This window comes from Ruditapes philippinarum, unplaced genomic scaffold (assembly GCF_026571515.1).
Source record: "Ruditapes philippinarum isolate M1 unplaced genomic scaffold, ASM2657151v2 ctg4154_1_1_1_1, whole genome shotgun sequence".
Classification (NCBI taxonomy): Eukaryota; Metazoa; Mollusca; class Bivalvia; order Venerida; family Veneridae; genus Ruditapes; species Ruditapes philippinarum.
The window spans coordinates 17941-90029 of record NW_026858854.1 but is presented as its reverse complement, the minus strand read 5'-3'; the positions used below and the strand labels follow the sequence as shown (position 1 = coordinate 90029).

General features: G+C 33.1%; 5 protein-coding genes across 5 annotated transcripts in view; all 5 read right to left on the bottom strand.

Moving 5' to 3' along the window:
• Positions 1-837: 837 nt before the first annotated feature.
• LOC132754495 (calcium-activated chloride channel regulator 1-like) lies at positions 838-7862 on the bottom strand. The gene is made up of 4 exons (XM_060745132.1): positions 7571-7862; positions 2884-3175; positions 1378-1492; positions 838-1162 (listed from the first exon to the last, which is right to left on the bottom strand). The coding sequence occupies exons 1-4, from the start codon at positions 7712-7714 to the stop codon at positions 868-870; spliced, it is 846 nt and encodes a 281-aa protein (XP_060601115.1). The 5' UTR covers positions 7715-7862; the 3' UTR covers positions 838-867.
• Positions 7863-15606: 7744 nt separating this feature from the next.
• Positions 15607-17727, bottom strand: LOC132754494 (complement C1q tumor necrosis factor-related protein 6-like). The gene is made up of 2 exons (XM_060745131.1): positions 17539-17727; positions 15607-16813 (listed from the first exon to the last, which is right to left on the bottom strand). The coding sequence occupies exons 1-2, from the start codon at positions 17606-17608 to the stop codon at positions 16335-16337; spliced, it is 549 nt and encodes a 182-aa protein (XP_060601114.1). The 5' UTR covers positions 17609-17727; the 3' UTR covers positions 15607-16334.
• A 1795-nt stretch (positions 17728-19522) lies between these two features.
• LOC132754491 (calcium-activated chloride channel regulator 4-like) lies at positions 19523-43431 on the bottom strand. The gene is made up of 11 exons (XM_060745127.1): positions 43206-43431; positions 38245-38536; positions 27936-28050; positions 27538-27706; positions 26984-27122; positions 24516-24679; positions 22640-22855; positions 22119-22389; positions 21165-21320; positions 20152-20376; positions 19523-19986 (listed from the first exon to the last, which is right to left on the bottom strand). Exons 1-11 carry the CDS (start codon positions 43362-43364, stop codon positions 19523-19525), a joined length of 2370 nt encoding a protein of 789 aa, XP_060601110.1. The 5' UTR covers positions 43365-43431.
• Positions 43432-67930: 24499 nt separating this feature from the next.
• On the bottom strand, positions 67931-70014 carry LOC132754493 (complement C1q tumor necrosis factor-related protein 6-like). The gene is made up of 2 exons (XM_060745129.1): positions 69900-70014; positions 67931-69093 (listed from the first exon to the last, which is right to left on the bottom strand). The coding sequence occupies exons 1-2, from the start codon at positions 69985-69987 to the stop codon at positions 68615-68617; spliced, it is 567 nt and encodes a 188-aa protein (XP_060601112.1). The 5' UTR covers positions 69988-70014; the 3' UTR covers positions 67931-68614.
• A 1727-nt stretch (positions 70015-71741) lies between these two features.
• Positions 71742-72089, bottom strand: part of LOC132754489 (calcium-activated chloride channel regulator 4A-like) — a 5197-nt gene continuing 4849 nt past the window's right edge. The window contains exons 4-5 of the mRNA XM_060745126.1: positions 72031-72089; positions 71742-71780 (exon numbers count right to left, since the gene is read on the bottom strand). The exon at positions 72031-72089 is cut by the window's right edge and continues 360 nt beyond it. Coding sequence (XP_060601109.1) covers positions 71742-71780; positions 72031-72089 — 98 coding nt within the window. The remainder of the gene's footprint in view (positions 71781-72030) is intronic.

Here is a 72089-nt window from a genome sequence, read left to right as displayed (position 1 = left end):
ATACAGCGCAAATGACGTGACGTCAAAGTGTTATTACACTATAAATGGCTTTATTACACTCCTGCGCTGCGGTTTATGTGATAGAAGTATTTTCTGATTTAATCAACATATTTTCTTTATACAGAAATCAGACCGGCATGCCATTTTGTGTTTATTATCTCAAAACTTTTATAACCAGTTAATCTGATAATTACATTTGTCAGTTTATTAAATAATTTATATCTATTATGATTTACTAAGCGGTCTATAAACGGTGTTGGTTATGGTACACAGTTTTACCGTATTAGTCAGACAACGCCAAAACACAGAAGGAAATGTCAAAGTTAATACACATGCTGTGCAGAAGCAATATTATCAGACGCATTAGATGCAAACCATTAAGAGCGGAAACACACTGAAAATTTAACTACAATAATCACATGAAGTGTAACATTTAAAAATATTGATAAAGTTAGATAAATAAGAGAGATAATCAAAGTAAATTTATAAAACGACTTTCAACGACAACAATGCTATTTTATGTGAAACTCATGAATAAAAGAATCAGTACATCAGAAAACCATTTAAAACACATAAAAGATAATGTTCATGTAGATAGTTAAAAAAAAAACGAAAAAAAAAACGAATCTCTAAAGAAAGCCCTAAAGGACGCACGCTCAGTTTTAATGAGTTTGTTACTGGATAGAATTTGTAATTTTAAGTTCTGTCCATGCCCCGTACCACTGCACTAAGCAGAAAAGTCGTGGCATGTTAAGGGAAACAAATCACAGTCGATTGCCTGATGAACCAAGTCATACAATTGAAGGTTTTCAAATTCCCAAGCGACTACAAAAAATGCGTTATGTCCTCACATAAGAAAAAATATATTTAAGAACGATAGCAAAATAACAAATAATTGTGTAAGTAGCATATAGTTATGTTAAGTGCAGTCTCACTCATAAAAAGCAATTTAAAACGAACATGTACCAGTTGGCACTGAAAGAAAAGTCTTACGGAATCTATCCATTGATAACTCATCAACGAAGCTTCTACATTTTGATTTTGTTTGGGACAAAAGTTGCAATTACCATCCAATATTTTCCCCGTATTTTTATAATCACATGCAGGACTTTCCGTACATTGATTGCCAATTCCAATTTTCCCTTCAATTTCTTCTGTACATCTAGATATAACAAAACATTTCATCAGGAAATTGAAGCAGCAAAACTCCATTTAGAAATCGTTGAAATCATAGATTTAAACGGTTAATATAATTAGATCTGATAACTTCATATACATGTATGTTGAGTAAAGTATATAATTAAACTAGACTGAGAATTGATAGTCAATATTTCTTTATAATTTTAAAGGTAACTTTTCATTCATGGACATACAAACCTTGTTGGTTTCCACTCCCCTTTGGACTGGTAAAATTGAGAACTACCACTGTGAATAGGATACTCATCGAATAAGCCATACCGTAGATGACCAAACTCGTGCACAATTACGTTATCTGTAATGTAACTTAATCAGACTTTTCAGAATACTCAAATTCTCAAGCTTTTACATATTCTTGTATAAAGATAACATGAATGGGAAAAAGACATGGGTACATTATCGCAACAACGTGCCGTTGTTGCAGTATGTTTAGCATGCGTAACTCAAATCGCAATGTATAGAATAGAAAACTGAAATGATGTTCCCAGTTGTTTACCCTTTACAACATACTATTATCTATCAACCGCACTAGCACGTAGAAAGTATAACATAAGGTTTCGTAATGCAATAAAAAAGATAACGAAATATGGAATAATCTAATTAGACATATACTTAAAACAGGAATCACACACCTTTATTGAAACCTGCAGAAGTACTTTGGGTTTGAACTTCAAATTTGTTCTCGTTCTTATGACAATGTTTATGCTTGGTATAAAGTGCTTTACCCCTTAATTCTTTCTTTACCATTTTATATTCAGAATAAATACTTCCCGATAATGTCCAAGTACATATGTCAAAAAACAATGTTTAGTTATGTATGCTTCTAGGGTTATAAGCAAAAGAAACGCTAACAGTATTACATCCGGAGCGTTGGACTATGAATCGGGCTGCCTGCATTTGATTTTGTTATTGTGACTTTCGTTGTCATTGCTCATGAAATCCTTTCCACGATAATTCTTTATTTGAAAAAACGAGATTTTGGTAAACCTATATTGTAATATGTTTTGTAGAAGATATACAATTAAATTTTCCTCATTGATTAAGCACCCAATTTATTCTAAACGGGGGATATTAAAGTTAAACGATTTAGCTGATTCGGATTAAGGTAAGAAAGACAGTTCAACGTAGAGGGAGACATTTATTAATAAGTTTAATGTAATGTTAAAGTGAAATATTTATCAATTGAATAAATATGCTGTTATGCGACAGTTTGAAATCAATACAGCTAGGTAACAGCTAGGTAAAGGAAGCCAAATTGAACATTGTGGCATATTATGTTTATTGTAGGATAGGTCCGAACAATCGTTTGTTAGCTAGTTCAAGATAAATATGAAAACAAATATGATAAACAGAGAAGGATAGCATTCGAAGATTCACTGAAACCATCCTCCAACAAAACCCAGCTAGACAGGGCCACCGACAAGGAGCCAAAAAAGGCAGCACGACAATCAAGGGAACCTTAATAGAAACCGTCACGACATCCTGATAATGGGCATGTATTAAAGCCTTGCCACCTTGACAACATATATGCATCAAAATAAATGACATCTTCCCAGATTTGTATGCAAATTAAATTTTCACCTCGTTTAATAACAGTGAGAATGTCTAAAAAGTCTTGTTTCTACTTTAATTGCGCTGTTTTCAATTATCGTAATAATTATCTAATAAAAGGTAAATGATGCATACCATGCAAACCCCAAGATGTTCGCCCGGTTTTCAGAATAAATGATTTTGAATTTAAGTACATATATAAACCTCCCTTGCCACATGCTGTTATCCCGATTACTCTTGGCGTATCAATGCCGTATTGTTCAACGTTGTCAATAATTATTTTCTGTTTGATGTATACGGGTATCATGGCCTTCTTGTACTTTTCCTTATACAGCCATGTTTTTGGTACAATAATTTTAATTTTTCCGAAGTATAGATGATTCTTGGTGGCGGTTAACAGTAGTTTAGACGCGTCTGTAAAGATTTTCTGAAAGTCATGAAAGATAATTGATAAGAAATTGTAAGATATATAAAAATATTGTGCCGAGCTCTCAAATTGCTAGATTCTTGTGTAAGGACCAATTCAAGCAAAAACTTTTTATTTCTCTAGATAGATATGAACAAGAGGCCATGATGGCCCTGAGTCGCTCACCAGAAACAACTGCTTTACAGTGATTGAATGTCAATATATTCTAATATTAAATTTGAGAATAGAATATGTTTAAAGAATAATTTGAAGAAATGCCATTCCCTGGGACATTTAAGCTTTAGCTTTAAACGAGGCAGGCTCATCAAATTATTATGAGCAAACTTGATAAAAGACAACCAAAGAATGCTACAAAGTTCCGTGATAATCTATGAATTATTTCAGTAGGAAATGATGTTCGAAGGTTTTTTCTATTTTTAGCTTTTGTGGCCCCTAAAAGGGGATAACCAAATTAATATAAGCAAACATGATAAAAGAGTACCCAAGAATGCTTCAGACAAAGTTTGGTTATCATCCATCCATTGATTTTGAAGTAGAAGATGTTTCTAGGTTTTTTCTATTTTTAGCTTTAGCGGCTCCTAAAAGGGGCCAATGAAAGTCATATGAGCAAACTTGATAAAAGATTACCCGAAAATGCTACAGACAGAGTTTGGTGATTATCCATTAATTAGCTCTGTAGGAGAAGATTTTTAAACGTATTTCTTATTTTAACTTTAGCGGCCCCTAAAAGGGGCTAATCAAATTAATGTGAGCAAACTTGATAAAAGACTACCCAATTATGCTACAGGCAAAGTTTGGTGATCATCCATCAATTGTTTCTGAAGTAGATGTTTTAAGGTTTTTCTATTTTAAGCTTTAGCGGCCCATTAAAGGGGCCAATCAAATTAATGTGAGCAAACTTGATTAATGATTACCAAACTATGCTACAGACAAAATTTGGTGATCATCCATAAATTAGTCTGTAGCAATAAACATTTTAATGTATATCTATTTTTAATTTTAGTGGTCCCTTAAAGGGGCAAATCAAAATAATATCAACACACTTGATAAACGACTGCCCAAGAATGCTACAGACAAAGTTTGGTGATCATCCATCCATTAGTTATGTAGAAATAGACACTTAAAGGTATTTCAATTTTTAGCTTAAGCGGCCCCTAAAAGGAGCTAATCAAATTCAAATGACCAAACTTGATATAAGAATACCCAAGAATGCTACAGACAAAGTTTGGTGAAAATCCATCAATTAGAACTGTAGAAGAAGATATCTAAAGATTTTTCTATTTTAAGCTATAGAGACCCCTAAAAGGGGCTTATCAAATTAATATGAGCAAACTTGATCAAAGACTACCCAAAAATGCTTCAGACATAATTTGGTGATCATCCATCAATTAGTTTTGTAGGAGATGTTTAAAGGTTTTTCTACTTTTAGCCGTAGAGACCCCTAAAAGGGGCTGATCAAAATAATATTAGCAAACTTAATAGAAGACTACTAGCAATAGACATTTAACGGTATTTCTATTTTTGGCTCTAGTGGCCGCTAAAAGGGGCCAGTCAAAGTGTTATGAGCAAACTTGATAAAACAATACCCGAGAATGCTTTCAACAAAGTTTGGTGATCATCCATCATTTAGTTCTGAAGGAGAAGACCAATCAAATTCATATGAGCAAACTTGTTAAAAGACTATCAAAGAATGCTAGAGATAAAGTTTGGTGATCATCCATCAATTAGTTCTGTAGAAGAAGATGTTAAAAGGTTTTTACTATTTTTAGCCCTAGAGACCCCTAAAATGGGCCACTCAAATTATTATGAGCAAACGTGATAGAAGACTACCCAATAATGCTACAGACAAAGTTTGATGATCATCCATCAATTAGTTCTATAGAAGAAGATGTTTAAAGGTTTTTCTATTTTTAGCTCTGCTGACCCCTAAAAGGGGCCAATTGGAATGACATGAGCAAATTCCAGTGTGACTGTCACAAGGATGCTACAGGCCAAATTTGAAGTAAATCTGCTTAGTAGTTTCAGGGAAGACGACGATTGTTGACGCATGACGACGAACGATGGACGCTGGAGCATCCCCCTTTGATACTGAAAGCTCACCCCGAGCCTTCGGCTCTGGTGAGCTAAAAAATGGGTCAAAGGCCGAGTTGAAATTGTATACCAAATTATCCAAATATCTTGAGGCTGTGATGTTACAATGTAATATATGATAAACAAGATCAACAAGGATAGGCGGCGTTCAATGAACTGTCTGCAATTCTATTGTAATTTTCTTTCTTATTATTAATGCTTCCGAGGGATTACTTTGTTTCCAGATTTTTACAAAAAAATGTTTACCAGTGACCATAAATATTGACAATTTTACTAATTCACAGGAAGTGGATTAGCAACAGACCTGAAATTATATCCCACGGTATGGGACCACTAGTTAATGATATATGCCAAATATCAAGAGACTGTGATCAGTAGTTGCTGAGAAAACTGTTACGAAAATTTCCTATCATTGATCATTAATGTCAAAAATTTAACTAAGTCGGCAAACAGGAAATGGATGAGTGTCAGACCTGAAATCAAATAATCCCACTTTATGGGACCACTAGTTACTGCTGTAATCCAAATATCACGAGGCTGAGATAAGTAGTTGATGAGAAAATTTCCTACCATTGACCATTTATGTCGAAAATTTAACTAAGTCGGTAAATAGGAAGTGGATGTTAAGTAGTTGCTGAGAAAACTGAAAATCTCCTACCATTCACTATTTAAATTAGTCGGTAAACAGAAAGAAGGTGAGCGACAGACCTGAAATCGAATCCCAAAGTATGGGACTATGTGTCAATGCCGTATGCTAAATATCAAGAGACTGTGATAAGTAGTTGCTGAGAAAAATTTTCTCCCGCCCGAACGCCCATCATTCACCATACTATAACCCGGGTTTGCACATGTGCAACCAGGACAAAAACCCAAAATAACCGTAAAATACTATGAAAAAAATTCAATATCATATAGCAAAAAAATACCTTCAAGGACTCGACCTAATAAGGAAAAAGAGAAATACAGAATCCCTAAAGATAGCCCAACACGACAAAATGGAAATGTTGCAGGCTCGATTTGATTGAGCCTGTTCATGGACGGGACTTTCAATTGCAAGTTACCGTCCACGCCCCCTAGGACCGGCTTAAGCAGAATTCAACATATAAACACGTTAATTGTTAAATTTTGAATTTAGAAACATCCGCAGATGTGTTCATACAGGGATTATCATGGAACCTTCAATGTGACACAATAGTGTCGTTCCATGAAAAGCGACGTAGGATCCCCGAATAAAAGAATGTGTGTTCCCTTAACAAGAAAACAATGGGCGGAACTAAATACAATGGAATTTTGAAAGGGGATCAGAGGTTATGAAGACTGCATATCGCAAAAATGACGAAAATAAGGACAATTCAGTCAAAATAATTTTTTAAAAACTGCACATCAAAGATTATCCACATTGCCCTAAATTGATATCAACTATCGGCCTTATTTTTCTGCTTTTCAATACCTGATGTCCTCTTTATTCACGAGTTTAGGAATTTCTTTTTTCTTTTTTCTTTAAAAATAAAATTATTTTCAGTTCTTGTGAAAATTTTGATCAGCAGACTGGAAAAATTTGGTAAATTCCCCACGACATTTGTGTATAGTTTCTTCAAAATCGACCAAATAGTTAGCGGAACAATATTTATAGAAACGATCAGTCTTATTTGGTTTGATAGTTTCAAAAAAAATTATCTAAATAGTTAAGAAGAAGGTGATCTTTAAAACTCTTTTAAAGCCCTGGTAGCCATTTTATTCATTGCATCGGTAAATATTTAACAACTGTAAAGAAATAATGTCAAATGATTATTTCTTTACAGTTTTATCAAAATCTATCAGGCGATCATCGTGTTTAACAGACCGGACCTTTTCGAGCAATTATTTTAATAAACCATCTAAGGATCATTCCTGTAGAGTAAGTCATAATTTCAAAAATATCATTTTTTTAATTATTATTATTATTGAACGCCCTTTTCTATTTTAGCAATGGCGGAAATCTTGTCCAACAGACATGAACCATAACAACATTTTTTATAAAGATCCATTTAAGAATCATTCCTAATCTACCAAACAGTAAAGGAGCGATGGCATTAAAAGGGTTTTTTCATCTATTTTTAGTTCTGACGGCCAACCAAGGTTTTTATATAGGAGTTTAGGAGCGGACATTGTTTAAGTTAAAATGTTAACAAAGGATGTCAGACGAAAGACGACGGACACATACATGTGTATCAAAATAGCTCACCCCGAACGCGTAATTAAGCTACGAAACGTCCATAGTTTAAGTTCATAGTTTAACCAAAAAATAGAATGGAAAGATTTTACCTGAATACGCTCTAGAAGAAATTCACTGTCCTCGTTGTTGTCTTTAATAACAATATACATATCTTCATAACCGCCATTATTTACACTGATTGGAGTAACGTATTCGAAGCACCAACAAATAATAAGAAATACCAAAATCTTCATTGTTTGCTTTCCATACTATCCTTATTATTAGTGATATGTTTAAAATGATTTCATAAATTGAAGCAATTCGAACACACTGTATAAACTACCAAAATGCCATTGTATGGGTTGCAATCGTTTTGTGCAATTTTGGCACTGACTTCGATAATTTTACATTGAACATGAAAGTTATATTTACGGTTGCACAAAGGTGACACGTGTATTTTTTTATTTATCTCATTAGCTGCTTGAACATGCGTACAAGTTTCTATGTCGGGAACAATATGTACTATGTCTGTGTCCTTGAACAGTGATCTAATGATATGAAAATTAATAAAGATTTTCTACTGGCCACCTTGTGACTAAGGACAACGTCCCTATCAAGTAACAAAGTAAGTGTTCCTTCTCAGGTTATGAAATGGACAAGGGTTTTCATCAATGACCTAATGACCTCAAAATCATTAGATGGCATCAATTGATTAACAGGTGCAATGTCTGTACAAGGTTATATAAAAAACATGGCTTATCCGTCTCAAGTTATTTATCCGACAAAAAATTTTACATTAACTGTCATTAGTCATGTCTCTACCAAATTAAATAAACCAGGGCTTATTCATTCTCAAGTTATCGTATGTTATCGTAAAGGTGCTGTGGAAAGAAACATTGTTTAAATTGTTATATTTTTGGAAAGGTTATACATATTTGTTTATTATTGCCGAAATTGTGACAATGTGGCGATCGGAATTAAAAGTTTCAAATAGAATAAACTTAACTGATATATAACAGTTGTGTTTTTTTTTAACCTGCTATAAATCAGAGGATGGGATGGGTCCCAGTAGCAAAACACATAGAATAATTGGATGATATCGGGTCATTTTTCTTGAAATTTGAAATAAAAGGTCAAGGGCACAAAAGAGGGAAAAGCATCTAACATAGTAATTTTTACCGATTTCTGTAACAATAAATATATAATTGCGATAAAACAGTTAAAATTTATTAAATTCGTTAGGTACGTTGGTAAAGCACTGGCTTGGCGACATCTCTAAATATTTCTGCCTAAAAATCGTCTCAGCCTATCGGCCTTCATATTTTTAAAGCTTAAACATAATCGATTTTGCGGCCGCCTAGACGATATTTTTGTAGAAGACGCCCACGCCAGTGTTATACTCTCGTAACAAACGCGGTATATGTACTTTAACTAATAAAAAGTCAAGATAAAAAATATGGTCATTGAAATCTAGATAAATACTAAATAAAATAACATGGACCGTTTTAAAATGTACCAATTTACGACCTACCGGTATGTAATCAAGTGGTATGTTTACAAAAATGAAAGCTACACCATGACTTTTCTTTTATTTGTTTTTCATTTACATTGTTTTTGACTTATTTCGATAATGTATGCCTTTGTTTCAAGCTGAATGGCAATCCCTCCTACTGTTCTTTTTAACAATCATTTAAAAGTGTCTTCTTACAATCTTACAAAGAAGACACATTTAAATAGTTGTTCTTAAGAACAGTAGGAAAGATTACCTTTTATCATGAAAAAATATTGAAAGTGCACTTGAACTGATATTGAAATTAAGAGTATTTTTTTTTCAATTTTCAAAAAGATGTAGCATATCCATGCAGTTTATACAAAAAAATGTTTCATATCTTTCTTTTCTCTTCTTCTCTTCTTCTACCTCTTCTTATTCTGCTTCTTCTCCTATTTTTTCTGCTTCTTTTTCTTCTTCTTCTTCTTTAATGTGTCTATTGAAAATGTTCTGTCATACGTTATTACTTTATCGAAAGTTAATATACTTAGTTTATATTTCGCATAATTGATAAATTTACAGAAGAGTTTTGACACTCCACAATATTGGTATTTGACATTTATGGAATTTATATAAATAAATCACATTTAATGCAGTCGTATGTAAACATGCATATAGGATGCAAGGACTTAAACTCATTGTAATAGAAAATAAATGTTTTGAAGAAAGTACAATATGTGCAGACTTAATATCTAAATTTAAATTTCATTGAATTTCCTTAGCATTTAATTTTGAAGACAGCATTGAATATGTAGCAAAGCGCAGATAATATTGATTTATAGGATTAATAACAGATTTAACAACTTATCGCACTGATATCTTATATGCTATACAATCATATATGTCTGTTTTCTTGTTAACTTGTTTTTGTCAACAATTATTTACATAATGAATTCCTTTTTGTAAACTTAAGCGCCACGTTAATTAACGATATATAAAAAGACAAAGAAATAAAAATAAAAACTATGAATTTTCTTTTAAATTTAATACGAAATTACACTCTTACTTGGTAGCATAATACATGTATAAATCATGAAATAAGCAATGTTTGCGATTTCACTCTTTCATAACATCTGGGACTTATAATGTCATATATAAGATATTAAAAGTCCCAGATAATATAAAAAGAGTTTTTTTTATGAAATGTGTACTCAATAGTCTTTGCCCGATATGATTAGCTATTATACAAAATTAACCGTTTTCTTTTATTATAAAATGTAGCGTCAAGGTTCACATGCAAATTGTTTATTTTCTATGTGAAATTTTGGAACACATGTTTTATTTTGCACTAAATGAAACTAATCAATATAAAGACATATCAAATTTCGGGTCGCAAAATATCATGACGAACACAAACTCTTGCAATCATTTGAATAGTTATTGTTGTTTCCCTTGTCGCACCAATATTATTTAGAAAAAAAGGACAAAATAAAAGGCGGCTTTTTCCACGTGACCGATATGCTTGTAGAAGATATCTAAACATCGATTAAAAGATGAACAGTATTTATAACCGGATGCAGATTGAACAGATACGTTGTAAAGGTAAAGACATTTTCACTCTTGAGTATCTGTATAGTATTATAAATTACCTCAAACATGATCATGTATATAAAATCCATAACATCAAGAAGCAATTACAAATAGAGCAAGTGCTACAGTTATCGACAGGTTAACCCAAAAAAAGCCATCGTACAATTATCGATTTGTTTATTTCCATTTGATTGAATTCTACTATGTAAAACAATCGTTGATTGGTTGTTTAGAAGGGTATTTCCCGGTTCCGATTATTTTTACACAGCGTGACACTCGGTAGTAACTACTAATTCTAAGGCTGTAGTTATCGACACATGGACGCAATTATCGACAGGTACTTTTTAATTGAGGACACTAATCCTTTTTAATGGACATATTGATAATAATTATGTTTTATAATATCATGACAATCATTATATTGCAAAAAGTATTTACTTAAATTAATAAATCGTGATTTTCATGTGTTTGCAGTTTATTTTTTTTTTAATTGAATTGAACTTTGAACCCAAGTTGCAGACCCCTAAATTTTAAGAAAAATGATAAGTCAATAACCAATTTCAATTTTTTATTCAGATATATTGATGTAAGCAGAGATAGTAAAGACTGTGATGTAAGTACATGTATAAGGTAACATACATTTGATGTAAGTATAAGATAACATACTGACATAGTTAATTCAACAAACAATTGCATAAGTTAAATCTGATGGAATTGAAATCTCAAGTTTGCAATGGATAAACAAATTATGTTTCTGCCAACCTTTACGTTCTGGGATATAATGATATTGAAACGTTGATAAATTTTTACCTTTGTAATTTCACAAAGCCCAATAACAAAATCAAATCAATACACACAATTATTGATCATTTTAATTCTTAATAGCCCTTTCTATCTGAAACGAACTGCGTAAACGAACTTCGTAATACGGAATAATTTTGGGGATTTACTCAAAACAAAAATGCGAGGAAAATCAAATAATCAGTACGTTAAAACTGCATTACAGCGGTTATTGTACATGTATTTCTATCAACGTATTAAAGAAGAAGAGAATATAACCATAATATTTATAAAGACAAAAAAACAAAAACAAAAAAAAAAACAAAAAAACAAAAAACAATACAAGTTTCCTAATTTATGTATGCTTTGTTGTAATGCTAATTATTTTTTTAACCAATGACCAACATGCCATTAAGTTTTGAGTGTAAGTGTTTGTGAAAGCAAGACTAAAGGTAAATGACATTACTGCCGTCCCTGCTGACGCCGGATTCACATAGTACTTTTGATTTTTTTTATTTTTATTTATTTTTTTTTTTTGGGGGGGGGGGGTCTCTAGTAGAGAGCCTGATTTTCTCTTATTTGATTTACAAGGAAGTGCATATTCCTCCTGCGATGAGCCGGTCGTTTACGTTGACCTGCTGCAACATTTAAAACACCCGGCATTCGTCATATATATATTTGTATAAATATCATTGTTACTAAGTATTTATTAAATGTAGTAACGCTTTAGTGTGAATTTACACGAAATTATCGAGCGTTAGATTTATACAATAATAGTACATATGTTATACCGACTAACATTTAACCCTAGGTACTCAAAAGTTGCCGATTTTCTGACAGTCATACCTTTGAGTGGGAAAACCTGACTATTACTATTATACGTGGGTCATCATTTTTTGGTTATGCTAAACAACAACTGTGTTACTTTTCGCTGCAACACTGCATTGTATTAAGATTTTTAGAATGAAAGCTGGTAGGCGAAGGCTAACTTTTGGCACTTCCTAATTTAGTTCAATCCCCGCCAGATGCTTCAGAATATATCAACCATACATGGTTATGTTTAGTTGCCGTAATTAATGATGCCACCTCTAGACTCTACACTATATATTCACAACCGTTTATTTTCAAATGATTCGAATAAATATTCCGTAGGAAACTTTTTCAAATTTCTCAGAAAATGTGGACAATTTCTATAAAATAACTGGTAAAACATCAAAAACATTAATATAAACATTACATTACTTAGAATTACAGTGGTCAGTAAATATAATTTTATCATTTGTGATATGGATACGATGTTACCCATCCCTAAATTGTAACACTTTCCACCATGTTCAATGTGTGCACCAGATATGTACATATTGAAATTCGCACAATTATACTACATTTTACGCAACATTTGCGAATTACATCACTTAAACAACCATAGATCAGTGTCTTAGTGAACGTGGCAACTGGGAAAAACTAATTTGTTTGTTTGTTTGTTTCATTTTACGCCTTTTTCCAACAGTATTTCAGTCATATAGGCGGGTAGTTTCCTAACCATCGTTCCTGGAGAGTTACACCAGTACTAGACTACCTTCCTCCGCGCTAAACTACCAAAGCATCTCCCGGGGATCGAGCCCACGCCAGAGAGGTAACTGGGTTAGAAGTCATCGACTGTAACCCATCGACCACGTAGGCTGTCTGGGAAAAACTGTATCCTGCAGTAGGTGCAATAGATGGAACATCACAAAAATTAGTGCGACCTATGGATTAGCCACAAGAACATGTATTGTCTCCATCTTTATTGTGTTGATGGTTTATAGAAATACAATAACTAGCATCTGCATGTAAGAAAACCCGCTATATTACAGTTTTAGCATAATATTTTTATCATTTATGTTTTGAGAAAATACCCAAATTTATTTCGTATTACGAAGTCCGTTTACGAAGTCCGTTTAAGATAGAAAGGTCTAATAACAGTACTTGTATATTCATACGTTCAGTGTCTTGATTGATATTTATGATAGTAACACAACTGTCAGTTTATTAATTACAAACTGTTATAACATAAAGATTGCCATTACATCTATTATAATTCAAATTAATACATTCTGAAATGATCTTCCCAATCTGAAACTACTTCACAGTTTACACGAACATCTGTCTTTAAATTTTACGTAAACACTGTTTTAAAGCAAATTTATTTCCTCTATTACTAATATTATTTGAACCTGCATTGACCTTTAATTGTGTTTGCATTGATATTCAAGACAACTGGACTTCAAGGTCTGCAACAATAACTGATATACAGATATATCAGCAAACCGTCATTGCAAAAGAAAAAGTAATATTGTTGGTAAAGCGTTATACATGTTATAGCATGACTATTGTAACTATTTTCATATAGAATACAGGGACGGTTTTCATATACAATATGGGAACGGTTTTAATTTTTAATATAAGGACGGTTTTAATGTTAAATAGTTGACGGTTTTCAAATACAGTACTGGAACGGTTCCAGTCTAGAATATAGGAACGGTTTCATGCAGAATATATATACGTGCAGTTTGCTGTTACGGTGATCTTTCAGAAAGAATAAAGGTCGGATGTGCATAGCCACTTAAAAAAGTCATACGATTATATTTATGGACTATGTGTGTGTATTGATGTGTTTCACATACACATATATACTAACAAAACAAGGCAAGAAAAATAAACAAACTTTAACAGAAAGAAAGAAAATTGAATTATTCCATCTTAGCATAGTATTAAAAACTATAAATAAATATAACAGCTAGCAAAAACTAACTATAATATATATTTTTGTATCATTTTAACTACTTAAGTTTGATCACATGTCATGAAGATAGAACATCATTACGCACTGTCAACGACCGATCTACGATGATATAATAGATAGCAATCTCAATTATATAGAGGTCATTTATGACTTTGACTGCCTGAAATTACACGAACATGGCCATTATTATTTTGTTAATTGGACACAAGCTTATCATAATCGCATTTTTTTCAAGTCATACGTTCTGATAACTCGTAAATTGATACATAAAAGGTCTTTTTCTGTGTTCAACATTTTGCTATCTTAATTAATCAGCGGTCAAATATGTCCAAAAACTCAAAGCTTTTTTGGGACATCTGTTGTTCTAATCAGACAAATAAGACACTGTTTTATCAAACAACCTAATTGAGACATTTGAGCTAACGTATGATAAAGATGTCAGTTTGACGTTCAGGATTTTGTTTTGTTTAAATTGTCAATTCACTTGTTGACAGATTGCCTCCACTTTTTGAAGCATTGTTTTGTTCTTGGCCATATCCATGACACATTAGATTGACTCTATTGTGCGGAAGACAGATTATTTCGTTATGGTAAATTGACATGATTTGCATAATGTTTATTAATGTTTACAACTGCCATTGTATGAAATCACTAACTTTACGGATATGATATTAAATCGAAACCCCCAATGTACACAGAATGCTTGAACTGTTGGACTCACTTCCGTCATTTTTCGGTTTGTAATTTGATTATTCAACTGACAGCTATTAAGGAATTCATTTCTGCAATCCCAACAAAAAGTGAATGAAATTAACATCCAAGGGAGGAAATCATGCACGCAAGAAATATAAACATATGGGTCACTTTCTAATTGCTATATCAGTTGTTTTCATTCCTGTAACAAAGAGAGCCTTGGAAAACATGCTTAATTTACTCAAAGTTACTTTTTGTTCAAACCATTGAATATTTATATTCGTTATTATTTTCATAGATTCTATTATGAAAACAATCGATGTAAAGTGATATAGAGTCTTATGTCATGGGTATGCACATATTGCAGAGAAAATAAAAGTACTTGAAACCAGGAAATACAAAAACAGTTGATATTTATAAGGTATGTTTCGAGTTTTAAATTTACTATACATAATATAATTTGTTAACAGAATAAAATCATATGCTAGTTATAACCATTTAGTGTTAAGACACCTGGAGTTTATTGTTTAATAAACAAAACAATCTGAGCACATAAACTTACGAAAACCGTTTCACTTAAAGGTAACTTCCTAAATGATATTGCTTTCTCCCATTTAAGATCTCTTCACAATATCAATAAAATAGTTAGTTGTCTTAAGAATTGAAATGTCATTCTATTCTACATAATTATAAATGTTTTATTTCACGTTATCTCATTAGAGGTCTGAAATTGATGCTGTTGTACACTCAATAGGAAGAAAAATGTGTAAAAAAAAAGAAAAAAGAAAAAAAAAAACAATAGCAAAGGGAGACAACTTTTATTTCTTGAAAATGAATACCCTGATAAATTCCATCCCCTTTCATTTATACTATGATTTTTCTCTATTCACCTATCTTTTTTCACTGAAGTATGATGGGAACTGTTAAATATTCATGTAGAAATAACTAAATTGATTGTTATTGGCAAACGCAAGTTTTCGGTCCTTTCTGTCAGTCATAGGACAAGGACCTCGGACACAATAGTAAATGCACATACAGTATGTCGGTTTAACCTACGCTAAGAAAGTCAACATGTATACAAAAAGTTCTTTTATGCTGAGAGTTTTTGACGATATTTATTCCAATAAATCTAGTTAATGTCCAACTAAAATTTATAGATGTAAAAACATAATTTATATATCTTTTTTATGGTGGTAGAAACCGAAAAAAAATTTAACATTAAATGGAGTTAAAAATCGTATTTTTGTGCTATTCTTAGCCCGATTTGAGTGAAACGCGAAGGAACTCTTTTCAATTTTGCGCCATTTTACACAATTTAACTAACTTAAAAAAAAGATAAAAATAAAACATTGTGAGCGAATGATCTGAATTTTTGCATACAGGTAATTGGTCCAGGCCTTCATCCATGGACCATAAATCTCGAAAATTATTTCTAGTTCCTTCATGCCAAAAACCTCAGTGGATTCCCCTTAAAACATTATCAACTTCGTGCATAACTGACAACATAAATCATTTACACAAAATCAACTGATGACAGTCAGTCTGAAGTAAGTTTGTCTACTAAACCACCCGAGAAAGATGTGTAGTAAGGTTCTTGCATTTGGCTGACATCTGACACTTTGGAAACATTTAGAACCCACACGTCGTCCTCTTTATCAAGTGTCAGCACCACAGCTATAGTTTTGTTGCTAAACCCCTCTATTAGTTGCTCCCTTTCCTTAACTCTCGATTGGTCCACAGGGTGGAACTTATGAATAAAACAAAGCGATGCTTTAAGTCTTTCGGTGGTAGTTATTGTGGCAAAGAAAACATACAATCCTTTTAGCGGTGCAGTAAATCGCCCTGTTGTGGCATTATAGCAATTATCATGATTCGTATCAACCGTGTCAAACCTTATCGCTCGATATGGTGTTACGTTTGACAGAGATACCGACAGGTGAACCGAAAAGTCCAGAGATAAAAATGTTGATGGACGCCAGTCTTTCGGCTTCGGCTTGGCATCTGCTTGTCCTTCTTCTGTCGTGAAAAAAGACTAAATGTATAAAAGCTAAATACAGAAACAATGCAGTTTGAAATATATAGAGAAAAATTAAATAAGAAATAAGAAATTCTACAAGTCTTAAATTGTTTACATCACATTTCAAACATTTATTGTTATCAAAAGATATTGGCATTGTACGACCGCGCATATATTTTGATGTGACGTCATTTGCGTTATATAAACGTACCGCGTAATGTAAATGTAAGCGTAACGCCTTAGGCGCGCCACTGACAAATTATTCTTTTTGAAAATTAAACACTATTTATTTAGGGTATGTGATAAAAAGAATATCATATTCGTGTATGTAGGTTCATTATTGAATTTATTGAAGTCGTTGAATAAATAATATTTTGCCAGAGGCAGTCAGTGTTGAACCTACACTCATTCAATATCCTTTTTTTATCACAACCCGAGAAACTTTTAGGACTCGGAATTGCACAACCGTGCATATAGAATGACGTGGCGTCATTTGCGTTAAGACGCGCTAAGTGTTGAGTTACAATATATACGCGTCAATGGAGAAGTGCCTTATTCTTTCCGTGAACGGTTCTTATTTTGGATATGTGATAAAAGAAAAATTATATTCGTGTAGCTTCATTACTATCTATATTGAACTCGTTCAATTAAATAACATTATGCTTGCCAGACGCTTGCAAATTAAACACTTAATCAATAACCTCTCTGTATATAGTAAGCTTACCTTCAGAATCGCTTATTGCCCCACTTTCTTCATCTGAAAAGTACTCTGTTAAATATTTTGAAAGTGACATATTTCCGTAATTAAATATGAACCATTATTGTTATCTCTTGTGTTAAACTCTACAATATAACATTTATAAAGTTCTTATCTAAACTTCTAATTACATCTAGACGGTAACTTTTACTTATCTTTGTTAAACAAGCAGAAGTGTTATACAATATAGTAAGTCCTACTTTACCATTCTAAATATTCGAAATAATTTTATGTCCCTTAAGTATGAACAATCTATCTTTTTGCGCAAATAACAAATTACCACGGAACCTATATCTTTGTTTTAAACAAGTATCCTGTACTTTTCAAAAAAGTATATTCTATTTTTACGCATGCTCTATTTGTCGCATTGTTGACACAAATAGGAACACGTTAAATTCTGCATGATACTTTGTGTGAAACATCAATTTAAATAGTATAGTGTCGGGAACTTTCCTTTTTCAATAATAGAGTTTAATTATTCATATCCTTACAATATCCTATCTTATAGGAGATACCTCACATGTAGCAGTTAAATGATATAAGCTTTAATCAGGTTGACTTTAAAGTTGAAAGCCCAACTTGAATATGAAATCTTTAAAAAAATATTTCAACAATTATATATCCATACATAGAAAATTGCATTCGAATACATATGTCAGCGTTATGTAATTTAAGGAATCATTCGACATTGCTTCCGACAAGTAAGCTTTAAAGTTAAAGATTTCAACTATATTTCGTTTGTTATGTTTGTTTTTACGGCGCACTAACATAATTTATGTCACATGGCGCCAAAACAGGAAAAATGATTTTGCCTTACCCTGAGAAAGAAACATAAAACGTAGGGTTAGAAACAACCTCACCTGCTGAAGCTTAGAGATGCATAGTCTTCAGTAATTCGAACATATTTATTCTCATTTTACGATCATGCAGAGATAAACGCTGGCTGCAATTCTGATGCTTCAACCTCTAAAGGGGCCTTCAGCTTTTATTCTCTTTTGGGAAAACAATTCTGTGTTGTTTCAAACTAGGTATTGCAGTAATTTTATCTTGGAAAAGAGCATTATTTCCCTGTTAAATCTTCTTTAAAAAGCGTCCTGAGAGCTATTTTTAATGCGTGTCTAAAGTTAGAAGATCGGGAAACGAAACGTCCGGTTTACTAATTAAAATATAGAGAGCGGACCGGTAGATTAGAGATATCGAGTAGTTTCCTTAAGGCTGATGTATTTTATCGTCCCGATATTATTTTCCTTTCTTAATTCTTTTGATTTGACAATAACATGAAACGATTTATCACAAAAATTAATATTATTTTATCGTTAGAAAACCTGGATATAAAAGGGGTATATGTTACGTATATGGACAGAAAATGGACTGTAGGATTACTAGGCGTAATTATGTCTGCAACAACATCAAAATGTGTACAATTTGATTATTCTTTGTAGCTTTATTTTGTGTGATTTGTCTTTGCTAACGAAACTAATTCAACGGGATCTGCTTTTATTTCTATTACTAGTGTCATATAATGTTTATTATTTATCTTTCATCACAATGAAATATAATACGTACAAATAGATAAACACAATGAATTTTTACAATCGAATTAATGTCACAACGAATTATAATTACTGATAAACATACAGGCACACAAACGCGAGCGTTCAAGTAGTACAGATGGTATTTGTACATAATTCTGTTTTCCTTCATCACGTATTTCGTAAACTTGCACCGCAAGTGGGAACATTTTGTTATTCTTTTGCCCTTCTGTAAAGATTTAATAACATGTGAAACGTAAACGAGCTTGATATTTCAATTCGTATACTCGACAAAAGAAATAATGTAAACACGACGCTTGCCATTCTTTATTTGGATTTAAGTGTTTTCACCTTTTAAATTTAAAAACCTGATATTTTTTGTCAACCCCAGAAATTACCATGTATTTTACCAAAAACTTTTAGTTTAAGTTTAAACTTATTATAAAGTAAATGACATAACCAGGGACTCTTCTGTTTCTACACCAAAAGGCCTGGTTACGACTGTAGTCAGAAAACACGATAACTCCTGCTGCAGATCCTAGAATAATATATATCATGACATTTTGTTCTTCTGCTGTTTTAACGTCAACATCCTCCGTCTCCAAACTGCCTGCTTCTCCATATGCACGATATCCTTTAGCGACAACTATTGACAAAATGTTTGACACTTTTCCTGTATTACCCACTTCATCAACTGCTTTTAAGGCGAAGAACACTGTGCTGGTATAAGATTTCTCTGCGTCAACAACAATTTTCAATGCTTCCTTTTCACCAGAATTTAGAGGCTTGAAACTCAAAGTTCCTATATCTAACAGCTCGGCATTATCAAAGTTGTCTTGGAGAGTTTCAAAATCATCGGCGATTCTGAATATGTACTCCGAAGCTAGATAAGATACAAAAATGACAGCTAATTAATGTTCATGAAAGAAAAGAAATAAACGATAAGATATAAATCTTTTTTTAATAGCATAATTCTTTCAATTACAGTTATCTTATCATTACATGTCTTAAAAATACTCCAGTCTGTAAACTAACATTTCACATTTACCTCGACCAATGCTTTTGTCATCACCAGGTGCAGTCCAAGATATTGTAAAATTTCTGCTTTCTCCTGACAATGTTGCTTTTGTGACAATATTATGGATATCAACATCGCTAACTCTTCCTGGTGGAACCGTATCATTTAGTCCAGGATCCTCATAGTTTTCAATGTAAAGGTCTTCCATCACTCTAACACGCTGAAAACGTTCGTTGTATTCCTTCAACTGTTCCTCTGCAAAAATACAATGCTGCGTAAATACATATTAAAAAAAGAAAACAAGATAGCCACGGTGGGCCTTGGCACTGGTTGCTATGGAATGTCAATAGTTGCTTTAAAAGCAACCGGTCGTTTAAGAAAGTCAACGGATGTAATGGAAGCCACCTGTCTACGGATAAGACAATGCATTGGTTGTTATTCAAATCACAGGTCGATATCGTCGTCACCGGGTACTACTGAAAGTCCATGGTTGCTATTGAATTCATTGGTTGCTTTAGAATGTCAATGTTTGCAATGGAATTAACTGGTTCCAAAGAAAATTCAACGGTTGCTATGGACGGCACTGGTTGTTTTGGAAAGTCAATGATCTTTGAAAACAAAGATATACAATTTCATTCCAAAGAAAGCGTCAACCAGTCATAAGCAGAATACTACCATATTTTTAAAAGAGAATTTGAAAGAGAATTTAATATGTTATACCATAAATCAATATTAAAAGACAAATATCTCAAACCAATTACTATCTTATTTACACGTTTCATTCCAACAGTTAAACATAGCGCATGGTGCGACTGTATGATTTTCAACAAAGAGGGTAACCGATATGGAACATACAAAATATGCTGAATCCTGTATGCGCGTGAAGGTCTTTTCGTTATGTCAGCTACCTTAAACGTGATGTTACCATATAATATTGCAGTTGTGACTCACTGAAGCCACACAAGGCTATAAAGTAATAAAATCAAGGTATAATAATTCAATATGTAATATTTGGTAAAAGTTAATATAATATTTGGACAAACCTTGATAAGGTGCTTGACCTCCAGCAGTAACGCTCTTAATGCGCACCTTTCCTCCCTGCCCTTTTGCAAAAATCTTCACATTTATGCGCCCAGCTCCAAGGCATTGTGGAAGTATATATGCTGAATAAATCCCGTCATCACGAATATCATCCGGATCTATTAAAGTATTAATTATCAAAGATCATTTATTATATAGATTTGTTTTTGTAAGAGCCAAATAATTACTGTTAGCTTATATAAATATTCTAACATAAATGTATATGATTTACGTCTTTTCTCTCACCTCAACATACATGCTTCGTTAATTGTTTGTACATGCCACCGTTGCCTTTTAAACCCCCGGTGAGATAAGTGGTATACGTTTACACAAACCATTGTACAAAGTCTCTGGCTATTTCTATTTTGACGAATCTTATCTTATGAGTAATGTTTAATTGGATAAAGGGGATCGTAGTCTCACAAAATGTATAATATTCGGTAGTAGAATTTGTAGATTCCACAACCATACCAACAGACACTCAACAAAAACAAAACTTATATCTGGATTAAACAATAAAAGGCTAAGCAATGTATTTAGTTGAGCTACAGATTACAGTCTGTTTTTTTACCTAATAATAAATAAACTTGTCAGTGTTTATAACTGCGAGTATTTCAATTTCAAATAACCTAGACAATTTTAAAAGTAAGTTAACAGAACAAAAACGATAGCGTTAGTAAAGCATTCTAAAAAAATACATGAGATTAGACAATAGGCGGAACTTCTAATGATAATCATTTCATTTCGTAATCTATTTGGGGCATAAAGCAAGGTAGGAATTGTGTTCACATGCAAAATGAATGTGAAAAATATGGAAAATGTATTCCAACGCCAATGTGTTCAAATGAAACATTCACTTGGGCAAGCATACAGAAAAGCATCGCAAAGGATATATCAAATCAGTAGGAAACGCTTACCTAATCCATTATCATACAAAGATTCGTCACAACCTTTGCCCCCGTCGTATGACTCTACACGAGCTGTGACGTTTGCATTTATTACTTGGGAGTATTCCTTAGTAACCTCTGTGTAGATAATAGGAAGCTCTCCTGTTTTAAAGTCGATCTTCGATGCTGACATATATGCCTCAACTCTTATTATGTCACTACTGACTGGTGTTGATTTTACTACATATTCAAGTGATATTCCACTCGTGTCCATTGTAACCGTTGCTTCATAATCACCAGGCTGTTGCAACATTAAATTGTATATGTTTTAAACACACAGAATCCTATATTTTAAGTTAAGCTAAACATAGCACAAACAACTGCATGTAGTATGTATCAACAGCGAAAAAGAACAATATTATAAATGTCGATTCCAATGTTGATGTATATATATTTTTTATTTTAAAAAATAATATAATGGTTAATCTGTTATTGTTAGGTTGTCCAACAGATAAAATGTCAAATAAAAAAACTATACAAGAATTGTTTACCTGAGCTATATCTGGAATCCGAACAGTCGCTGTCTTCTCTGCAGTAATAAGTGTTCTAGAGAAATCATTTGGGCCAGTTAGATTAATGTCCAATCGACCGCTGTAATCAGATTGTACAACAACGGCAACAAATGTATTTTCTCCTTGATTATTTTCTATAGGAAATGTCAGTTTGACTATGCTTGATGTAGTGCTGTGTATTCTCTCTGATGCTAGCTTGAATCATAAAATGCGTATTCAAATTACAACATCGATTTGTATTGAAATGCTTATGAAATACAATACTTGTATTTACTAACTTGACATTCAAGGTATCGTGGACAGATATATTACATGCATATGTATATTTATATGAAAATAGTATATATGATGTGTCAGCTATGACAAAGAAAATGCCCTAATTAAGTATTGTATTTTCATTGTGTATTTATAAAATACCGACGATCTACCATTAAACTAAAATCTAGATAAGAAACATCTATCATCGGCAAATTATTTTGTTGACAATTACAAAAATATCTTCTACATTCATAACTGAACACTACTTAAATGTTTACATGTTGAGTTCGTTTTTATGCTAGTGTAACACGGGCGTGAACGATAAATGGTATATGCCGCTGCCGCCTATGAACAAGCCTCAAAGATTCATATCGCTGCGACATTTAAGGCTCCATTTTTTATTTTGTTAATGCATGGTGCAAGCGATGCTGTCAGTCAAGTCTACGTAAGATTTAACGGATTCGTGAAAATAGTTGCAAATATCTACCACAACCGGTTTGTTTCGATAGGACTGTGATGACTGCTAAACTATTATTTCAATCAATAAAAGCACATAAAACTAGATGTTCCAGTTTCCAGGTATGTACAAATGATTTCACGCCGTTTCTGTTGGAAATATCAGCTAGAACAAGTATCGGTGCATCTTGAGTGACAGACGACAGTGTGCAATATGACCATTTTCATGTTAAATCTTTCCTCTTGATTCGTCACATGTTGCCTGCTTTATTCTTCCAATCAGAACGAGAATAAATTCTCCGTTAGTGGCCTCACCCTTGTTCCATTTTAAATAACTGAATAAAAAAGAGAATATTAGCACTTTAATAAGGACAGAAAATACATTGTATGTATACCTTTCATATTTACTACTTAACGTTACAAAGACACTGACTAAATGTAATGATAGTTGTAAATTATGATAATATTATGCACATACGCAATTCTGAATAACATAATAATGTATATTCAGACACGTTTATTTCTTAATTCGTCAATGTAACAACACATAAATTGATGTTTAGTATACTTTAAATTTTCCAAGCGTATCAAAAGTTTTTAGAACTTTGTTTAATATTACATCAGAGATTTTACTTCCAATTTTAGATAACTTTCATCTTTACATATTCCACAGGACATCACACTATTGTATTTCATGCCAAATGTTTGCAAACTTCAAATACTTAACAGAGTATAATTAACAATTCACTTTTATTCTAATAAATATAATGTTAAAGCCAATATTTTTTCAACTAATATAAGAAGGAAAGCTATTTTAAAACAGGAAAGCGTTGTCAACTTGTAATTTAAAAATGTCTGATTTCAAAATTATTATATTAGATAAAGTGACAAGCTTATTTGATATATAATAATTCAAAATTATATTGTTGCAAAACAGTAAAAGGAAAATCTTATTTAACAGTGACGAATGTGCAGTTCTAAAAATAATGTAGCTCCGTCAATTTGAAGATGTTTAATCTGAAATTGTTAGATAAATCTTCAAATAGACCTATTTGTGGCATATCTGTTTTCGTCAGTATTTATCATGTTTCTTATTATTTTCTTAAATTTATTAGCCAGCTTGAATTTTATGATTACCAACCTCAATGGCACGTTCAATGCCACAACCAATACATGTACCTCCATAAGCCACAGTAGGCAGACTATTAATCAGCTGATCTCGTACGGAATCGGATGTTACATTTGTCAGTTGTTGTACAACTGTGGCTGTGTTACTGAAAGCTATGATACCAAGAAGATAGCTGACTGACGGAATGACGATCTTTAATGACAAAGCGTGTTACTTGTTTGACAGGATTTCAAGGCCGTTTCCCCTGAAGCTATTTAATGACATTTAATTTGTTTAGCTTTGTATTAATATTCATGTTTTGCATGTAAGCAAGGAGAAGCAAACTTGTGAGTAAAAAGTGGAATTTAGGCAAATTCGGAAATAGTCCGCGTCGGCCAGTTTAATATACGCTTCGAAAAATTAAAGCTTATTATCATTACAGTAAAAAATTCCCTTTATCGAAAACTCTGTATTCCGAATCCTCTATAAACCGAAACGTTTTGGCGTCCCGACGGAAACACCAAATTCCAAAAACCGGAACGATTTTAGCAGAATATTTGTTCAATTTCAATGTAAATGATTCCAATGATGTCAATGTTTTCAGGTACATTTTCAATTCAATTCAAGGCATAAATTTTTGTTCTTGTCCGACGGTGACAAATTATAAATTTTATCTATCTTCACTCAAAGATTTGCTCAATTAAGACGACCAATAGAAAATGAAAATATTCAGATCAATGAAAAATAAGTAAAAACTGAAAGCATAAAATTAATAATAAAAAGGATAATTATGGGTTTTACTACAGGGGTCATGTTTTAAAATAATTCTTAAAAAAAAAAATTGTCTTTTCCCAAAAGAAAAAAACTGGGGCAATCCGGAACCCTTCCCCAAAAACTAAAATTAATGAGGGTTTTCCGAGAAATCTAATTGGGGGCATGCTTGTAAAATACCCATATAAGATCAAATTAAAAATTTACGAAATAAACCATAGTGCCAGAATTATCAGATGCAGGGGCATAAATTAAATTTGAATTATATTAAACTTAAATGGAGCGAAAAACTATTATAATATTAGAATTTTTTAATTTTAGATTAGAATTTCTATTTTCATTTTTTAAATGTATAAAGTTAATTAAAGTATGCTAATGAAAGTAAGATGTTTAAGACTGGTGAAACATATACATATTTACCTCATATGCCGGAAAACATTCCAGCACAAGAAACCGTATTGTTCAGTTTCTTGAAATGAATTCAAATGTGGGCTGGAGTGTTAGTAGAATCAGGTGCTTATGTGCATCTAGAAATCACAAAATTATTAGATTTATCGAACAACAACCAAATTTTATAAAATTACGGAGAATAAAAGGGGAAATCCCACAGAAACGCACAAAACGACAAAATTGAAAAATGTTGGGCAGGCTTCGGTTTTGTGATTTGCGCCTGTTTCCAATGGGAACGGAAAATGGTTTAAGTGCAGCGTTAGCGTTCATGCCCGTTAGCAAATTTGATAAAATTTAAAATTATAAAACATGCGCAGATGTGTTCATGGTTATCTTGAAACCTTTAATGTGACACTGTCATTCCGCGAACAGCGGCGTATGGTCCCCAAGTAAAAATATGAGTGTGCCCTAAACGAGAAAACAATGGGCGGAACAAAATAAGATGTAATTTTGAAAGGAACTCAGAGGTTAGGTAGCCTGCATATCACAGATAAGCTGTCAAAAGACAAATTTAAAAAGCAGCCAACATATACTATAAGTGATTAAACAATGTTCAAATTGGGAATACTGGAACCACCCAAATAGAAAACAGAAAGAATTAAAAGTACACAAGCACAACAATAATGTTGTGCTACACGATCTTTAATTATCGGAAATAAAACATCCCTGATTTAATGAACAGGGCGATTTTAGGCCTCAACACGGCACAAACAACGCTGATGTGGCAATAAAATATAGAGAAATTAAGAATCCCTGACGAACGCACGAAACGACAAAATTGAACATGTTGCAGGCTCGGATTAATTGAACATGTTCATTAGATCCCTAGCACGGGTTCAGCAGTATTTAACATGTACCATGAAATGGAAAAATTTGAATTATGAAACATCCGCAGCTGTGTTTATAAGGCGGTTATCATGGAACCTTCAATGTGACACGATAGGGCCATTGCACGAAGAGTGGCGTATGATCTCCGTGCCCCCATAAAAGGAAAACAATGGGTAGAACAAAATAAAATGGAATTTTAAATGGGGATCAGATGTTATGAAGCCTGCATATCACAGATAAACTGTCAAAAGACACATTTAATAGGCAGGCCACATATCAAGTTGGGAATACTGGAACCACCTAACTAGAAAGAAGCCTACTGGAAATAACTAAAACAACACAAGCAAAACGATAATGTCGTGTTGAACGATCTATAAGACTGATGTATGGCAATGAAATATATCAAAATTAAGAAGCATTATATTTCTTTAGAGTTGTAAAGTTAACATTACCTGAAAAGTCCCGATGATTGCTCATTATTTCCCAAGTACTCTCGGAACGACATAGTTTGTTGTGTTTACTTTTTCCAAAACGGTTGTGCCTCACATGCTTTAATGTTGTTGGATCACTCCTTTCGCAGAACTTGGATAACTATGATCAAACAACGTGTCACATGCGAGTATTTTCAGATTGAAATCAACATGAAGTTTGCATACAGAATTCAGACCGGCATCCAATATTGCGTATATTATCCTAAAACTTATAATGAAAGCCTCATTTTCAATTGAAAGACTACATTTGTCTTTAGAGGAAAACCCAGAAATACACAAATAAGTGCATCACAAATGAATTTATACACACATTCGAGTTCCTTAACGACTCCAAAAATGGCTTTTGTATAGTCTATCACGTGACTTATGAAAAGATGTATTTTTTAATAAGAACGATACCAAAATAATTAATGATTATATAAGGAAAATACACTTAATATATCAAAGTAGAGTACTCTCATTTATAAAACAATTTTATGAAAAACATATCTTAGGTAATTAAAGTAAAGTCTTACGGCATCTATCCATTGATAACCCATCAAAGAAGCCTCTAAATCTTGATTTTGGTGGGGACAAAAGTTGCAATTATTATTCAATTTCTTTCCAGTATTTTTATAATCACATGCAACACTTTTCGTGCAATCGCTGCCAATTCCAATTTCTCCCTGCATGTCCTCTGTGCATCTAAATTTCACAAAATATACATCAGGAAACTGGCAGCAAAGCGAAAAAAAGTCAAACATCTTTCATTATTCCTTGATTTTTTTAATAGTAACTGTTAATGTAGTACAATCTGGTGATTTAAAATAAAAAAGAAGTGAGGATAAAAAACTAGACTGAGAATTAATGATTTGAGCGCCGTATCTCTTTAATAAAGTTTCAAAAGTAACTTTTCATTCACAAGCATACAAACCTTGTTGGTTTCCACTCCCCTTCGTACTGGTAAAATTGGGAATTATCATGTGAAATTGGATACTCATCATATAAGCCATACCGTAGATGACCAAACTCGTGAACAATCACGTTATCTGTAATAAAATTTAATCATTTTTTTCACCATTCACAAACTTGCAAAGCTGTTGCATATTCTTGCATAGAATAACATTAATGGAGAAAAAAAAAGACATGCATTAATGGAGAGATTTACGTGACCAATATTGTTGCATTTTCCTCAAATATAATTGATGTAAAAATAGATTACTGCAATGATTGTCACGGTAGTCTCATAATTTAAACATAACATACTATTAACTGTCAAATGACACTGCACTAGCACATATAAAGTATGAACAGAGTGTTTAGTTATACAAAAATAGATAACGAAATGCGGAAAAACAAGAATAGCACTAATGCACCTTTTTGCATATCTAACTACTGCACAAACCCTTCAATGAGTCCTCGTGTTTCTGCAGATGTAAATGCATGGCAAAAATGGAATAACCCTTTATTCTAGCTCTAATATTCATGTGTTAGACTACGGTGTTCAGTTTTGTTTGCTTATAGGTTTACGAGGGGTGTTAAAATATGAATGCAACTAGGCCAATACCCCGCTTTTAACTATGTTTTGCACGAACTTTGTACATGTATCGCATAGACGTTTGTGTAATACAACACATGTGAAAATCAATTAAGTTTAAACATATTTTATTGCATTAAATACATGTTTACAAACATATTATACAAATAATGAGTATATATAAAAATGCAAATGGGTTGGGCAACAAGTTCTCACAACATTAGATTCAGCCCTTCCCAGAAATTAATATATCAGAAGAAAATACTATTAAGGTATGATCCACCAAATGCATTACCTCCACTTTGAAGAGTATTCAAATAGGCTAGAACTACTGTCAACTGCATTGTAACTGAGGGGCGCGGGTTCAAGCCCCAGAAGAGGCAACTTTTTTTCTTTCTTTTTTTTTCTTTGAACATTATTTGTGTCTCTCAGATCACTCTTGAGAAGAAAAAAGTGTTTCATTTTTAAATATGAAATTATTGGTATTTATTTGCTAAATTGTGCCAAGTGTATTATCAAATATGGTACCTGATATTTTCAAAGTCTAATAAAATAAAAACTAGACGGTAAAATTATTTTATATTTGACAAGCACAACCAATATACTAATAAGAAAATTTATGCAAACTTTGAAAACAGGTCCGAATTTGAGAAAATTTTAGGGATATTTTGAATAAGGCCCTCCAAGTAGAAAAATGATCAAACAACTACTTAAAATGGGTGGGGTAGGGTAACATTTATATACATATTTCAAACATTTTGAGTATAAACAATAATTTTGCTAGGTCATTTGTTAGCTAAACGCTATTATTTGTTTCTTAAAATATGTTCTATAGGAAAACATTTTTAATAATGATTATATAACAGAATATTAAGAGTTTCTCATTTTTGAAAAAGAGCCCTTCTAATAGCCAAGTTTTACTTATTAAAAATCTCCATAACTCGTAAACCATACGGTAAACTTTGTTTAAATTTTGCATTCTTGTGTCTTTTAAGGTATATAACTGACATATGTTGTCAATTTTATAGTTCTTTATAGTGCCCATTATGGGGCTCATACCTTAAGGCAACAATGATTACTTTTAATATGCATATAAACTTTAAAATATGTATTATTCCATGATTCTAACGAGGATGGTAAAAACGATGCATTATATAATTGAGTGCGTCTAGCTATAGTAACATAGTTGTTTTTATTTCACAAAGGATAAGAAGTAGTTACTGATACAGTAGGCGGAAACGAAGAAGATAAATAGCCCGGTAGTAAACCGTTTTTAGCTTTATAAACAATTACAAGTTTTTGAATTTTTTGCCTATCAGAGAGTGAGACCCGACCGACTTCTTTGACCAAGCAATCTATTGATACTGACCGAGTTGCACCAGAAATAAATCTAGCGGCTTCGTATTGTAATTGCTCAAGTGGTTGTTTTTCATATTCAGCACACCCATCCCAAACAATTGATGCCTTCTCAAGTATCGGACGCATATAAATTTGGTTTGAAGTAGATCTTTTGAGTTGGAATTTTTTAGCACGCATAGAGCCTAATACTTTTGATGCCGAAGCTGAAATATTATTAATATGTTCGTGCCATTTCAAGTCGCAAGAAAGAGTTAATCCTAAATGTTTGTGATTATCCACGAAATCTAGAGAGATATTATCAAAAAATAACGAAGGCTTGATTCCATGATTTTGAGGAGAAGAACATAACTTCTGTTTTATTTGGATTGAAATTAATCAACCATTGTTTAGACCATTTATCTATTTTTCAAGGTCGGAGTTAAGAGTACTTTCAATGTAATTTAGATCGTTAGAGGAAACGGATAAAGAGCTATCGTCAGCAAAACGTCCTGTTACGCTTAGATGATTTTGAGCAATATCGTTCTTAGGGAAAAAAATTTAGCAAGTTCGGAAATATTTCACTGATTTATTGAAACTATACCAATTTGACTTAAACCAAGTACATAATTGAATAATGCATTTAGTTTTCGATTAGTTTGTAACAATAAATTGTCAAAACCCTGTTGCCTTAGCTCACTGTACAGCCTGAAAGACGTTAGGGGTAAGGCGTTAAAATTCACAAGGAGTTCAGTATCTAGTGTGACCCCCGTTACAAGCTAATACTGCTAAACACCGACGTCTCATGCTACAAATCATGATTCTCTCTTACACGACGACCTAAATGGTCCCATAAGTGTTCAATCGGTGAGAGATCAGGCGATCTTGCAGGCCAGGGGAGAAGTTTGCCTCAGGCGGTTTCTAAGGCGACTAATTGTAGACTCATGGCGATTGAAATGCCGAGCGACAGCTCTTGCCGTCATACCAGCGTGGAGCATACCTACAGCTCTTTGACGTTCTTCTAACGTCATTCCTTGGCGACTCCCCATTGGAATTTCTTCGAGTTTTAAACTGGCTATTTTGTTTGTGGTAACAGCTCAAAACAATGACATTACATAACTCGACTCTACATGCTACCGAAATTGCCGTGCTTACGTTGCACGTGATTTTCGAGTTTCTTACGCTTCGCTGATAAAATACACAGTTTTCGAACAAACACAACAGATGTGTAAAGAGCATCGATAAGTACATCATTTACATATAAAAACGTCTTCATTCGAAAGCTCAACAAGAAAAAAATAATAGGTGTGAAAAACTTGCTAAACTTTTTTCTTTCAGTAGTATATACAAGAAATAAAAGGGGAGCAAGGCCCGAGCCCTGTAGTCACCCGCTAATATTTTTAGCACTTCAGAACATTCAGGACCAACAAAAACATATTGTTTACTATTAGATAGTTAATTTTCGATCCATGTAAGAAGTTCATTTTTTATACCATATTGTTTCGGTTTGAAAAGTAAACCCGAATGTCAAATCCTATCAAACGCTTTTGATATGTCACAAAATACAATGAAAGTAGATTGTTTTTTGTCAATTGATTCGCAAATTTGATGATACATGTCGATTAGTTGAAAAATTGTCGAATGGCCCGGAAGAAACCCTGATTGTAACGGATATATCAATTTATTACAATGCAAATGGTTATATATGTTTAAATACTATCTTGTCCATGACTTTCCCAATGCAGCTTATTAGTGATATAGGTCTATAATTGGAGGGGATGTGGGTGTCACCCTTTTTAAAAAGGGGCATTACTTTTGCAAGTTTCCAGGAACTGGGATATGATTCTTCATGGAGTGATCTATTAAAAAGTACACTAAGAGGATAACAAATACATTTTCGCGTTTCTTTCAAAATTTGATGGCTAATTTCGTCAGGCCTTGTTGCTTCATTTAAAATTAAATTTGCAAGAATACCTTTAGCCTCTTGTGATTGGATAGTGAAATTGGGTAATATTTGATAGGAAGATAATTTGCATGGTATACTTCCTTTTGATTGAGTTAGGGATCAGTGTGTCAAGGTCACTAGTGCTAAAATAGATTTGTACAATTTTGCCCATACAGCCTTTATTTATTGACAGATATATTTCATATTTGGTAGGAAGATAACTTGCATGTTATTCTTACTTTGGATGGAGTTATGGGTCAGTTAGGTCAAGGTCACAAGTGCTAAAAATAGATTTTTACACTTTTGCCAATACAGCCTTTATTTATTGACAGATTTATTTCATATTTGGTTGGAAGATAACTTGCACGGTATTCTTCCTTTGGATGGAGTTAGGGGTCAGTTTGATCAAGGTCATCAATGCTCAAAAAAGATTGTAACATTTTTGCCCATACAACCTTTATTTATTGACAGGTGTATTTCATATTTGGTAGGAAGATAACTTGCATGATATTCTTTAGGTGTCATTGGGTCAAGGTCAAGGGTGCCAATTATAGATTTCTAACATTTATATATATTTGATAAAGTTGAATATTTATCACTTCACAAGTCATAGCAATGACTTGGCAATTTATATATTTCACAATTACAAAATGCCATGACTCTGTCAAGCTATACAACTTGTGTTTAGAATTTTTTGGCAATGTTTTTTTCTATAACTGAGTGAATGGGTAAACATTTTTTGAAATATTGCTACTGACAAGAATCGGAGCCGGGGGCATTTGTGCATAACAAACACGTTCTTGTTTAGATTATTAACTTTTTTGCGTAAGTGTTTGAAATGGCTCCAGTCATTAACAGATTTAATTCTAATAGCGATTTTTTTCGTTCTATCTATTTTTCTTGAAAATCGCCGTATTTCCGAGTCGTACCAAGGTCGATCATATTGACGAATAGTTACATAATTTGTTGGTATGCATCATTTTGCTAATTCAGTAAGTACTGATGTAAAATTTTCGCAAGCATCATCTACAGAACATGACAAAAGAAAAGCCCAATCATAATTAAGAATTAGGTTATTAAGATTGACGAAATCCGCTCTTTTGTAATTCCAAACTCGGCGTTTGTATGATTTTAAAGTCTCTTTTTCGAATTTGATAAAAATGTAAGTCCCGTAGTGGTCACTTATGTTGTTTGGTGTAAATGAAATACCCGAATTATATATGCTAATAGAAGAGGAAACTATGATGTTGAAGAATTTACCGTAACACGAGTTGGTTCATTAATTACACTTTTCAGGTCATTAATTAGAAGAATATTACTAAATTTGTAATTATTTCTATTAAGCTGGTCCTCATTAATGTCACCTACAATAATAATTCTTTCACTGATTTCAAAAGCTTTTTCAACGCTATCACTTAGTTCTAACCAAAAAGAAGTAGAACCAGTCGGCTGCCTATACACAGTGCAAAGTAAGATGTTTTCATTCTTGTGTCTTGTGTTCGACGCAGAGACAAACATTTAGATAAAATTCAAGTTCATATTGATGCTTAGAAATTACCTCATCGGAGACATATATCCGAACCCCCCCCCCCAGAATGACACGAGGCATCTTTTCTATAAAAAAATATAGTTGTCTATTTTTAAACTATTATCGGAAACTGAACTATTTAGATGAGTTTCTGTGAAACAAAGTATGTCGAAGTCGAGCCAGTTGTCTTTAATGTATGAAATTTTGTTTCGCACGATTCTAATATTTTGGCTGTGTATTGATAAACAGTTAAGTTGCAATTCACTGTTAGGGCCGGGCGCTGATTATCAGTAATTGCAACATGATAGTGCCAATTATAAAACTTAGCCAGTTTAAGTCAAAATTAGAATCACAACATTGAAAGTTTCCAAAAATAAATGATTTTTCATCACATACTGATCTGTACAAACATGTTATATGTACAATCATAAAAAAGTATAATAAATCTATTTGCTTCAAGTTTGTGTAAACAAGAGCACCGCTAGGCGGAGCATAATATGCCCGAAAGTGTTGTTTGTTTTTGTAAGGATGAAACATTTGTAAAAAATTCTGGAAACAAAGTGATCCCTCGGAAGCATTAATCACAACAAAATAACATAAGAATTGCAGACTCGGTTTGATTGAGTCTGTACATAGACATGGGAATTAAATACAGTATTACCTCCTTCAAAAAGCAATCCTCCTTTATAGCTGAAGAACCTTCATATATATACAGTAGCTGTTTTCAAAGCATCAGCATCAAGTTGTAGTTGTGCTACAGAAACCACAACTTTCCGTGTAAAGATCATTGTGACCCTGACCTTTGATCTTATGACCATAAAATCAATAGGGGTCATGTATTGTACATGGCTGTTCATCCTATAAGATTTTACAGCTGTAGGTTGATTAATACTTAAGTTATTGAGCGGAAACTGTTTTCAGTTCTAAGTTTATAGTGACCTTGACCTTTGACCTTGTGACCCCAAAATCAATAGCGGTCTTCTATCCAACATTGACAGTCATCATATGAAGTTTGAATACTGTGGGCCAAATGGAACTTAAGTTATGCTCCGGAAACCGTTTTCAGTTTTCAGGTAATAGTGACCTTGACTTTTGACTTGTGACCCCAAAATCAATAGGGGTCTTCTACCCAATATGGACAATCATCTAATGAAGTTTGAATACTGTGGACCAAATAGAACTTAAACTATGCTCCGGAAATCATTTTCAGTGTTAGGGCAATAGTGACCTTGACCTTTGACCGTGTGACCCCAAAATCAATAGGGTTCTTCTACCCAATATGGACAATCATCCTATGAAGTTTTAATACTGTGGGCCAAATGGAACTTAAGTTATGCTCCGGAAACCATTTTCAGTTTTAAGGTAAAAGTGACCTTGACCTTTGACCTTGTGACCCCAAAATCAACAGGGGTCTTCTACCCAATATAGGCAATCATCCTATGAAGTTTGAAGACTGTGGGCCAAATGGAACTTAAGTTATGCTTAACTAAATTGCTAACGGACGGACGTACGGACGGATGAACGTTCCAACTTGTTGGGTTTAGGGGCTATTTTCTTTGTTATTCTCTTTGTTATCTTAAGGGCTAGCCCCTAAACCCTTTGATCACGGAATGAACCTATTGTTCTCTTTTGTTCTCTTTACTGTTATATAGCCCCTAAACCCAAAATGTTTGCTCGGACGGACGGACAGACGGACGCCAGGGAGTATAACATTATATGCCCGAAATTCTTTCGGGCATATAAAAAAGATTTCTTGGTAAATACATTTATAATTTACACACTTTCATACAGCCCTGCAAAGCGATGTAAAACAATCATATCGCCACCCGCCATTCATTTAAACTATTACCTATTTGGGAAACACATACATACAACAATAAATTTGACGAGTGGCGACAGAAATATTATGTAAACATTAACGACAGTTAACATACATGGATCGGAAAATATGGCAACCTGTAGAAAAATGAATCGCATTTAAAAAGTAACAAGTATAAAGTATGGTTATCATAACAAGCAATTATCATAGTATTGCAAGCAATCCATAAGTCCCCTACCGGTTAGAACCCCAGCAACATTCGGATGGGCCATTGGCCATTCAATTTTACCAGTGAATGAGTGACATGAATGAACTTAAATCTTTTGAGTTTGTCTACATCACAGTAATGTGTTAAGTTCCCTGCCTTGTAAGGAAACTATGTTTATACAACAGATAATCAATCAGGTGATGTATATTCTTTTCTGCGGGTGGGGTATGGGGAATGGAATGGTCACCTTGAGGTCCATCAGATGGACTAATTGTTTCAATAATATTACGTTTTTTGTTGAAATATGGAGTTCTAAATTCACTTTTTCTGGCAGCCATAACAACTAGCTACTTGATATACTTTATATGCCGTTGATTGGCAGCGGGTTATATTAGAATGTTTTTCACAAACAAAGAAAAATGGCGCCTTTCATCAACCAGATAAATATTTGAATATTACAGCTTTAATTCACAAGAAGTCCAAACCATATATTGCACATAAATTGCTTTGTTTTTATTATACCTGGTATTATTCAATAAAACAACATTGTTTCACATATATCGAACTTTATTTCGCTTTTTCCACCCGACACGCTAATATCAGCTTATCATTGACGCCATGTTGAATAACAAAACAACTTTGCCAAAACAAAAAATATTGAAAATATGAAAAAAGTCATGGATTTGATAGTTACTGATGCAAGATTTACAACAAGGTATATAGTTAAATGCGTTGGTATCTCTGTAGGAGCCGCTCATACAATGCTCAGACATGATTTAAAAATATGAGGGATAAGTGCCAGATGTATACCCGATTTCTTTACAAAAGAGCATAAACTTGCTCGGGTAAGAATCTCCAAACAATTGGTTTAAACATATTTATTTAAGCTCGATTGCGAAATAAGTTCTTGCAACTTATATTAATCACTTTCGAGTCCGCTTCCTGGAACCAACCAGTACTAGTGGCATATGTAGAAACATGGTCGTGACCCGAGTAGGGCTCGAACCCATGATCTCTGGGTTAAGAGGCAGACACCTTGACCACAAGGCCACCGCACCCGCTCCAAACAATTGTTGAAACACTTCCCTTTACAATCAATCTTTCGCAAATATCATCACTGGCGATGAGACATGGGTTCACTTTAATGATCCCAAGCCAAAGATACATAACAAAATATGGGCAACCAAAATAGGGTCAAAGTCCTTGCATATCAAATTCTGCAAACAAAAGTGATACCTCGGAAGCAATAATCACATCAAAAGTACATGTGAAAATTGCAGACTCGGTTTGATTGAGACTGCACATGAGGGAAAAGGTCACGCACCATGAGCGTCAAAAAGGTCAAGTATGTAATTGCCTTTACAAAGGCAAGTCCTTCATAAATTAAAGAAATATTTGAAAAGCTTGGTCTCCGTGGTGTCAGGTTGTTGCATGACAATACTTCGTCACACAAAACGGCCAATGTACGAGACTATCTTAAACAGGAAAAGTTTGTCGAGCTTCCTCACCCTCCTTATTCTCCAGATATTGCCCCTTATAGTTTATTCCTATTTCCGAGGCTAACATAAAACATTGCTGTAAGAAAATATCAAACGCGAAAAAAAGCTCGGGTCGGCTATTTTCCATTGCCTGAACAGTATACCTCCATTGCCTGAACAGTATACCTCAAAATGATTATGAAAGCGCATTTAAAAATTGAACTTAAAGACTAAAACTTTGAATATCACATAGTGGTGAGTATTTTGAAGGATTGAGATAATTATTTTGACACTGTTTGTTACGCACTTCTGAAAATCGACCCAGTTTGTTTGTTTCATTTTACGCCTTTCCCCAACAGTATTTCAGTCATATAGGCGGTAACATTCATATTTGAACAACCCTCGTTTAAGCAGAAGAAATGCTTTCTGTATGGTATTTATGTAGTTTATCATATTATCCTTTATTTTCCATCAACATATCCGCACTGGTATTCAGTAAATACATGTCGTATATTTATTTCTGTGATTTTTAGCCTGTGTATCAGACTATGAACGAATCGAAATAGTTAAGTAGTTAGCCTTATGGCATAGTACCTATCAATGTCCCGTTCTCACATTATTACGTCCGGAGCGTTGGGCTGTGAATAGGTTGACCGGGTTTGAAGTTGTTATTGTGACTTTCGTTGCCATTCATCATTAAAAAACCTTTCTATTGTTAAAAAACGAGATTTTGTTAAAATTATATATTTGGATTGTTTTGTAGTATATGTAGGTATAACATTTCAAACACCGCATTGATTCTAGAAGGGGGATAGTACAATTAAACGATTGAGCTGGATCAAGCTAGGGTAAGATAGAAAAGTTAGAAAAGAGAGAGAGAGACTTTAATTATTAAGTTTTTGATGGTTAAGAGTAATATTTATTAATTGTATATACATGTTGTTATGTAACAGTTTGAAATAAATACATCAAGGTTATAGGAATTGTGCGCATATCATGTTTATTGAAGGATAGGTCAAAACAATCGTTGTTAAAACTTAATATGAAAACAAATATGATCAACAAAGATTGGCAGCATTCACAGAACACATCCCCAACAAAATCAATCAAGGCAAGACCACCGGGCAACAGGACACAAAGACAAACAAGTGAAAGTAAAGGGCGAACCTTAATATACCTCGTCAGAACGTCCCGATATAAAAGGCGTGTCTTCAAGCCTTGCCACATTGGCAACAGCTGCGCATAAAAATAAATGAAATTTTGCAAGATGTGTCTGCAAACTAAATTTTCACCATGTTCAACAACAGTGAGAAAGTTTAAAGGTTAATTCATGTTTTAATTTGCTGTTTCCAATTGTTTTAGTAATTATCGAATAAAGGTAAATGATACATACCATGCAAACCCCAAGATGTTTGCCCTGTTTTCAAAATAAATTTTTCTGAATGAAGGTACATATATGAACCTCCAGTGCCACAAGATGTTATCCCATATACCCTTGGTGTGCCGTTTTCGTCTTGTTTAGCGTTGTCAATAATTATTTTCTGTTCAATGTGTGAAGGTATCAGAGCCTTTTTGTACTTTTCCTTATGCTGCCATGTCTTTGGTACAATAACTTTGATTTTTCCGAAATACAGATGACTTTTGGTGGCTGTAAACAGTAGTTTAGACGAGTCTGTAAAAATTTTCTGAAATTCATGAAAGATAATTTATGACAAATAATAGGACATATTAAAAAAACAAGAATAAATATCAACAAGGCAAAGGCAACGTTCACCGGACGCGGCCCCCGACACACTAAAAAAACCTAGAGCGGACACAACGGTGAAAGGAGTTGGACATGTAATGTGAAATAATATCAACTAAAACGGGACCATAAGGGTATTAAAGGGAAAAGGGCTGTATGGTTGAAAAGGTGGGGGGTAAAAATGGGTGAGGGGGGATTGAGAAAATACTTACTGTCAACGACAATCGAAAAAGACAGACATCACAAAACATGTAAACATCCAAAACAAGTAACAAAACAGACATGAAAAACACGTGAAGGAACACAGAGGGGAACCGCAATACCGAAATAAATAAAACACATACAAAATTATGTAAATATGTATAAAAAGGTACAGCCTAATGACCATTACCAAAGTACTCGATGCCTTAAAGGAAGGCAAAGCAACAAGAAAATCACCTACAAGGGCCCGACGAAGCAAGACAGAAGACGAACATTATGACAATTCAGTCCCAAAGGGCTTTAAGAACTGTCCATCATAGAGTCTCCCACTTAGTCCGTACGATGTAATTAAAAGTAAAAGGGTTAAACACCAAGCATGCGGTCTGCCTTAAAATAAAGGGCTTTACGAACTATCCATCATAGAGTCTCCCACTTGGTCCGTCAGATGCAATCAAAAGAGGAAAGCGTAGTGTCCAACTGTAAAAGGGCTGAACACTAAACATGCAGTATGTCTTAAAATAGTAGGGTCATAACCTCTTTTAATAAAACGTTTCATGATTTTAGTAAAAACAGCAGAAAAATTACCATGACCCAAAATCTTACGAAGTTTGTAAATCACATCGCCATAAAAACCAGGCTGGCTAATCCCTTGTCGCAGAAGAGTTTTTAAATCACTATTGAATATGAAAATTAAATCAAAGTTACGATTGTAAAATTTAGTAAAATATTTCCGTAATTTATCAAACCGAGCCTGCAACATTTTCAATTTTGCCGTGTTGGGCTTTCTTTAGGGATTCTGTATTTATCAATTTTATGATAGCGGTAGCCCTGTTTTAGAAGCTTGCTGGTAATAAAAATATTCCGCTCGTTGAAATCCTTTACGTTGCTACAAGCTCTAGCGAATCTAATTAACTGGGAAACATAAAATAGATAAATACAGAGTATTTATACAGAGTAAAAACATAAACCCCGTAAGATGTTGCATGGGGTACGTCTCCATCTAAATGTGGATAATTAACTATACAAAAGTCAAAGTCATCTCTTTTATCATAGATTTTCGTGTGAATAGAATTGTTGTTGAAAGTAATATGAAGATCCAAAAATGATGTACTTAAATTTGAAGAGTTCGTTTTATTAAGTTGTAGTTCATGCGGATAAATGTCAGACACCATTTGATCAAAATAAGGATTATCTAAATTAAAAATTTCATCAAGGTATCTGGAAGTATTATTAAATGCGACTATAACATCTTGTTGTTTATCTTCAGAGAGACTCAACATAAAGTCTCTTTCATAGCAGTACAAAAACAAATCGGCGACCAGGGGTGCACAATTAGTACCCATAGGAATTCCTATGATCTGTTTAAATAGGGTTTTACCAAAAAAATAGAGAAAAACAGAATCCCTAAAGAAGGTCCAACACAACACAATTGAAAATGTTGCAGGCTCGGTTTGATTGAGCCTGTTCATGGACGGTATTGGAAAGTGCAAGTTACCGTCCACGCCCCCTAGCACCTGCCACCAAACCTGACATAAAACTTTGTAAAATATTTACGCAATTTATGACAGCTTTTCTATCCGCCTAAGGTCATTTTGGAGGGTGACTGATTGGTTTGTAGGTGCCAGAGCAATGTATATTGCAGTGTCGTCTGCAAACAAGCGGACCTGGGAATGTATGTTTTGTGGGAAGTCAGTCATATAGGCGAGAAATAGGAGGGTTCCTTAAAGTGAGCCTTCGGGGACACCTGAGGATACTGGGATTGGGTTAGAGCAGCTGTCGTTTAGCACAACAGACTGCATAGAAAACTTTTGACCCATTTTAAAGTTTAACCCCTGATTCCATAGTCATGTATTTCCAGCAGTACTTTCTCGTGACTGACCTGTCGAAAGCCTTACTGAAATCTACAATAATCAGATATACTTGTTTATTCTCAAATACTGAGGTGACCATGTCATTTACCAAAATAAGTTGCGTGAAGTGTTAATCAATGGAAGAGGAAACTATGTGTTCCTTAACATTAGACAACACACATGTTAAGGAAATTGGCCTATAACTGGCAGGGGCTGACCTATCGCCTGTCTTGAAGATTTGGGCTGCATATGCATATGTATAATATGTTCATCAATCATGTTGGGGTGGTAAAGGATGTAATGGTTGGTGAAGTAACAATGGAAAGGGAAACTATGTGATCCATATCCTTACACAAAACATATGTTATAATTGGCAGGGGGGGGGGGGAGCATCGCCTATCTTTAGGATTGGGGCTACATATGCATATGTATAATAGTTCCATTAAAATCTGTCTGATAGTTGAGGACAAGATGTGGTTAAAAAGTGTTTGTTTTCCTATTTTTAGCTCTGTAAGTCCTTTTATTCAGCACATCGGCACAATTAAAGAAATTTAGGGAAATAACTGCCCAATGATCATTTCTATAAAGTTTTATCTAAATATCTCGTGCGGATAAGAAAAAAATTGTCATAATTTATATCACTTCTTTGTCTATTTTTAGCTCTGACAGCCATATTGTCCAGCAGACCAAAACCATTTGAGCAAATATTATAGACGACTATCCAAGGACCATTCCTATTTATATTTAATAAAAATTACCCAATAGTATAAGAGATGTCATTTTAAGGGTATTAATCTATATCTTATGCAACAGTCTTGTAACATTTATCAACAGTAAAAAAGAGAGAAATAAGAATCCCTAAAGAAAGCCCAACAATGCAAAATTGAAAATGTTGCAGGCTCGGTTTGATTGAGCCTGTTCATGGACGGTACTGTCAAGTGCAAACTACCGTCCAACCCCCTAGCACCGGCTTAAGCAGATTTCAACATTTGACATGGACTGGTAAAGTTTAGAATTTTGAAACATCCGCAGATGTGTTCATATGGCGGTGATCATGGAACCTTCAATGTGACACGTTAGTGCCATTCCATGAAAAGCGGCATATGGTCCCCAAGTAAAAAAACGCATGTGCTCTTAACGAGAAAACAATGGGCGGAACTAAATAAAAAGGAATTTTGATAGGGGATCTAAGGTTATGTATCCTGCATATTACAGATATGACGTCAAAAGACAAATTTAAAAAGCAGGCCACATATCCTAAGGGTGATTCAACACTATTCAAGTTAGGACTACTGGAACCACTCAACAAGAAAGATGCCGGATAGAAAGAACTAAAATTATATTGTTCCATTATGATATGGTTGATTTCCGAAAAATTCATTAACACACATGAATATTGTATTATTGTATGTAAACAATATAATGTTCCGGAACAAAATATTATTTGCTATTAAAAGTAGGGTTTTTGCAATTATTTTGTGCATGGCCATTCGCTTTTAAGGCAATTATCTACTATGTTTATTTCATGCAAGCATTTTGAAAGTATTCTTTCTTAAAACTCAAACATTTTATACGCCTAAAGGTTTTTTTATTTTAAGCTCTGGTGGCCATCTTGAGCAGCAGATCGGAATAATTTTAGTAAAGGAATGCCCAGTTATGACGTCTGTAGAGTTTTATCAAAATATATTGGGCGGTTGAAGACAAGTTGTCAATTTACACTTTTTTCTATAATAAGCCCTAGCATCAATCTTGTCCAACAGACGGAGCCATTTAAGCATTTTTATAAAGATCCAATTAAAGATTATTTCTGTATAGTTTAAAATCTACCAAACGATTAGGGAGGAAATGACTTTTAAATGGTTTTCTATATTTTGCTCTTGCGGCTATCTTTTTCTACAGACCGGATCCATTTGAGTGTATTTTGAAGGATATTACCGAAGGCTCATTCCTGTTTATTCCATTAGTATTCTTGTGAGGGTTTATGATGAGATATCGCTTTAGTAAAATGTTAACGGCGGACACATGTTTATATTGAGCACGTTGTGCTCAGTTGAGCTAAAATGAGCTCGGTTGGCACAAAAAAAGTAATCATATTGTAAGATCATGTACATTTTATTCAATTCTAGTATATTGTTTCAGTGTGCCTATTTGCCTTTTTGAAAAAAAACATTGGATTTAAAAAAAATTAATATTGACTTATTGATGTAGTTTTTCTCGCAGTTGATGTGTGTGTCGCATTTGCTTTTGTATTTTTTGTTGTTGTTTGTTTGTAAACTTTGTTCCCTTCTTTTCCGTGTGTTTGTGTTGGGGAGAGGAATGTAAGTGGCTAAAGATGTAGTTTTATTGTTGTTGTGGTTTGTGTAAATAATCAACATATACATATATCTAATTTTGCCTAATGCATCTTTTGCTATCAAAAAGTTATATTATACTGATATTCTTACGGATATATATTTAAGTTACGAAATGCATATCTTTTACCAGAAAGAAATATAAAAAATACATTTAATTATTTATATAACTTTATTATAGTAATATATTTAATATAATATTTTTTACCTGTATACGCTTTAGAAGAAATTCACTGTCCTCGTTGTTGTCTTGTATTACAATATACAGATCCTCATATCCGCCATTATATACACGGATTGTAGCGATGTATTTGAAGCACAAACACATTATCAGAAATACCAAAATCTTCATTATTTGCTTTCTCATTAAAGCAGAGCAATTCCTTATTACAAGTGATATATTTAAGATGATTTTATAAATTTCAACAATGCGTTTACATTTAACATGGTAGTTGTATTCGGATTGATGCTGCTTTTAGATAACGTACGTGGATCTTAAGGTATGACCATCCTTATGCATTATTTCCGTGTTGAAGAGTATTCTACGGTGGCAAACAAAGGTGACATGTGTGTGTTTTTTTTATCTCGTGCGCACGAGATACTATGTCGTGGCCACGAGTTACTAAGTCGCGGCCACGAGATAGCTTTTGTCGTGGCCACGAGATACTATGTACCACGAGTTACTTAGTCGTGGCCACGAGATAGCTGAGTCGTGGCTACGAGATACTTTGTTGTGGCCACGAGTTACTAAGTCGTGGCCACGAGATACTATGTCGTGGCCACGAGTTACCAAGTTCGTGGCCACGAATTACGATGTCGGGGCCACGAGATAGCAAGTCGTGGCCACGAGAAATACTATGTCGTGGCCACGAGTAACTAAGTCACGGCACACGAGATAAATAACCAATCAGATTACACCATTTATATGAATTTCCCTAATTAACAAGACATGTGCTATAGTTCAAGGATGCCCCCTACTTCACCAGCCTGTAAAAGTGCCATTTATACAACTTATTGAATAGGTCAATAATTTTACATTTAGCGTCACTTTGTCCCTGATTTTTGACCCAATGACCTCGAAATTATTAGATGTCATCTACTGTTCTGGTGCAATGATCTTTCTAGGTTATATAAACCATGGCTTATTCCTTCTAAAATTACTCAACAGACAAGGATTACTTCTTATAGGCTATATACTGGTCCATGGGCAATGTCCCTTTCAAATAAAATAAACCAGGACTTATTCCTTTCTTCATGGTTTATTGTATAAAACAAGGTTAATATGCCGTAGAACGTACAAACTGACCAATTATATCAACAAAATTGTCCAAACAAAGGGTATAGTCAAAATTAATGTCTGATTGATTTGGAAGGTGACTTTCTAATATGATACTAAACAAGTTTTCAAAGTGAATATCTTCAGTATTTTCAAAGATTAATGTTGAATGTAAAAGTAAGTTGTTAAGTTAAAAAAAAATCATAATATATATGGTGTATTCTGCTTGGTTTATTATCTCGTGAAACTCGTCTTAGATATCTCGCTCCCACGACTTAGTAACTCGTGGCCACACGATAGTATCTCGTGCCCACGACTTAATAATCTCGTGGCCACAAACTAAGTTACTCGTGGCTACGACATAGGATCTCGTGCCACGACTTAATTATCTCGTGGCCACAACTAAGTTACTCGTGGCCACGACTTAGCTATATCATGGCCAAAACTTAGTATCTCGAGGTCACGACTTAGCTATCTCGTGGCCGCAACTAAGTAACTCGTGACCACGACATAGTATCTCGTGGCCACGACTTAGCTATCTCGTGGCCACGACTTGGTAACTCGTGGGACATAGTATCTCGTGGCCACGACTTAGCTATCTCGTGGCCGCGACTTAGTAACGTGTGGCCACGACATCGTATATTGTGGCCACGACTTAGCTATCTCTTGGCCACGAATTAGTAACTCGTTGCCACGACATAGTATCTCGTGCGCACGAGATAAATAATAACACACATGTCACCTTTGTGCCGCCGTAGTATTCATATAGGCTAGTGCTACTGTTAAATAACTTAAATACATTGAAATTTAGGGCCATTAGTTCAAATCCCAGAACTTTTTTTTTACTTTTTTTTTTCTTTTATATTATTATATTATTTATGTATTTCTCATATCCTTTTTGGTAAAGAAAGTTTGATTTGTATCATTTAATTTATGTAGGTATTTTTTTTTGGCTAAATAATGCTAAATTTTATAACAAATATGGTACCTGGTATTTTCAAGTGCAATAAGATAAAAAACTAGACAGGAAAAGTATTTTACATTTTACAAGATCAACTTATATACATTTTAGAAAATTTAGATAACATACGTGGATCTTAAGGTATGACCATCCTTATGCATTATTTTCCGTGTTGAAAAGTATTCTACGGTGGGCACAAAGGTGACATGTGTGTGTGTTTTTTTTATCTCGTGCGCACGAGATACTATGTCGTGGCCAGAGTTACTAAGTCGCGGCCACGAGATAGCTTTGTCGTGGCCACGAGATACTATGTCCCCACGGGTTACTAAGTCGTGGCCACGAGATAGCTGAGTCGTGGCCACGAGATACTTTGTTGTGGCCATGAGTTACTAAGTCGGGGCCACGAGATAGCTAAGTCGTGGCCACGAGATACTATGTCGTGGCCACGAGTAACTAAGTCACGGCCACGAGATAAATAACCCCAATCAGATTACACCATTTATATGAATTTCCTCCTAATTAACAAGAACATGTGCATATAGTTCAAGGATGCCCCTAATTCACCAGCCTGTAAAAGTGCCATTTATACAACTTATTGACAGGTCAATAATTTTACATTTAGCGTCACTTTGGTCCCTGATTTTGACCCAATGACCTCGAAATTATTAGATGTCATCTACTGTTCTGGTGCAATGATCTTTCTGGGTTATATGAACCATGGCTTATTCCTTCTAAATTACTCAACAGACAAGGATTACTTTCTTATAGGCTATATACTGTCCATGGGTAATGTCCCTTTCAAATAAAATAAACCAGGACTTATTCCTTCTCATGTTATTGTATAAACAAGGTTTAATATGCCGTAGAACGTACAAACTGACCAATTATATCACAAAAATTGATTGTCCAAACAAAGGGTATAGTCAAAATTAATGTCTGATGGATCTTGGAAGGTGACTTTCTAATATGATACTAAACAAGTTCAAAGTGAATATCTTCAGTATTTTCAAAGATTAATGTTGTATGTAAAAGTAAGTTGTTTTTAAGTTAAAAAAAATCATAATATATATGTGTAATTCTGCTTGGTTTATTATCTCGTGAACTCGACTTTAGATATCTTGCTCCCACGACTTAGTAACTCGTGGCCACAATATAGTATCTTCGTGCCACGACTTAATTATCTCATGGCCACAACTAAGTTACTCGTGGCCACGACATAGGATCTCGTGCCCACGACTTAATTATCTCGTGGCCACAACTAAGTTACTCGTGGCTACGACTTAGCTATCTCATGGCCACGACTTAGTATCTCGAGGTCACGACTTTAGCTATCTCGTGGCCGCGACTAAGTAACTTGTGACCACGACATAGTATCTCGTGGCCACGACTTAGCTATCTCGTGGCCACGACTTGGTAACTCGTGGGACATAGTATCTCGTGGCCACGACTTAGCTATCTCGGGCCGCGACTTAGTAACGTGTGGCCACCGACATCGTATATTGTGGCCACGACATAGCTATCTCTTGGCCACGGAATTAGTAACTTGTTGCCACGACATAGTATCTCGTGGCGCACGAGAATAAATAATAACACACATGTCACCTTTGTGCGCCGTAGTATTCATATAGGCTAGTGCTACTGTTAAATACATTGAAATTTAGGGCCATTGGTTCAAATCCCAGAACTTTTTTTTTACTTTTTTTTCTTTTATATTTTTATATTATTTATGTATTTCTCATATCCTTTTTGGTAAAAAAATGTTTGATTTGTATCATTTAATTGATGTAGGTATTTTTTTTGGCTAAATAATGCTAAATTTTATAACAAATATGGTACCTGGTATTTTCAAGTGCAATAAAATAAAAAAAACTAGACAGGAAAAGTATTTTACATTTTACAAGATCAACTTATATACATTTTAGAAAATTTAGATAACGTACGTGGATCTTAAGGTATGACTGTCCTAATGCATTATTTCCGTGTTGAGAGTATTCAAATAGGCTAGTACTACTGTTAAATACATTGAAACTTTTGGTCGTGGGTTCAAATCCCAGAAGGTCAATTTTTTTTTACTCTTTTTTTCTTTTATATTATCTATGTATCACTCATATCCCTTTTGGGTTAAAAATATAATAATATTAATATATTAAAACTACTGATGTGAGTTTCTTATTTAAACCATATTACTTATTGAAATAAACCACGGAGAAACACTTTAATTCTAGTGAATATTAAAGTTTTACCAAAGTCAGACATTGCTCATGTAACTCGGATATTTCTTTCTCTTCCATTTTATAAAGATTTCAATTACTTAGATTGGGATAAAACCAAGGTACCAAGTAAGGGTTTTAAATCATTGAAATAGATGGATAGCTTTATGCAAAGTTTAATAGTATTACATGTTGTGTATTCCATTTCCTACTTTGGACTATAGTATCTTTATGGACACTGATATTCTTTTTCCTTTTTCAAATATATTTACATGTAAAATTACTTAGGAATATATTAATGATTGAATTAAAAATGCAATATCTGAATTAGCCTTAAACCATTTCAGATATGATTGGCATGACAGGAAGGTAGAAAATACAGATGTTCACAATAGACCATTTAATCAACTGTTTGCACTGCCTATGATCTTAAAAAGTAAATGCATGTAAAATAATTGATTTCTTTTTTTTTTACTTTTTTGGATAAACAATTATCAAAATATTTTTGATTATTTTTGAATTTCACTGCATGATTAATTTGATAAGTAAAATAAAACATGAAAAACTGTCATGTTTTCCATTGGAAGACTTAAAAAAACAAGTTGTTTTGGCCAGATGTTTTAAATATTTATGTGTTTGTTTATCTTTTATGTTTAACATTAAATAGGAAAAATTTTCTTTTCCTCATGACCAGCTAAAAACTCCTGTAAATATTCATTTCTAGGGGTTTTACTCCAGTGAAAATATACTAAGGTCACCTGGTCTTACATTTATTAAAAATATTTAATTTTTTAATATTTTTTCTATAATAAAAAAAAGGAAGTCAAGGTGAGAGAAAAATTTGGTCCGTGGAACTTTATTGCCCCAACTACCCATTCTTCCCAGTTCCCTTTAATTTGAGGGAATAATATTCAGAAAAACCGTAACAGTGTAACTTAGTTTGAATCAATCACTGTTGAATAATTGAAATGTAACTTTCCTGAAGTAAAGCCTGAAAGGCATACAGCAATATAATCTTAGAATTAATGTTGTAATGATTGAAACACTCAATTTCATTGTAGTTCATTGCAAATATTGAAACAAGAAAATCTATATATACCAAAGTAAAAAAACACCAGATATAAAGATTTTCATGGAATCACAGTGTAGTTATATGTCATTATGGACAAATGACTATTATCTCAAGATGAAAAAGAAAGAAAAAAAATTGCAAAAATATAACTATCTTCTTCTATTAAAACTTTTAGTGTAATCATAGATAAGCTTGAAAATTTGCATTAAAAGTTTTGATATAAAACTTTCCTTTTTCAATTATGATTGACACTCTATGAAAATTTGTTCATGTAAATTTTAAAATTTGTAAAAGGAAAAAATCTTATTCTTGTATCAGTAGACATTCACAGTGTAAAGTTACATTGTCCAAATAACTAATAATATTTTCAAGTGCTTTCCTTTAGTTTCACTGGAAAATTAGTGTGATATATTTGCAAAGCAGTGCACTATATTTGTGAGAAAAAAAAATGTTTACCAAACTTATGAACTGTTCTTTATTTCTACTATTTGGCATATATTTATAGCAATGCTTGATCATAAGTGTCTATCTGCAAAATTAGTGTGTACTTAGATTCTCTAACAGCAATGGCTTGATTGCTTGAATAACAAACAGTGTCTATAGTAAATAACATTCATGCCAAAGTATTTGAATTTTGTCTGTCCTGGAATCGAAACAGACAATGAGCAGTTCTTGACAGCTTTTCATAGGGTGACCAATGACTGAATTTATACTTATGTAAACAGCATTGTTTTTTTTCTTTGCATCATTTACAATTTTGAAACAGTCCCGGTTTGGGTATATTAATTAAGCAGTGATGTAATTGTTTTGTATCAAGTGCAAATCCTAATATTTGCATATTTTGTGTAAATAGTTCCCTTTTGGTCAAATGCCCACAGGTATAATAAATTATAAAACGGGTAATTTGAAACACAAACAGTATATGGCAATTTATAACTGCCCCTCTGTTACTAATATCTTTCAAGGAATGTAGAATTGCAAATCTTTCCAATTTTGCGATTTAGAAACAGACTTGGGGTTTTAAGGGCTAGCAAGCTAGTGTTTTGCTACAAAGTACTTAACACAGATGAATTGCATTGATTGTCTTCTCTTGTATTTACGACCTGCCATGAACAATGCAAACCGTGGCTTTTCTTAGGGCAGTGAAAAGCTATTAGTGGAAGGAATTTTAAACATCATGTCTCACAAACAAATATTAAGTTTCTCTTTTAGATGATTTTTTTTATAATATTTTGGAAATGGTTTCAGAGCATGTCAATAAATTATAAAACAAAATTTAAACAAAGTAGTATTTCAACATCCATACAAAATATTAAATCAAAATAACTTCACTTACTGCTAAAAAACTGAAGCAAATGATGTTTCAGATAATCTGCAAATTAGTCACAGGACCTCAAATTCAAAATCTTTTTTATTTTGAGAAATAACAATAAAAGTATTTGTGAGGCATTTGTGCCATTAAAATCCCTTGAATCAATTAATATTGATAAATTAATATAATGTCTATAGATTACATTACATTTACAATTTCAGTGATCATGGTGATGGTATGATTTTACTAAAATAAAACTTAACCAAGATAGAAAAAATTTAATGCCAAATATTTATCATTTTATCCTTCTTACCACATTTCAAGTCTATTTAATAACAAATTCATCTTAACTGTTTTTAAAAAAAACTAGTCTGATGCCTGGTTGAAATTGTTTTTGACAGTCATTTGCAGAAGATAAATTATCTTTGAATATAAGTTAATATAAAGTTACAAATGACAGGTTATTTATTTCTAACAATAACAGATATTTTGTATAATATTTCCACTCTCACATACATTTGTATATCTTTTAAGTGCCTTCAACCTTAGTTTTTATTAGAGTACAAGAATTCTTATTTTGTTCACATAAGCCATGGAGTTTTAAGAAGCTTCAGTCAGCCAAAAATCTGTAATGGATTGTCATGCCTCTACCATTGCCTTGCCCATGGCTGTGTATGGCCATTTCATTTCTACTATGTTTGGTGGTATCACTAGTTGGTTTCTGTGATTTGGATTTTGGCCATTAAATAATTGGTAATTGTGATATAATAAACGGCAAGAGAATCCGTAATTTATTTCTTAAAGGACCAAAAAGTAGAATTCCTTCCAATATTGATTTTAATGCTTGTCGAAGTCAGATAGATGAATCGATAGAGGACTTTCAAATTGGTAAAATGGTATCGTCGGGAAAGTGCTGATAGTAATGCACTTCATACAAAGGAACATAGTATATTTAAAATCATCGAATCACGCATCTCATTTTATCGTGGGAATGAACATCTTTTAACACCTAAACTTAGATTTACTTTACGAAATCTTGGAAAGAATATATTAGCAATCCACTCTAAATTTGTTTTTGTTTCCGCTGACAAGGCGGCCACTAACATAATTATCGTATGACGTATTCATTAAATAAATGTTTTACAAAACGAACTTACAGCACTAATGCTATTCTAAAACCGATCTTTCTGAAAGAGATATTGTGAAAAGTCATATTTCTAGTATTTCTTATTTTACTGTTACCCACAAACCCTTGTGTTATTTATATACATAACTGTGAAACAGTTTATGAAAATACCGGGAAACATCTTTTTGGTCTGTTCGAAATTCAACTGTAAATTTAGATAAGTTTGAAGTTAAGAATTATCAAGCTTCATCTGTAAGTACTTGCGATTTCTCTATCCTATATACAACATTGCCACATCAATTTATAAATGTTAAAGTATAATCTTTAATTAAAAAAAACATTTGCAAGAGAAAAGGTTACGTTTCTTGCTTGTAATTCAAAGAAGGTTTTCTTTATCAATGTTATCATTAAACAATATACAATGTGGACCTGTGGGAAAGTTTGTAGAGTACTTTCGTTTTTATTAGATAACATTTATTTCAGGTTTGGTAATACAGTTATCAACCTGGTGATAGGCATTCCAAAGGAATGTATTTGTGCACCCTTGATAGCTGATTAATTTCTTTACTGCTTTGAGATGGATTTTATGTTATGTCTTTTCCCTTCACATCAGGAAATTATATATGCATTTAATAAAATTTCCCGCTACCTAGATGATATCCTTAACATGAATAATCATTGTTTCGATCAAATGGTTACTTAAATATTTCTCAGTGAAGTTAAATTGAATAAGACTAACTCTTTAGACGTTATTACATCTTTTTGAGATTGAAACATTTCTATCATTAACAATTATATAGTAACTAAAATCTACGATGATAGGGATGATTTTGATTTTAATATTGTTAACTATCCACATTTAGATGGGGATATGCATATGGGATATATATTTCTCAATTAATTAAATTCGCTAGAGCTTGCAGTCGTGTTAATGATTTTAATGAACACAAATTATGTATTACTAACAGGCTTCTTAAACATGGCTATCGCTATCATAAATTGCGTAAATATTTTTCGTAATTCAGATTTAGTTTTAAAACTAAATTGTAATTTAAGGACTCTTTTACGACTAGGTATTATCAAACCTGGTTTCTATGGAGATGTGGTTTACAAACTCTGTAGGATCATTAGTCATAGTAACTTTCTGCTATATTCACTAAAATTTTCAAACGGTTTATTAAAAGAGGCAATTATTTTAAGGCATACAGTATGTTTGGTGTTCAACTCTTTTATAGTTGGACGCTACGTTTTCGTCTTAAATTAATTACAATTGACGGACTAAGTGGGAGACTCTATGATGGACAGTTTTGAAAGCCATTTGGGAATGAATTGTCTTGACATTTGTCTTCTGTCTTGCTTCGTCGTGCCATTGTAGTTGATTTTCTTGTTGCTCTGCCTTCCTTTCAGGCATCGAATACTTTGGTAGTGGTCATTAGGATGTACCATTTTACACAACCATTTATGTGTTTTATTATCACTCGCCGAAAAGGCGGCGGGGGATATAGAAATAGTCTCCGTTCGTCCTTCCGTCCGTCCGTCCGTCCTTCCGTCCGACATTTTTGTCCGGAGCATATCTCAAAAATATTTGAGGTATCAACTTGAAACTTCATAGGTGGATAGACCTTATTTAGGAGGAGTGCAGTGCACTAGAATGATAACTCTACCCTGCATATTTTTTTAGTTATTGCCCTTTGTTATTTTTTAACAAATAGACTGAAAATATGGCAAATTTAACACATAAACTGGATCCAGTGATAAAGTAAAATGTACTGAAAATATTTTTATATGGGTAGATGGCAGTCTGAAGATTATGCACATTTTTTCTTCACTTCCTATGTTAAAAATTCTGGTTGCTATGACAACAAAAACACTAAATTTCAAGATTTCTGATTCCGATTTTTACGCTTTTTCACTATAACTTCTTTATTTCTTAAGGTATTTACTTCAAACTTTAAATATTAGTTTCTGGTCATCAACCACATCATATGTGACAAGGTTTACAAATCTAGCACAAAAATTATCAGAATTACCTCCCTTGAAATTAGAATTTTAATGATGTTTTTAATAACTTCTTTATTTCTTTAAGTTAATGTATCTGCTTCAAACTCAATATGTATGTTTGTTATTACCACTCAACATATATGAGAAGGTTCAATACTCTAGCAAGACTATTTTCAGAATTATGCCCCCTTGAACTTTTTTTTTTCGCGAAATTGGTATTTTTTACTCCCAATTTCTTCATTCCTTTTAAGATTTACTTATAACTCCCACATCATAATGATATGACAGGATTTTTTCCAACAAATTTACTTAAAATAGTATTTTTGAATAGCCAATGACCCATTAGAATGTTGCTGGGGTTCTAACCGGTAGGAGACTTATGGATTGCTTGCAATACTATGATAATTGCTTGTTAGTATTGTTACTTGTTTTGAATGTTTGCATGTTTTGTAATGTCTGTCTTGTTGGGTTGTCGTTGACGGTAGGTATTTTCTCCCCCCCCCCCCCTCCCCCTTCGCCCCTCTTCACTCTTATCCCTTTAATTATCATGTGGACCGGTTTTAGTTTTTATTATTCCACACATTACGTGTCCTTCTCCTTTCACCGTCCTTATTTCTTCTCCCGGTTTTGGTTTGATGCCTTCTGGGGGCCTTACTTAGGTGTTTCGGGGGGGGGGGCGGTAGATTTGCTTTGACTACTGATCAGTACTTTCAAGCAGAGGACAAATGATAGTGACTAAGTTCTATCAATCATTTACTGAACATGACATGAAAAAATGGCCCTCTTACTTTAGAAAAATACTTAAATCAGGATTAAACATGAATATAGTACATATGTCATACTGTTTGTTTACTTAGCTACGCTGTTAGTATTTACAAAAACGTGAACATTATGTTATAATATAGGAATATTCATTTTACATTCAGTAGTTTTAAGAACATTTCTTACCAAAACGATAATGCAGCAGCTACATCATGCCATTTGTATTCCAACAAGTTACATCAGATACTGACGTCTTTCACCTCACCACTGTCCTCAGATTAAATATATACACGAGCTAAATTCATTAAATTTTATGACAAATGAAACTGGTTATACAGCTTGACAGTTTGTGCTTTACTCTATTTTCAGTTAGAAGAAAATAAATTCAGTTGAAACACATTGATAATCATTATAAAACGTTCTGTCCGAAATATTCGCTGTCCGAAATTTCAATACATTACTGTATACTTCTGACAGATAATCATGTCGCGCTATAGAAAATCGATAAAATCAAATTCACCAGTCTGAAGTCAGATCCGAATGAAGTTGTATCAAATACACAAGTTTATCAGATTCACATGGAAATAAAAATATTACTGCGTTTATTGTGATCGAAATGACACACCTGCTTGAAGATTTAGTTCTGTAAATATGACATCGCTTTGAGATATTTTCGATTCTGGGCAAAGCAACGTCATATCGAAATTGCTCAAAAACCCATAGCACGTTCCGCAAGAAAATCTGGCAGAACAAAAAAAAAACACAATAAAGACAGCGTATATTTACATTAATTTTGACCTATTTATGCACGAAAGAAAAAATAAATACCTTTTAACAAAATAATTAAACTGTCACATCCGAAAAATCATGATAAAATCCTCTCATTTAATTGAATTCCAAATACAGCTGATAAATAAATGGCCGCCATACAGTGCGCGAAATCTGATTGGCTTATTCAAATGCAAGCGTTTAAATGAGTCGGAAGTTTTTAACGGAATATTTTTGAACGAAATATTTGCCCCTGCACCGCCAGCGTGTTATATTCGAATATATTCGAAATCAATATGTAAAGCGCTTTAATTAACCAGTATGGCCGATAGACAAAAAAGATTGATGTTTATTTTATATTTTTTTTCAAATTGCATTGATAAGTACATTGTTTGAGAGTTTTTGTTAATGATTGAGCATGAAATTGAATGAAAAGAAGGTAAGCTTTTGCATAAAGCCTGAAAGGCAAGACAATATACATTTTTTAAATGCTAAACGTTTATGAGCAATAACTATATGACGTCAGGCTTGGCCGATGTAACTTATAGCAAGCCTGTAACGTCTGGTATATTGGACTACTGAAAATAATACGAAGTGTCTTTCATTATTTCGTTTTCACAAGATGAAACCATTTGCATTTCGTTTAAAAAAAAACTCTGCCAATTTCCACATATCCTTCGCTTTTCTGTCTAAATGTTAATTTCCCACCGGCATACAAATATTACCCACTTTAGATGAACAATGTTGTTGATATTTGTTTATACCCGGAAGTGCAAAATATCGTAAAAATCTCGCAAGTCACATGACATGACTTACAAACCCTATATCGAGAGGGAAATCCCTCAGATGCAATAAAAACAACAAAATTGCATAAAAGTTGCAGAAAAATTAAATATGTGTTAGTTGGAATTTAAAAGTGAACTCTTCAAAAACAAAGGTTGTAATATCTAGGGGCAGGATTCGTATGGAAGATTATGGGAACTTCGAATTAGTACATGAATTTCCTTATGTAGGTATTCAATTTATGGAACATGGTTATTTTGTAAAAACTAGAAAACGTCCTATTGATCAGGCGAAGAAAGCTTTGTTCTCTCTGATAAAAAAGCTAGAAAATTGTTACTATCTGTAGATTTACAGATGCACTTGTTTAACACAATGATTGTTCCTATTCTTTGTTACGGCTCTGAAGTTTGGGGAATAGAAAATTTAAAGTGTATTGATCAGTTTCAGCTTAAATCTTACAAAATTATACTTAACCTCAAGCAAAGTACACCCAATTGTATGTTATATGGTGAACTTGGAGTTACTCCGATATCTCTGCAAATAAAAAGTAGAATTAATAAGTACTTGTGTATAGCTTTGAATGGTCAAGATTATAAGATTTGTAATATGTTATATAAAACTGCATACCCAGTATTTGTTAGATATAGAACTGAATAACCGTGGCTTTCTTTTGTTAAGGATACTTTGGACGAACTTGGTTTATCATCAAATTATTGGTTAAGTCAATCTGTACCTAGTCCGTTTAATTTTGAAAGTCTTGTTCAGTCAAGACTTCGAGACCAGTTCATCCAAAGTTGGAACAGTGATGTCCAATTTTTAAGCAAATGTTTAAACTACCGTTTATATAAATCAGAGTTTGTATTCGAAGATTATTTTAACATACTTCCTTGGCAACTGTCTTCAGCCTTGTTAAAATTTAGATGTATGAATAATAAAATGCCAATTGAGAAAGGAAGATTCCTAAATATAGAGAGAAAATTTACGTATATGTACTTTATGTGAGTCAAACCATCTGGGTGACGAATTTCACTATCTCGTTTATTGTTCACATTTTAATAATTGTAGACGTAAATTTATTATCCAAATACATTGAAGTAAGAAGATCTTATGAATGGTAAAATCAAGTCACATTAAATAAAATGCTTTATTTTGTAAAGAAATTCGTGTAAGTAATGTTTTAAAATGGATTATGAGCATGTATTATATGTACATTATGTTTTAACAATGGTTTAAGAGCATATTAAATATGTGATAGTAATGTTTTAACAATGGGTTAAGAGCATACTAAATATGTGTAAGTGATGTTTTAACAATGGGTTATGAGCATATTAAATATGTGTATGTAATGATTTACCAAAAGGTTATGAGCATATTTAATATGTGTCAATTATGTTTTTAAAATGGATTAAGAGCATATTAAATACATGTTTGTGTTAAAAATGTTTAAACAATGGGTTAAGAGCCTATTAAATACAATGTATGTGTTAATAATGTTTACACAATGAGTTAAGAGCATATTAAATATGTGTTAGAAATGTTTTAACAATGGGTTAAGAGCATATAAAATATGTGTTACTAACGTTTTAACAATGGGTTAAGAACATATTAATTATGTGTTAGAAATGGTTTAACAATGAGTTATGAGAGCATATTAATACGTGTAAGTAATGTGTTAACAATGGGTTAAGAGCATATTAGATAATATGTGTTTGTAATATTATTACATTGGGTTTAGAGCATATTAAATATGTGTTAGTAATGCATCAACAATTGGTAAAGAGCATATTAAATATGTGTTAGTAATGTTTTAAAAATGGATTGAGAGCATATTTGATGCAAAACAACTAAAGACAGTAACGTTGAACGTGCGATAGTGTGTTGTAAAGGTTGCCAAATATCAACTAAGTAGTATTTTGACCTGCATGCAAATACTAAATCAATATAACTATTTTAAATTATACGGATTGCCAAAAGGGCAGAAGTAGCAAAAGATGATAAGCTAATTCATGTTGCAAATGAATAAATTTTATTTGGAAAACGTAACAAGATTTCATAATTCATTTATTTACAAAATATAAGAAATAGATTTTTTTAATGATTCGGACCTACAATATTCTATATTAAACCAACTAAAATCGTTCATTGACACCAAAGCTTGTAAGCCTTGTGTTGTGATAGTAATTTAAGTTACACATATACAGTTGTACCATACATTAAAGTCCGCATGGTTACTTTCAGACTCCGATGATAATATAGCTTGCTATTCCTTTCAGGATCTGCTTACTATGGTGGCTGATTTGTGCCATGTCATATTTTCGCTTCGCAAGGAGCCAGCCGAAAACACGACAAGACAACAAAGTAAACATTTTGTCGAACTTACGCTCCGCGCGGCGCAAAAGCCAGAACACGAAAATACGACAGTGTTTTATCGTGTTTTCGCCATGCTACCCGCATCACTTTGTCGTATTATTGTGTTTTTTTGCTTTGCGGTCCGAGAAGCGAAAATGTCACACATCAGCCATCACAGTTTACATCAATATTAAGAAAACATGAGTGTTGATAATTCTAAAAATTGTCGCCTAAATGTTTAACCACTACAATTACACACGTTTTGCCGTTCAGCGTAATTAAGCGTAGTGATAATTCCACTAAATGATATACTTTGTATATCGTGTACTAGATAAGGTGACGAATTGCATTTCCTATTTATTTTCATAATCTTTGGGTATGAGAGCAAGCGGTTCTTGAAACTTTTATAGAAGGTCAAATGTGAATAAAATATCTAAAATAATGCATACTTATAATAAACAAGAACGTCTAGAAGAATGTAAGACATACAAAATATTGAAATTATCTAAATTAAATCTTAAGAACAATTCTTCTTTTTTTCCGAAGATCTCGGGAAAATTGCCATTTTCATTTGTTTGGGTCGTCAGACCAAACAAATTATGGTAGCTAAATTTCAGACCCTGATATGCTTATTTGCAAAATCCGCAAGTAGTCCGTTACGAACTCCTCGAAGCGGTCACTTCCCTTTATAAGTACACTTACGCCAAAATATTATGGGGAGATCACTGCGTAAAGATTGTCTAAGACAGGCGCATTAATATTCAAACATTCTCTGGGAAGGAAAATGATCGAAGATTTCTAATATTGTGTAATTCTTTACCATTTCCGCAAATTATCGGCAATATATTCAAATAATTTTGTTACGCGGATGAATATCATTTCAATCAATAAAAATTGCTCGGCTATTTTCGTAAAGCATCGGATTATTGTGATCGCCTGAATTAACATTTGTTAAAAAAAAGTTAGGATGTTGACTCTATGACAGATATACATGCCTATATATAGCTCCATGACTATTTACATCAGTGTTAAACAACAGGTTTACCATGAACAAAATATCTCTATATAAGAATTACAAACCATAATTTTGTAATTTGTGGTTGGCTACAGACTTTTTTCTTGTTACTTCCCAATGGTCCAGGGATAACAGGCTCGTTTAGGAAACGAGAGGCCTGGGGTTTAAATCCCAGTTAAGGCAATTCATGTTTTTTTTAATTGTTTAAGCCAAATATAAATTGAATTCAATATCGGTGTTGCAATGAGTGTTATGGCCAATTTACTAAAGTAATACTGGAAACAGCATTGCTGGCACCATACAATACAAATTGGTTTATAATCTCACAACCTTCACCTTTTTGACATTCTGAGACCCAAACAAATTCAGCGCCCCTTCACCTTTTTGACATTTTGAGACCCAAACAAATTCAGCGCCTTCTGTGCTTTGATTTCTCTCTATTTTTTCTTATCTCATTAGTGGCCGCTTTTATAATATTTTGTATTTTTATAAGACACTAACATTTTTTCCTGGGGACAGTTCTAAAGAGGCTGGTCTGGGTAGGTCTGAAAAATATTAATAAACTATGTTGGCTGATTTGTGCTATTCGTGTTTTCGCTCTGCGAATGACCAAATAAAAACGGCTGTGATGCGGAGCGAAAACACGCTTATTAGCGGGGACGCGGGGCGAAGTTATATAATTCAAACTTCGCCCCGCACCACCGTTAATTAGCGTGTTTTCGCCTCGCGATTCGGCCAAGCGAAAATACGAAATTAAACAGTCAAGTTAGGATGGCGGTTCGCGGCGAAAACACAAATGGCACAAATCAGCCACCATTATAAACTGTAATTGTCTGATATTGAAATTTAGTGTCATTTCTTTTCACTTTTAGAAAGATGTGTCATTTCTAACAACTGTATACAAAAGGAATACCCATCTTCTTCCTCTTCTTCTTCTTCTCCTTCTTTTATGTGTCTGTTGAAAATGTTCTGTCATGCATTATTAATTTCTCGATAGTAAAATACAGTAGAATCCCTACTTAAGACCAACCCGGAATTGAGACCACTTCACTATTAAGATCATTTTTATAAGGAAGGAATTATCTGCTCTTTATGTCAATAGTTACATGGTCCAGAACTAAGACCACCTCTATTAACCACTTTGAAGACCACCAGATTCAGTCTAATTTTTTGTTTTGTTCTTTATTTGACCCCACTATTTAGACCATTTATTTAAAGTTAACACATACCTAGATCTTAATTTTGTTGTTTTGTTGTTATTATCTGCTTGAATGCTCTTAGGCAGGTTAAGATACATATTGTTTGTTCATACAAAATGACTAAAATAGACCAGGGTCATAAAGTGTGTAAGCAATAATAAGAATAATCACAAAGTTATTACGACCCCCCCCCCCCCCCCCCCCTGCAATTAAGATCACTTTGGCCAGTCCTGATGGTGGTCTTAATTGAGGGTTTTTACTGTAATATACTTCATCTATATTTGGCATGTTTGAGTTTTGACTCTATAATATTGATTTTTGACATTTATGGAATTTATGTAATTAAATGTAGTCCTATATAAACATATATATAGAATACAGGGAGTAAAATGCATTATTACAGAAAATGAAGACGTTGAAGAAAGTACAATATGTGCAAAGTTAATAGCTTAATTCAGTGTTTATTCTAGGATGGGGGATGGGAATTCAGTCCCCATTCACTCATATTTTGAGATCTCCCCCTTTTACAAAAGATCAACAAATTTAATAAATTCTCACTTTTCGATAAAACTCACCCATGTTTTTTCGAATCCTAAAATAGACACTTTTAATTTGAATCTCATTCGCATTTAATTTTGTAGACAACATTGAACATGTCGCAAAACGCGGATAATATAGATTCGGTTGAATAAAAGATTTAACTTAACGACATTGTCTGTACTGATCGATATGCTATACATTCTTTTTTTTAGCAATTATGTATTTTAGAAAATTTTATATTTCTAAAATTTAGTGTCACGTCAATGAATAATATACTTTAATAGACAAAGAAATAAAATAAAAACTATGATTTTTCTTTTGAAGGCAATAGGAAATTACACTCTTTGCTGGTAGTATAATCTAAATTAGGAAATATGAACTTTGTGTGATTTTATTCTTTCATAATATCTGGGAATTATTATATCATATATAAGATATTTTAAGTCCCAAATGAAATAAAAAGAGATTTTCTTGAAATGTGCACTAAAACCTCTATAAATCACACTACATTTTCTGTCCGTGCCCGATATGGTAAGCTTTTATTCAGTGTCCCAAAATAAATCGTGTTCTGCTATTTATAAACTGTTGGAAAATTTACAAAATGTAGAATAAACTTTGCAAGTCAATGTTCAAATGCAAATTGTTTTTTTTTTCAATGTCAATTTTGGGACACAAATTTCATTTTGCACTTAATGAAACTAATCACTTTGAAGACACATCAAGTTGCGTGTTGCAAAATATCATAACATACACAAACTCGTTCATTCCTGTTGTTTCCCTTGTCGCACCAAACGTATTTAGAAATAAAGGACGCAGGGGCTTTTTCCACGTGAAGATGTTCAAACAGTGACTAAAAGATGAAAAGTATTTATAAGCGAATGTTGATTGAACAGATACGTTATAAAGGTAAAGACATTTACACCCTTGAGTATCTGACTATCTTATAACTTTCCCGAACATGATCATGTATATAAAATCAAGAAGATCAAGAAGCAATTACAAATACCTTAGTTTAATCTGATGGAATTGAAATCTCAAGTTTGAAATGGAAAAAAATCACATTTCTCCCAACTAATACGTTAAAATGTTATGGACACGTTTATAATTTATTACCTTTGTCATTTCACAAAGCCCAATAACAAACTCAAATCAATTCACAGAATTATTGATCATTTCAATTCTTTATAAGAGTACTTGTATAATTTTACGTTCAACGTCTTGATTGATAGTATGATAGTAACTGTGAATTTATTAATTACAAACTATTATTACATAAAGATGCACTCTACATTTATCATAATCCACATTATTACATTATGAAATGACTGATCAATATGCATCTCAATCAGTAACCGAGAAGAAAGTACTTCACCGAGAAGAAAGTACTTCACATTTCACATGAACATCTGTGTTGTACAAAAACATATTAATTCCCTCTGTTACTAATGATGTTTAAACTCGCTTTTAACTTTAATAATGCTACTTTATTAACATATAAAAAAAAATTACTTTGCATTGAATTTATTTGGATATGCGAATCTGCTTTCAAGGTCTGCAACAAAAACTTATATATCAAACCGTCATTGCAATAGTTTAAGTAATTTTCTTAGTAGAGCGTTATATAGCATGAACATAGGAACGGTTTTCTTATAGAGTGCAAATGCAATATGGGAACGGTTTTAATATTTAATAAAGGACGGTTTTAATATATATTCTTGCATCTCAGGCAGGATTATCTACCGTTTACACCAGTGCTAGAAAACTCTGTCTTACACCCCCATGTAAGACAAGGCGCGTGCTTTAAATGAAGTCATTGACGCGCGCCTTTTGTGAATGAATCGCGTTCGTAGGATAAGGTCATTTTTCCGTTACAAATGAAGTTGTATTTTCATACGCTACTATAACAAAAAAGTGCTTAATGAGAATATCAGTTTTCATAATTTCTGTTCCAAAAATAGTTGACATGAAATATGCAAGAAAAGGAATCAAACACCAGCTGATGGTACTGCCGGGAATATCTAGCTCTCGGGTAACTGTTTAGCGGAAACTCGGCAGAGCCTCGTTACCGCCGCTGTAAACAGTTACCCTCGAGCTAGATATTCCAGTCTGTACCGGCAGCCGGTGTAAGATTGTTATAATATATGACGGTTTTCAAATAAAATACTTGAACGGTTCCATCTAGAATAGAAAAACGGTTTTATATAGTATAAAGGAACAGTTTTCATATATGTGCAGTTTGCTGTTACGGTGATTTTCAAAAAGAATAAAGGTCGAATGTGCAGAGCCACTTAAAAAGGTCATATATATAATCATATGACCTTTTTAAGTTGCTATGCACATTCGACCATTATTCTTTTTGAAAATATATATATGGACTATGTGTATGCTTTGATGTGTTTCACAGACACTGATATACTAACAAAACAAGGCAAGAAAAATAAACAGAATTTAACAGAAAGAAAAAAAATGAATTATTCCATCTTAGCATAGTATCAAAATCTATTAATAAATATAACAGGTAACAAAAACTGACTATTATATATATTTCTGTATCTTTTTCACCATTTTCGTTAATCAGTTTAATCACATGTCACGAAGATCGAACATGATTATGTATTGTCAACGACCGATCTACGATGATATAAAAGATAGCCGTCTCAATTATATAGAGGTCATTTATGACTTTGACTGCCTGAAATTACACGAACATGGCCATTATTATTTTGTTAATTTGACACAAGGTTATCATTATCGCAATTTTCTTCAATAACAAGAATAAAGATCAACAAGGCAAAGGCAACGTTCACAGGACGCCGCCCCCGGACACACCCAAGCAGGACACCCAGAAGGCACCAAACAAGTACCTGGAGTGGACACAAGGGCGAAAGGAGCGGGACATGTAATGTGAAATAATATAAACAAAAACAGGCCCATAAGGGAATTAAAGGGAAAAGGGCTGTACGGGTGAAAAGGTGGGGGGGGGGAGGTTAAAAATGGAAGGGGGGAGAGAAAATACCTACCGTCAACGACAATCCAACAAGACAGACATCACAAAACATGTAAACATCCAAAAACAAGTAACAATACAGACAAGAAAAACACGTGAAGGAACACAAAGGGGTACCGCCTTGGAACGGTCAGTGGTAGTTAAACCACTGGGGAGTTTAAACCGGTTTTAGGCGCGCCAAACCTCACTCTTAGCCCCAATATGTTCCTGAATGACACGAAAATGTATATAAAATTAATCCCCGCCAAGTGAAATTCTAACAATGGTCATGGTTACATTAGACGAAATAAATAAAACACATACAAAATTATGTAAATATGTAGAAAAAGTTACTGCCTAATGACCATTACCAAAGTACTCGATGCCTTAAAGGAAGGCAGAGCAACAAGAAAATCACCTACAAGGGCCCGACGAAGCAAGGCAGAAGACGAACATTAAGACAATTCAGTCCCCAAAGGGCTTTAAGAACTGTCCATCATAGAGTCTCCCACTTGGTCCGTCAGATGTAATCAAAAGAGGAAAGCGTAGCGACCAACTGTAAAAGGGTTGAACACCAAGCATGCGGTATGCCTTAAAATAATTGGGTCATAACCTCTTTTAATAAACCGTTTGATAATTTTAGTGAAGACGGCAGAAAAATTACTATGACCCATGATCTTACGAAGTTTGTAAACCACATCTCCATAGAAATCAGGTTTGCTAATACCTAGTCGTAAAAGAGTTTTCAAATTACAATTAAATTTTAAAACTAAATCTGAATTACGATGGTAAAACTTAGTAAAATATTTACGCAATTTATGATAGCGATAACCTTGTTTAAGAAGTTTGTTAGTAATAAATAAATTGCGTTCATTAAAATCATCAACACGACTGCACGCCCTAGCAAATCTAATTAATTGAGAAATATATACCCCATATGATGTAGCATGAGGTACATCTCCATCTAAATGTGGATAGTTAACAATATTAAAATCAAAATCATCTCTTTTATCGTAGATTTTAGTTACTATAGTATTGTTAATGATAGAAATGTTTAAATCTAAAAAAGATGTAATAACGTCTGAAGAGTTAGTTTTATTCAATTTAAGTTCACTGGGATATATTTTAGAAACCAATTGATCAAAATAAGGATTATTCATGTTAAAAATATCATCTAGGTAGCGGGAAGTGTTGTTAAATGCATGTATAATTTCCTGATGCGAAGTAGGGGAAAGACTTAACATAAAATCCCTCTCATAACAATAAAGAAATAAATCAGCTATCAGGGGGGCACAATTAGTTCCCATTTGAATGCCTATTACCTGTTTGAAAACTGTATTACCAAACCTGACAAAAATGTTATCTAATAAAAACGAAAGTGCTTTACAAACTTCGTCACAGGTCCACATTGTATATTGTTTAATGATAACATTGGTAAAGAAAGCCTTCTTTGAATTGCAAGCAAGAAACGTGACCTGTTCTCTTGCAAATGTTTTTTGAATTAAAGATACTAATTTATCATTTATAAGATTATGCGGCAATGTTGTATATAAGGTAGAGAAATCGTAAGTACTTACAGATGAAGCTTGATAATTCTTAACTTTAAACTTATCTAAAATTTCAGTTGAATTTTTAATAGACCAAAACAGATCTTTGCCCGTTCTGATAACTCGTAAAAAGATACAGAAATGGTCTCTTCCTGTGTTCAAAATTTTGCTATCTTAAATAATCAGCAATGGAGGTCAAATATGTTCAAAAACTCAGCTTTTTCGAACATCTGTTGTTCACTGCAGACGAATTAGACACTGTTTTATCAAACAACTTAATTGAGACATTAAAGGTAACGTATGACAAAGATCTCAAATTGACGTTCAGGATTTTGTTTCGTTTAAATGGATAACTCACTTGTGGACGGAATAGAATGAAAAAAATGCAACCACTTCTTGAAGCATTGTTTTTGTTATTGGCGATATCCATGTCAAATTAGATTGACTCTATTGTGCGGAAGACAGATTAGTTCGTTATGGTAAATTACCATGATTTGCATAATGTTTATTAATGTTTACAACTACCATTGTATGAAATCTCTAACTTGACTGATATAATATTAAATCGAAACCGCCAATGTCCACAGAGTGCTTGAACTGTTGAACTCACGTCGTCTTTTTTCGGTTTGTTATTTGATTTCTTCAACCGAGAGCTATTAAGGATTTCATTTCTGTAATCCTAACAAAAAGCTAATGAAATTGCCCTCCGAGGAAGAAAATCATGCGCACAACGAATTCAAACATATGGGTCGTTTTTTAATTCGTATATATTTTATTCAGTTGTTTTAATTCCTATGAGCAAAGTGAGCCTTGGAAACCATGCTTTATTTACTTAAAGTTACTTTTGTTCAAACCATTGAATATATATATTCAATATCATTTTCAACCGGCATAGATTTTATTATGAAAACAATCATTATAAAGTGATATAGAGTAGTATGTTACGGGCCTACATGAAACAAGGAAATTCAAAAATAATAAATTTAATAGATCTTTATACGGTATGTTTCAAGTTTCAAATTACTGTATATTTGTTAACAGACAAAATCATATGCCAATTATAACAAATTAGTGTTAAGACATCTGCCGTTTATTGTTTAATTAATAAAACAATCTTAGCACATGAACGTACGAAAACCGTTTCACTTAAACGGTAACGTACTAAATAATATTGTTTTCTTTCATTTAAGATCTTCTCTTTACAATATAAATACAATAGTTGTCTTAAAAATTAAAATGTCATTCTATTATTCATAATTATAATATTATGTTATGTTTCACGTTATCTCATTAGAGGTCTGAAAGTGATACTGGTGTACACTCATTAGGAAGAAAAGCTGTGAACATTTTAAGAAACGCAATACCAAAGGGAGACAACTGATACATCTTCAAAACAAATACACTGATAAATTTCGCCACTTTTCATTTATATATATACCCTGATGTTTTTCTTTATTTAATTATCAATTTTAAAAGAACAATAACAATAACCATAACCAAAATGTTATATGATTAACAAATCGTGAATAATTCTTTTACTGGAGTACGATGGAAGCAATTATATTTTTATGTAGAAATAACTACATGATAATTAATAGTTATTGGCAATCGCAACTCTTCGGCCCTTTCCGTCAGTCTTCGGACAAGAACCTCGGAATGCACATACGCTATTTCTGTCTATCATCAACACTAAGAAAGTCAACATGTAAACAAATAGTAATTTTATGCTGAGAGATTTTGACTATGTTTATTCTATTATAAAGTCCACCTAAATTAAGTAAATGTATAGATATAAAAGTAAACATTATATAATTTACATATTATTTTTATGGTGGTAGAAGCTGAAAGTACAAAATGTCTTCCTGTTGATATGAATTTGGATTTGTTAATAATTGTACATCAGTGAGCATTTTTAAATCCATTATGATTGTCAGACATATTAACAATCACAATGTAACAGGGTGAGAAATATGTACAGCCTGACATGGACTCGGACACCGTTCCGAGCTTCTACCGACTGAGCTATCCGGCCGATTACACATCTTCCTTATCTCTAAATAGTGAACAATAATTTTAGCAAAATAGACAAAAGTTTTCTATGGATATCAAATATTTACACTATATATGTTATATATTATTTAGCATCAAGAAACAGAATTTATGAAAATTAAAAAAATCAACAATGTTTAATGTTTAAGAATGATTTAAGCTACAGTAACCACTTTTCACACACACAAAAATACCATGTCGAAATTTGCAGAGGCAGTCCTAACTCCTTTTGTACAAAAAATATGCATGACAAAAAAAGTAACATTTTGATTAATTCGTCTTAAATTTCACATACAGTTGTAAGCAATTTATTAACACGTTTATACATTGTTCTTAAATTTGTTGTTATTGGCAAATCTTTGCTCATCTGGTGGCGAGTCGACTTAAGATTATGAAGTCATTAAACACAATTTTTTCTGACGACCATATTATTTTAAATAAGAACAAGATAAAATCTCAGACAATTTATTGACACCAATAAGATATACTCTTATATACTCAAAATGAAGACTTTAAGGTCGGTGTTAGAATGCTGGATGTGATTATTAACTATCATACAGTTGCTTACATAACCTTAAAGCCTTTAAACTATGTTTAGCATGTGACAAGAATACAAGAAAAAGTAACTTCACCCATGCAATTGTCATGAAATGTGGATATTTCTGACTAAGATGCGGATCATAATAACCTCGTAAGCCTCACTTTATTATAACCATACTTTTAATAGTAAAGTAGACTAGATGTTTAAAAGGAACTCTACCGAGGTAAAAAAACATTCAAACATTTGAATTTTTACATAGATTAAGTGGGGTTCTTAAAAACAGACATATACACAAGAGATTACTAAGTAATATACTCAGAAATGAATTGAAAATCGTATTTTTGTGTTATCCGTATCCAAATTAGTTCGAAAAGCATTGCAAAGCAACAAAAACGGAGTGAATGAGTAATCGTTCCATCAAGTATAAAAACCCCAATTGAGTTCCTTAAATATTTAATAAAATTTTATCTTTAACGATAATGACACTCTGTAAATAATAAAATCTATAAAACAATATAGAAGGCTATGCTCTGAATGTATCCATATGGAATGAGCCTTTAAGGAACGTGATCTGCTGAGGTCTTAAAGTCTAAAAACATAAAATTTAAATTTGTTACGTAGATCTTATCTAGTTCTTACGTAGATCTTATCTAGTTCTCATTTGAAATCATATGGTCGTCACAAAAATGTTCAATATTACTTTCAACCGGCATATATTTTATAATGAAAACAATCATTATAAAGTGATATAGAGTTGTATGTCATAAAGCATACAAATATGTAAAAGATAATTAAGAACTGTACACGGAAAATAATTAGAAATCGTATTGTTGTGCTATTCTTAGCCCGATTTGACTGAAAAGCGGTGGAACGCCTTTAAATTTTGCGTCTTTTTACACACTTGGGTAACTGTTTTGAAAAAATAAAACGGAGTGGGTGCATGATCTGAAGTTTTGCACATAAGTTTTTGGTCCAGACCTACATCTATGAAACATAAATCTGGAAAAAATTATGTCCAGTCTCGTCATGTCAGAAACACCAGCGGAGTCCCTTTAAAACATTTTCAACTTCGTGCATAAATGACAACATAAATCATTTACACAAAAAGCAAAGATGACAGTCAGTCTGAAGTAAGTTTATCAACTAAACCACCCGAAAAAGATGTGTAGTAAGGTTCTTGCATTTGGTTGACATCTGACACCTTGGAAACATTTAGAACCCAAACGTCGTCCTCTTTATCAAGTGTCAGCACCACAGCTATAGTTTTGCTGTTAAACCCCTCTATTAGTTGCTCCCTTTCCTTAACTTTTGATTGGTCCACAGGGTGGAACTTATGAATAAAACATAGCGTTGCTTTAAGTCTTTCGGTGGTAGTTATTGTGGCAAAGAAAACATACAATCCTTTTAGCGGTGCAGTAAATCGCCCTGTTGTGACATTATAGCAATCGTCATGATTCGTATCAACCGTGTCAAATCTTATCGCTCGATATGGAGTTACGTTTGATAGAGACACCGACAGGTGAACCGAAAAGTCCAAAGATAAGAATGTTGATGGACGCCAGTCCTTCGGCTTCGGCTTGGCATCTGCTTGTCCTTCTTCTATAATGTATAAAAGCGAAATACAGATACTTGTTTAAAATAAAGAGAAAAACTAAATCAGATATTAGAAATTCTACAAGTCTTCAATTGTTTATATCACAATCAATCATTTATTATTATCAAAAGATAATGGCATTGCACGACCGTGCATATATTTTTGACGTGATGTCATTTGCGTTATAAATACTAACATAACTCGTAGTGTAAATATTAGCGTTATGCTAAAGGTGCGCCACTGAAAAATGATTCTTTTTGCACTTTAAACAGTATTTATTTTGTGGTATGTCATATTCGTGAGTGTTACTTCATTACTGAATTTATTGATCTCGTTGAATAGATAATATTTTGCACGCCAGAGGCTCGCATAATATAATTTTGTTAAAATCGTCAGTAAGAACTGGTTGAATAAATACTTTTTTGCTCGCCAGAGGCTTACATAATACAATTCTATTCAACTCGTTCAATAAATTCATGATTGAACCTACACTCATTCGATATCCTTTTTTATCATAACCCAAGCAACTTTTGCGACTCCTTAAAAACGGAATTGTACAACTGTGCATATTCTTTGACGTGGAGTCATTGCGTTAAGACGCACTTAATGTTGTGAATGGAGAAGTTCCTTATTTTTCCGTTAACGGTTCTTATTTTGGATATGTGATAAAAGGAAAATTATATTTGTGTAGCTTATTTTTATATTTATTGAACTCGTTGAATTAAATAACATTATGCCTGGCAGACGCTTGCATATTCACCAAATATAACCTTCACTTTATCAATAACCTCTCTATATATAGTAAGCTTACCTTCAGAATCGCTTATCGCCCCACTTTCTTCATCTGAAAAGTACTCTGTTAAATATTTTGAAAGTGACATATTCCCGTAATTAAACATGAAACATTAGTGTTATCTCTCGTGTTAAACATAGCATTATAAAGTTCTTATCTTAAGTTCTAATTACATCTATACATGAACCTTTACTAATCAGTGTAAAACAAGCAGAAGTGTTGTATAATATAATACTCATATTTTACCATTCTAAATATTCGAAATTCTTTTATGTCCCTTAAGTATGAACAATTTTTTTGCGCAAATAACAAATTACCACGAAAGCTATATCTTTGTTTTGTTATACTGTACTTTTAAAAAACAAAGTATATTAGGTTTGTTTTATGACTTAAAATGATGGGAACTGGTCGTTACAATATCCTATCTTATAGGAGACATCTCATATGTAGCAGTTAAATGATATTTTAGCTTTAATAAAGTTGACTTTAAAGTTGAACATGAAATCTTTTTTCATTTAATATCTTAAAAAAATAAGTTCAACAAATATATATCCATACATAGAAAATTGCATACGAATACATCTGTATTGGTATTCAAGGAATCGTTCGAAATTCCTGCCGAAAAGTAAGTTTTAAAGTTAAAATTTTCAAGTATATTTTGTTTTGTTTGGTTTTACGACGCACTAACACAATTTATGTCACATGGCACTGAAACAGGAAATATGATTATGGCTTTCCCCGAGACAGAAACATAAAAATAGGGTTAAAACCACCTCACCCGCTGGAGTTGTATTGATTGCAGTAGTTCGAACACATCAAATCGCCCTTTATGATATCGCAGAGATAAAAACTGCCTGAAATTCAGACACCTCAACCTTAAAGGGGCCTCAGCTTATATTCTCTTTTAGGAAAAGTTTTTGTGTTGTTTCAAGCTAAGTATTCTAGTAATCTTTCTAGGGAAAGTGCATCATTTCACTGTTAAAATAGATAAAAACAGAATCCCTAAAGAAAGCCCAACACGGCAAAATTGAAAATGTTGCAGGCTCGGTTTGATTGAGCCTGTTCATGGACGGTACTGGAAAGTGCAAGTTACCGTCCACGCCCCCTAGCACCGGCTTAAGCAGAATTCAACATTTAAACATGAAATGGTAAAATTTTGAATTTAGAAACATCCGCATATGTTAAACCATCTTTAAACAACGTCCCTAGAGCATTTTTTACGAGTCATTGACGTTCATGTCTAAAAATAGAAGATCAGGAAACGAATCGTCCGCTATACTTATTTAAATAAAAAAAAGAGCGGACCAGCAGATTTAAGGTATCGAGGGGTATCCGTATTGCTAATGTATTTTATCGACCCAAGATTATTTTTCTTTCTTAATTATTTTGATTTGACAATAATATGAAACGATTTATCAAAAATACATATTTAATGTTTAGAACAGCTGACGGCCGCTAATTAGGCAACATTTTACCCACAAGGCGTATATTTTACGTATAATGACAGGAAATGGACTGTAGGATTACAAGGCGTAGCTATGTCTGCAACAACATCAAAATGTGTACACTTTGATTATTCTTTGTAGCTTAATTTAGTGTGATTTGTCTTTGCTAACGAAACTAATTCAACGGGAACTGTTTTTATTTATATTACTAGTATTATATAATGTTTATTATTTATCTATAATTACATTGAAATATAATATATACAAAAAGATAAGCACAATGAATTCTTACAATTGAATTATTGTCACAAAGAATTATAATTATTGATAAACATACAGGAACACAACGCGAGCGTTTAAGTCGAAAACAGATGGTATATGTACATATTTCTACTGTTTGTTTTCATCACGTAGTTCATACTTTCCCAAGTGGAACATTTGTATTCTTTGCGTTCTGTAAAAAGATAATAACATAGACGTAAACTAGTATGTATTTGCAAACATAAATCTATGCCTTGATATTTCAGTTCGTAACACGACGAAAGACCATGTAAACACGACGCTGCAATTCTTATTTAAGTGTTTAACTCCTTTTTTTAAAAAACAAACAAGCGTTTTATTAAAAAAGAAAACAAACGTTTTCGTCAACAGAAATATATTGAAACTTAAATTTTATTAAGTTTAACATATTATAAATGACATACCGAGACTCTTCTTTTTCTACACAAACAGACTGTTAAGACTATAGTAAGATACACGATAA

What these genes read in the sequence shown, in the direction of transcription:
- LOC132754494 (XM_060745131.1), bottom strand. Translation starts at nt 17,608, where the DNA reads ATGTCACTTTCAAAATATTTAACAGAGTACTTTTCAGATGAAGAAAGT. An exon ending in GGCAATAAGCGATTCTGAAG is followed by an intron (nt 16,814 to 17,538) that starts GTAAGCTTACTA and finishes TTTTCACGACAG; the next exon opens with AAGAAGGACAAGCAGATGCC.
- LOC132754493 (XM_060745129.1), bottom strand. Translation starts at nt 69,987, where the DNA reads ATGTTTAATTACGGGAATATGTCACTTTCAAAATATTTAACAGAGTAC. An exon ending in GGCGATAAGCGATTCTGAAG is followed by an intron (nt 69,094 to 69,899) that starts GTAAGCTTACTA and finishes TATACATTATAG; the next exon opens with AAGAAGGACAAGCAGATGCC.
- LOC132754491 (XM_060745127.1), bottom strand. Translation starts at nt 43,364, where the DNA reads ATGAGAAAGCAAATAATGAAGATTTTGGTATTTCTGATAATGTGTTTG. An exon ending in TTCTTCTAAAGCGTATACAG is followed by an intron (nt 38,537 to 43,205) that starts GTAAAAAATATT and finishes CATGAATTTCAG; the next exon opens with AAAATTTTTACAGACTCGTC. An exon ending in TGACAAAAGCATTGGTCGAG is followed by an intron (nt 19,987 to 20,151) that starts GTAAATGTGAAA and finishes TATCTTATCTAG; the next exon opens with CTTCGGAGTACATATTCAGA.
- LOC132754495 (XM_060745132.1), bottom strand. Translation starts at nt 7,714, where the DNA reads ATGAAGATTTTGGTATTTCTTATTATTTGTTGGTGCTTCGAATACGTT. An exon ending in AACATCTTGGGGTTTGCATG is followed by an intron (nt 1,493 to 2,883) that starts GTATGCATCATT and finishes GTTACATTACAG; the next exon opens with ATAACGTAATTGTGCACGAG. An exon ending in GGGGAGTGGAAACCAACAAG is followed by an intron (nt 1,163 to 1,377) that starts GTTTGTATGTCC and finishes TGTTATATCTAG; the next exon opens with ATGTACAGAAGAAATTGAAG.